Source organism: Thalassophryne amazonica, chromosome 19 (assembly GCF_902500255.1).
Source record: "Thalassophryne amazonica chromosome 19, fThaAma1.1, whole genome shotgun sequence".
In the NCBI taxonomy this organism is placed as follows: Eukaryota; Metazoa; Chordata; class Actinopteri; order Batrachoidiformes; family Batrachoididae; genus Thalassophryne; species Thalassophryne amazonica.
The window spans coordinates 55,860,495-55,932,583 of NC_047121.1; the positions used below are offsets into that span (position 1 = coordinate 55,860,495).

The 72,089-nt window shown below is 41.8% G+C and overlaps 1 protein-coding gene across 3 annotated transcripts; it reads right to left on the reverse strand.

Annotated features, from left to right (window-relative positions):
* Positions 1 to 7,745: 7,745 nt before the first annotated feature.
* Positions 7,746 to 58,163, reverse strand: runx3 (RUNX family transcription factor 3). 3 transcript variants are annotated; one of them, XM_034194934.1, is made up of 6 exons: positions 57,291 to 58,162; positions 56,366 to 56,522; positions 55,205 to 55,309; positions 28,051 to 28,206; positions 17,071 to 17,148; positions 7,746 to 9,554 (listed from the first exon to the last, which is right to left on the reverse strand). In XM_034194934.1, exons 1-6 carry the CDS (start codon positions 57,546 to 57,548, stop codon positions 9,073 to 9,075), a joined length of 1,236 nt encoding a protein of 411 aa, XP_034050825.1. In that variant the 5' UTR covers positions 57,549 to 58,162; the 3' UTR covers positions 7,746 to 9,072. The 3 variants fall into 3 exon arrangements, with proteins under 3 accessions (XP_034050825.1, XP_034050826.1, XP_034050827.1); XM_034194935.1 differs by having other exon boundaries at positions 28,051 to 28,197; positions 57,291 to 58,161; XM_034194936.1 differs by lacking the exon at positions 28,051 to 28,206 and having other exon boundaries at positions 57,291 to 58,163.
* Positions 58,164 to 72,089: the final 13,926 nt, after the last annotated feature.

Here is a 72,089-nt window from a genome sequence, read left to right on the forward strand (position 1 = left end):
GCTGAACCCTTTACTCTCTCCATTAGGGCTGCAGCTATTGATTATTTTAGCAATCGAGTATTCTAACAATTCTTCTGGCGATTAATCGAGGAATTGGATAAAAAATGTATTTAATTTAATTAGTTTACTTAAGCTTAATTTAATAGTAATACCTGACAGAGAAAATAATAAGAGTTTAATGAGCAACCAGTTCAACTCCTCTGAAAATGAACATTTTTAGCAGACTTTGGTGGCATAACTTAACTGGCAGCTGCTTCTTTAAAAAAAGAAAAAGAGTCAATTTAGCTGCCATTGGCATATTCTGGATTCATTTTAAAGATGACAAAAACAATGACCAAAAAACCTAAAACATATTTCCGTATTAGGCCTGAATAGGCCTGAAAGAAGTTTCTGTTGGAAGCATTTCAGACATAGAATCAGCAAGTTAGGTGAATTGGAAACTTTGTCATTGTCCAGGTCTCCCTTGTAAAAGAGATGTTGATCTCAATGGGACTAACCTGGTTAAATAAAGATTAAATTAAAGTGGGAGGGGCAAGTGTTGGCTTTTTAAATACTTAAAAGACACTGGACATAGGATTTAGTACTGCTATAATGGATTGATGCAGAAGGTGGCAGCAATGCAACAATAAGGATGCCAGCTACCATTAAACACCACAGAAGAAGAGAGTTTACGTTTGGTTTATATCACAGGAGCACGTTTTGAGGTTGGAGCACATTTCTGCATTCACAAAATGTCTCAAGAATCCACAAAAAAAAAAACACATAAAAGTACTTGCTTTACTCATATTTGTTGTCAGTCTGGCTAAATCGTCGGACTCTGGCCCACTGATTGGGCAGATAATCTCATTTCCTCTGCGGAGTGTGCACGAGGGTGCGTTTGTTTAATATCACAGGAGCGCGTTTCTGCATTTACAAAATACCTAAAAAACACAAAAGTGCATAAAAGTACTTAGTTTACTCATATTTGTTGTCAGTCTGGGTAAATTGTTGGTCTAATCTCGTGTCCTCAGCGGAGTGTTCATGAGACTAAAACAAATGTGTTTTCATCATGGCAAGTGGTCAGCGATAGCTCTGCCAGCTAGCCCCGGCACAATGTGAACTGAATAATGAATAATTTATAGAATGTTAACAGGAATCAGTTTTCTATACCCGTCCCTACAAGCAATCACTAATCTAAATTAAATACTTTTGTGAACGTGACATTAACATTACCGCTTGGGTCCACACGATACATACAGTGGATGTTTTTGGTTCCGGTGCTGTAGCATGGAAGAAGTGCTGTTGTGGGAAGCTAATTCTGTTTTGCAGTACACGCATTGTACTGTGTTGTGCTTTCAGTTCAATTGATAATGGTCCCACACTTTTGACAGTTTTTGATGTTTTCTCCGTGGGTTATTTTCTGCTCCCTGCCGCTCACCATTTTCGCCTCCATCTGTCTCCATTTTGCATTCCGCGCTTCGCATTCGCTTTACGGTATCAAAAGAAGTGAGCGCGCTGTGCATGTATCACGCACATAGTAGTGAATTAAACGAAGCCTTGAGGAGAGAATTTTGCCTCAAAGCATTTTAGTAATCAAATTACTCAAATTATTCGAGGAATCGTTTCAGCCCTCTCTATTCATTCCTTTTCTTGTCACTTTTCTGGGTCTGGGTCTGAGTCTCCTCCCAGTTGTCCTTGCCTGGAAGTCTTCCCTAGAGAGATGACCATTGGGCATCTTCACCAGATGCCCAAACCACCTTAGCTGTCTCCTTTTGATGCAAAGAAGCAGCGGGTCTACTCTGAGTCCCTCTCAGATATTGGAACTAGGAATCTGTGACCTTGTTCTTTCGGTTATTGCCTAAAGCTCATGACCATAGGTGAGGATAGGAGCATAAATCGAGAGTCTCGCCTTCTGGCTCAGCTCTTTCTTCATGAATTTGTTCACCTGAGACACAGCACCAATCTGTGTGTCAATTTTACACCACCCCATGAATCTCAAGATACTTGAACTTTTACACTTGGAGGACTCTCCTGTTACTCACAGAGATTTGGAGTTACTGATCACTCATCACCAGATGTTCTCAAACCTGTGTATTGCAGGACACTGCCTGATGAAGCCAACACAACCACATCATCTGCAAAAAATCCAAGATGCATTTCTGAGGTTACCAAACAGGACATAGTCCTTGACTGCGCCTTGAAATCCCCCAGCAAGAACACATCTAATGTGATTCCAAGAATGTGGACACAGCTCCTACTTTGGTCATATAGAGACTGGATTGTGCAGCACCCCCTATAAGACACACTGGTGGACCCAGTTGTACACTGTTTTCACAAAACACATGTACATCAGTTGGGCATACTCCCAAGGCCCCTCCATGCAAGGGTAAATAGCCGGTCCACCGTTCTGCGACCACGACTTCTGTGTGTGTGTGTGTGTGTGTTTGTGTTTCAAATGTGTATTGTGGTGACCAAAATACAATGATGTATAGAATAGTCTAATTATGGGGCTGATTTCTATGAATCCATCCAAACAACCAAAACCCAAGAATGATTTATGAAAACTGGTTGAATAGTTTCTGAGTTGTTCAGGTTATAATCAGAAAATATCTCCACTTTATCAGAGGTAATATTTTAAAGAAATTAACCTGGGCATGTGTAAGCGAAAGTTCTCTCGTATTCTATCAGCAGGTGGCATTAGTTTAACTGTGAGAAATTGTGGATATTGTATTCCAGGTTAACCACACGAGTCTTGTGAAACTGGACCACCCCACGACTTTGCATCTCAAGTGTTTCATCTTGTGCCTCGGCCAGAAACATGCCATCAGCGCTGCATAAATTAACAACCGCATGGGCGATAAGAAAGACGGCTGACATTCCAGACCTCTCCTGTATTGTTTTTAACAAGTGATAACTCGCCGACGTGCACTAACACGGAGGCTGCCAGGGTGGTGTAGGATTCCTGAGCTGTGCTTTATTTATGCTTCGGGTACCACCGCGTTGACAGCTGTGGCACTTGAAGATTTGCTGGTAATCGTGGCCAGGAGTCTAATGAGAGAGTAGAGAATAATGATTAGAGAGGATTATTGAAAATAAACTACCAATGAAGGACTGAGGTTGTGAAAGTGAGGTCGTGGTATGTGAGGTATTTACTGTACCGAGCTAAGAGTTGGATCACGATATGTTGGTATGGAACTGGTTCTCAGAACCTGTTTTTGGCAGCTAGTGTGATGGGGTCTGGATTTCTGGAGGTGAATTAAACCCTGTGCCTCAGTGTTAAACAGTTTCACTCTCAACACCTCTCCGGCCAAACCATAAAAGACTTCACAATCCAGACTTTTCAGGGTTAAGTTTCAGAACCACACAACTGTTGATTGTTTTTTTAATTCTCAACTCCCCACTTATTTTTTGGAGTAAACCGAATAACGTTGAAGAATGTGGACATGTATGCAGAATGTAAATCTAAATTTCCAGGGCACCCTATACTATCAATCTAAAAAGACACATTATGCATGAGTAACAAGTAACTAATTTTGTACAAAATTGGCAAAATGTACTTGGTGTTAAAATCTAGTTGTTATAAAGTATCTTTATTTCTGTGGTATATTGCAAAATTACAGCTAAATTTATTGCTGGTAAAGTATTTATTTTAGAGATTCCATGGCATTTATAGTGAGTTTGTGTTGAAGAAGTGCAAGCAAACAAGTGCATGGATTGAAGGTTACTTTAGTGTGGGTGACCATGTCAGCAACATTTGTCTCCCCACTGACTCAGTTTGGTAAACACAGTAAAACCATTGCAATTGCAACTAACATTAGTATTTACAACTGACACTGTACTTGACTTACTGACTGACTTCATGGACAATGCTGTGGTGTTGTGGAATCAGTGGACCAGCGCTCCCTGATTGCAGTACTGGTCAAGCTGGGTATGGAATTAGAGTGTTTAGGTTTGCACCTCTTCTGGATCAGTACTAAGATCTAGGCTTTCAATAATTTCCTGGATTTGGCCATCATAATCTGTATATGTATCCGTGTGTGATAAAAGTGTTGAACTTGTGGAGACATTCACCTGTGTCAGCAGTGGCCCTCATGTCTCTGGGTCCTTGGCCTTTGAGGTTGCGTGACACCTGGGCAGATCTTATAGACTCATGAGATCACTGGACAGAGGTGTTTGGCAATGCCAGTACCATTGCAGGAGAATGAAAGTTGAAGGTGTTAGGGTTAAGGTTCCTCTCTTACAGTATTGCTGTGAGATTTTGATGCGAACTAATGTTCTTAGGCAATAACTGGATTTCTTTGGTACTATGTGTCTTTTAAGGATCCTTAAAAGGCCCGCAGATGCCTTGTGATGGGTGGAGCAGACTTTATTCACAGCTCATGGGCTGCCAAACACAGTCACAGTGCATCTCAGCCATTTCAGGTGGAAGTAAAGACTCACCCCCCACCTTCATTGGTGCACTCTCTGGCTGAGCTTCTTAAAATACGCATTCCTAGCCTAGACGGAAACTTTACCAGTCCGCTAAATCACGGTTTTATAACAGGAGCGTGAAATGTTTAAAATCAAGGAGATAAACGTATGTTTTCAAAAACAGAAATTAGATGTATGAATATACGCCAGGCCGGCCCACAGCCTGCCAAGGTGTGCTGTGTGCAGCCGCTGCGGCCCAGCGCAAAGCTGAAAGAAGTTTTATGTATTATCACGAGAGGACAGCAGGCAGAGACACATGCCTCATGGAGGAAAGTTGTAAGGTCATGTCCTTCAAACTATGGTACTTGTTCCCCAGCTGGGATGTCCAGGAGCAGAGCTCTCAACAGCAGCTGCTGTTGGCAGCCACGCCCCTCCGGCCGTTCAGGGCCCAGACCAACCTGTCACTCTGTTTCTGTGTTATGTGGTCATTCAATTTTGCTATTTGTTATGTAATTGCATATGTAGTTATTGTCATAATTACTTATATACCTGTCCTGGTCCAGCTGTCAGTGTGCTGCGATCAGCTGACAGGCACCTCCCTATGCTGTGTGTGCTCAGGCATGGCTGTCCAGCCCCCATGTGATCATATCTGTACATACATGTCAGCATTTTATGCAAGTGTCCCCCCCACCCCGGCATGCCACATGTGTTGGGGGGAGCAGGGGAGGGGGTGCGATACACGTGCACGCCACGTGTTGCTTTTTGCAGCTCCGCACACTTGTGGGGGCACTTAGACAAATTTCACATCCAGCTTGAAAGTGATTGTCTGCTCACTGTTTTTGTGCTGACAGCACGATGGCCACACATTTTCTAAGTGTCAAGCGAGCGGTTTCGGATGTTCATGTGTTACACCTGCAATTTGGCCGACACCTGCCGTGAGAGGGATTGAATGGGCTCTCACAGGGCACTGTCTGTCTTTCAGCCACTGGTGTGTGCGAATAATTGTAGCGACAGGTGTACGAGGCGTTGGAGGCAGCTCCGATTTTTCACGAGTGGCATGCAATTCCTTCTTCGTACACTAGTCGGCTTCAGTCGTGTTATGTGTGAAGGGGCCCTGAGGGATGGTCAGATGTAACGTATGCTAAAGGAGATGCCAAAGGAAGCACTGATTCACCTTTCCTGGAATGTGAACAGCTCTTTTCATGGCTCATGCTCTGACACTTTTATGTCATTTCATTGATTTTGCCAAAAAAAAAAAAAGCCTTCCTGAATCCTACCTATAGGCTGCTTCTCCTTCCATTTAAAATGACAGGCGCAGAAATGGGTCATTTGTTGGACTTGAAAATCTTTTTATTATCATTATTATTATTTTTTTTTTTTTTTTGGTTGCATCACCTCAGTTTCTAAAACACATTGTAAGTTATCTTTAATGTAGTTAGATTTGTTCTTTTTCATTTCAAAGTCTGACTTCATAACCATAAAAAAGCTTAGCTGTCTGAATGGTAACAAAAACTTCAAATCAGCATATTTGGACCTAGCTGATGTTTGGGAGTGAAGGCCCTCCATGACTATGTAACATTCTGAAGATAATCCGAGTGATATTATGAGAAGACGTGCAGAGCGAGCAGGGCGGTTTGACTGAAGGTGACAAACAGCAGACGTGACAATATGTTTTTGTCGCCCCCCCCCCCCCTTTTTTTTTTTTTTATTAAAATGCTTGAAAACTACATTATCTGCAAACTTACAAGCACTCAGTATGGAAACATGAATGGCATTACATACACAGAGGAAAATCTTAAATTAACAAGTTTCAAATATACATGCTTTGATCAAAAAACAAACGTAGGTATCAAGAGGAATAAACATGACGAAAAACATGAAAGGAGATATTGTTTCAACAGAAGCACTTTAATCCAATATACAATACAATACTATTCACCTGTACAGTTTGGCTTCATCGTCTCACTTTCAGGATTCTGGAGACCAGTCAACACATCAGTCATTTACAACACATCTGTGCCGTCATTAGCATTGTTACAGGCAGTTGTGAAGATCTTTGGTTTTTATTTGAAGAACCCACACACAGACACACACGTGTGGCTTCTTTAGCTGCATGGTCGCTGCCTGCGATGAAGGTCTTCAAGAAGCTCCAGAGGAGACTTTAACATGCACAGTTTGTCCTCTTAAAAACTAAAGGAGACAGGAATGGGTCCTAATCGCTGCTGGGAAACGGGACTAAGGCAGACAGTCTTCACATGAGACCTCGCATAATGAAATCGAGCTGTTTTGGATCACCTTGAAATGATATAAGTCACACCGGCACCCGCCTTTCAGAGTCATGAATGCCAACAATGAGACATCTGATACATGCTGTAAATGGCTCATATTAAGGCAATCTTTGCAGGTGTGAATGAATTATTGGCAGAGCCAAGACCCTCTGGCACTGGGATCCTTAAATTAGCCCCCCCCCACAACAACTACAAAAAGCAGAATCAGGACCATAGAGGCTTCAAAGCACCCGCTCTGATTATGCAGAACAAAGGGACTTGTGCACAACATGGGATTTTTTTTACTTTTTTGCGTTAACTGCCCTTGGTGTTGGAAAGGAGATACTGCTCTCTGATTCCACCTCCTCCCCCTTTCCTCCTTTATCTACCCACTCCTCCTCCTCCTCCTCCTCCTCCAGGGATGAACAGATTATATGTGTAACTGCAGGGAAAGGGCCCTCTGCACAAGGGTATTGTGCACGCAAACCCCTGCACGTGAAATCATTAATTATATGAAGACGGGTGTATTCTCACCGAAAAGGACACTTTAAGTGTTCAGAGATATGTGCAGCAATATCTAATATTTACTTCTGCAGCATTTCAGATATTTGTAAATGCATAACTGAGAAAAAGAAGTCCGAACATAGTGCAAACATTAAGCGAATGGCTTATTTAGCACAGAAAGGCAATTTGGAAAACAAACACGGCTCTACATACACTGTCTCGCCAAGAGAATCTGTTGGGTATGGTTCATAAGGAATAAAGGTTTTTAGTGCATCAAAGCTACATTGGAAAACAAAATAATTACATTAAAGGTTTTGTTTTTTTCATAATTTAGGAACAATATATTACACAAATTCCAAATTTATACTTAACAACAAAACATGGTGTGTGTGTGTGTGTGTGTGTATATATATATATATATATATATATATATATATATATATATATATATATATATATATATATATAAAGAAAACCGAAATGCATAAGCAGTTTGGTATATGGGTACATTTCCTCACAATGTGGCTCAAATAAATATCAAAAGTAAACCATCCAGTTCAAACATACCAGACTAGGACATTTTTTGATAAGGCATTGATCAAGAAATTAAGGATGCATAGGCTTAACAGGAAGTAAAGAGGAACTGCTTCATGAACATTAAAGTGCAAAACAGCGCCTCCATATGATAGTTTTCTTTTTGTGACATCACCAGAGACGTCCATTGTTGTGTCTCTAAATATCTGTGTTGCATGATCCGATCATCATTAAACTTGGCACACTAGTACAATGTTGTACCAGTGGGCCTGTGAAAGGGAAGAAGTGACTTGATTTTGATTGGAATTGGTCCATGATCAAGGTCAGAGGTCAAAGTCTAATTTCCATCCTCATGCTGTTATATCAAGAATTGGGTAATTTTATGAAAAAGAGTTAAATTTGATGCAGCATTGATGTGCCCCCTCAGCACTTTTGATTTACTTTTGTTTGTTTTGGTTAAAAACTGGGGTTAGTACTAAAATTGGCGGGGGGGGGTTGCTGTTCTGCATTCAAATGTGTATAAAGGAATACCAGCTTAAATATTCCTGCATAAAAAACACATCTCTGCTTTAGTCATACATTCCTCAAAATATCAGCCATTGTCCTGGTGAAAGTCATTCCACTGATCACACAGCAACAGGAGAATTCTTTTCCTGACAGATAAAATGCTTTTCGCTCCAAAAATGCACCGATTGTGTCGAAACATCCACAGCATACCATCGTACCAATGGCTAGCGCGTCTGTCTGGGTAATAAATTAGGCAGTAAAGTCCTGCATGCTGTAAGTACGTGAGCATAGGAAGCAGCTCCGAATGCCGTTGATGCTTCGGGATGTTTTGATCACTGACATGATCATTTGCAACATTAAAATTTCTGGGAATTAAAGTTTAAAACGGCTGGTTGCGGAGCAGCCAGTCCTGGGAAGGAAGTCTGAGTGGCCACAGAGTCTGACTGCTCGTCTCCCCACTAACACAGTCAGCTGGACCAGCCCTTTAGGCGAACGAGTGCCGTATTTCAGTTCATCAGCTGGACCGGTGGAGCATACCGTTGACTTTGTGTGTGAACCTGATATCAGACAAAATGTCCTGATGTGACCTATGGCTTCTCTTCCCGACCCCTGCATCTGTTTACAGTTTCATTATCTCAACTTATATGGCTTAATCAGAGTACTTGTCCTTGCAGAGTGCAGGAATTCACCCAAATTTACAAAATGCATGGAAAATTTCAGGAAGTCCTTTAAGTGGATGCTGGAAACGTAAAAGACAAACATGCAGCATTTTTCTCTCTCTTTTTTTGGTCTTTTTTCCTTTCTTTTCAGCGTTCAGGTTTTTCATCATTGTCCTCTTTACATGTTCTGGTGCATTTCTTCTGTCTTTCACTCAATAAGGCCTCCAGACGGATTCATCCAGACGGCCGGAAGCGCTCATAGCTGTGGGGGAGTTGCTGTGGCTGCCGTCGGCCTCGACACCCTCGCTCTGGGTGTTCAGGCCTGGATTCATCAGGCTGTTGGTCCCGCCAGCACCCGTAGCCCCTGAGCAGGACAGCAGGCGGGTTGGGGAGCGCTCACCCCCGGCGTTACCTGGTGTCACCATGGAGAACTGGTAGGATCCAGAGCCTGTGCCATAATACAGGTAGGAGTTGGACTGGAAGTTCTGGGTTTGGTTATTTGTGTAGGGTGGCGGCAAGTAGGTATGGTATCGGGATGATGCTGTCATGCTCAGGCCGCTGATGCCGGTGCTGGAAGTGTTGGTGGAGTAAGGGAACGCCCCAGGGTAATGCATGCGGGGGTCTGAGAAGCGAGGGTCAGTCAGTGGTGACAGGGACGGGAAGGTGGTCCTCTGCTGGAAGAGATCCGTCGTTGCTGATGGAAGAAAGACAAAAAAAGAGAGATTTGAATATAAAGTCTGATATGTTTACAAGAAATATAAACATCTACATCAGATATCTTTGTTTGTTCTGACTCATCACACTGTCCATAAATGACGTCTTTAGTACTAATTATGTAATTATCTTGAAATGTCACCACAGCAAGCTTTACTTCCAGATACCTTGGATTTTAGCTCATATTAATCTGCAGTTTTGTCAAAGATGTCTCCAAATGTAATGGAGATATAACTACTCAACACACATTACTCATCTAGAACAGCCATTCCCAAACTTAGGAACGCTGGGACCCACTTTGACATTTTCAGATTTTCTGCAGCTCACTCAAACCTTTAATCACAACTGTGATCAACATGAGACCAGGATGAAGGATTAAATGATGTAATAAATAAAGAATAGCACATCATTTAAATCTCCTGCTGCCTTTAATTGACTCTTTTACATTTTAAAATTAATCTGAATTCTTTTGGATAATTTTCAATTTATTACAAAATTGAACTTTAAAGCTTTGTTTTAATGCAGTACCTTGATGGGCCAACAGAGGGTTGCAGCCTGCACTTTGGGAATCACTGGTTTGGAACAGTTGTTCAGACTCAAACTGTAACCAAGCTGTTGGACTTCTGTTTCATTCCACACCTTCTAATTTAATCAGATGACAAAATAGAAACAGAAATCTTGCCTGATGTTCAAACTCTGCAGGTTGTTTCTTTGAATATTATCACTCTTTCTCTTCAGCAGAACATCACTGCCCCACTCATGGAGTATTTTTGTTATTTTTTCAACAACCTGAGTGTATCAGAGAAAATTGCTGTTAGCTCTGATCATGTGCTGCCAAATATCAGATGAACTGCTTTTTTTTTTTCTTTTTCTTTCTTTTCTCTCTCTTTTTTTTTTTTTTTTTGCTTTTTATTCATCTGGTGACCAGAATAGAAGCAGGTTTAATTACACTTATTTTTATTTTGCGTCCAGATCCCTTTTAGGTGTATTTTTTTATTTTTTATTTTTTGCCTTGTAGACTTTCTGTATGCTGCCGCCTGGTGGGCCGTATGGGTTTGTACCGTTGTACTTTTATTTCCATATATACGTTTTCAGCAATTTTCTCCATATTAAATCAGCTGAGGCTTATAAAGCCATTTGCACCATGTGCACAGCTTTGCATACTGTCAGGACGACTCCGTTCCGATGGAGGGTGAATGACAGACAGGAATGGACTAGTGACCTCTACTGGCTGTTGGATCTACTGGTAGTTGGATTTTTCTCTGTGCTGTAAGCAACCCAGAAACAGCTTTTATTTTGATATTAATAAATTGGTCTTATTTTGGTTGAAAAGTGTATATATGATTATTGTTTGTATTTATGGCGTTAATGGTTATACTACTGTACGTATGTTTCTGAGCCTTTGTGTGTGTGTTTTTGTCCCAGTTTGAGGTGACACAGCTCATTCCAAAATGTCAACTTACTTATTCATTTAATTTTTTTTGTAAGATTTTATCAGCTAACATGAAATTTCAGAAAGTTGTATACTTTGGTTACAAAAGGCGTCACAGGAATATCTCTAAACTCTGCTCTCCTGCAGCTTTAAAAGAGGTTAGTAAAGAAGGTTGTGTATGTGCAGTTGGGCTGTCCTTCATAAAATACTTCACTCTAATACAGTTTTCTCGGGTTGAGTGTCAGTTCTCATATATGTGGCGTGTCACGTGAACGGCTGAATCATGCTGCCAGCCCTACTTTATATAATGTTCATTTCTGCCTCGCCTGACAAGTTAAACATGTCTCGTCTTCTTGTTATGTGACACTCAGATATTTTGGAAAAAAGTCAGAGTGGCCAGTGGCCAAACCCAGATGCTAAGTAGACCTCAACCTGAGTTCCTCATTCCTGGTGTGTCAACACATCATACATCCATATCTGCTGCCTGTGCACATGCAGACAGACACCTCGGTGCACGGCTGTTTGTTTGTCCGCATGTGGCTTTCATGGGTCCAGTGTTCCTGTCTAGATGACTGCAAGTGTGAAATGTGGATTTGGATGGTAGAGAAAGGAGAGCTTGTATTTGTGAAATAGCAAGCGCTTGCACACCACAGCCTGGGGGTGGTGGGGGAGAATGCCAAATGTGCGTGCCACAGTCTTGTTGAAATGTCTTCTCCTTGTGTCTGGAGAACTGGGTCCATTTTCAGCTCCAAAAAAAAAAAAAAAACATCTATTGCTTTGCAATTTCCAAGGCCCCTGCTCCACTCTTTTTTTCAATAACGCACTTTTGCAGTTGAGTTTCCTCTTCGTTTTTAAGGATGAGGGAGTTTGATGGTGGTGGAAGGGGTGGGGTGAGGGGTGCTGTTTCTTTTTCCAGAGTCTACCAGGCACTGCAGTCAGGCTCCATATCTGATTTCACGCAAGGAAAATCCAAGCCTTCAGCTGCTGTTGATTCGGGTGAAGTTGGCCCACTAATTCCTACTGGACTCCCAAAAAGCTCTCTCTCTCTCTCTCTCTCTCTCTCTGTCTCTGTCTCTCTCTCTCTCTCTCTGAAGCTGGGTTGGGGATCTGTGTCTTGATGTCTCCGGCTCCTGCCGCCCACCCTTCCACATGATCTCCATTTTACTGAAGTCGGTGGGAATGTGTTGGCTAAACTGCGGTGGGGAGCAGCTCCTGTGTTCTGTCAGGGGAACTGGACTGGACACTTATCACAACACCTTAATGTGCTTGTACAATATCAACCCCCCTTTGGCTCTGAGCCAGGTGGAGCTCTGGTACCATCTTAAATTCTCCATGGTACAGTGGCTCCCTCTGGAGGACGGTGCTAAACAAACAGGCTTTGTAATTGAGAAACAAGGGTTTGGCAGGTTTCCTCTCTCCTGCATTCCGTACAGCATCCCCGTCCTCCCACACCCAGTATAAGTACAGGCTTTGACGCCGCAGCTGTGGTAAGAGTGGTGGCGAAGCTCTTCCACACTGGGCCTAGTGGTAGCTGCCTGTAACGTCTGCGACCCAATCCACACATGATCTCCATTAGCCTCATCTGAAACACGTTGACTAAATTGCAGAGACAGGAGAGGGGATGCTCCCCAGAGGACCGGCTGGCACGGCCTGCCGTCTGTGATGTTCCCGGTCTATGAAGCGGGTAGGATTCAGGGCTTTTATGTAGAACATTGTGTTCCAACCATCCAGCATCACACACTTACTGCCTCCGCCAAGAAGTTTTCACTCATGTCTATTTCTTGGCGTTATTCAAAAAAGTAAAGAACCAGTTTTTCACAAAACGCAGTGAGAGGCTTGGGTTGCTTGCTTGGGTTGTTTAAAAGAAGCCATTAAATGATGGGCTGGGTCAACAGAAAAAGGGGGTGGAACCAAGAAGTGTAAATCAGATATTTTTGATTGAACTGTGTGCAATTTTGAGAGCTGGTGCAAGGTTTGATCTATTCTGTAAAAGACTTGTAGACCCTGTCTTATGACATCATAAAGAGCTGTTGTGCTGATGGATGGTTTGGTGCTGTGGAGATATGCACGCTCTGCGGAACACAAAGGCTGGATTCCTCCTCCTGTCTCCCCCCCAAATCAGAGTCCACTAGTCCACAGTCAAGCATGTAACCCGGTTTGACAGGAGGTTAGTCTCATTTGTTTACGGGAGAAACTGATTTTGGTTGTTAACATAAGAGCAAATTTTAAGCCAGCGTCTGTGCATGTGCAGTTGTGCGCACGTTATATGTGTGTGTGTCTGCACGTGGTGGCTGGGGATGAGAAGATGCAAATCCAGGCACTCGCCTGTGAAATGTTTACTCAGGCTTGATGCAAACTGTGACGGCCAGCACCCATGGAATGGTGTCTCAGGCAAATGAGGGACGGTGAAAGGAGCGAGAGCAGCTCTGACTGCTGAGGTGCAGACGCTTTGACTTGTTCTTATCTTTGGGAAGCGGGTTCCACAGACAAAAGTGCGGCACTGTTGACCGCTGCGTGTTTGAACTGCTGATGTCATTAGGACGAGCAGTGAATGGCGCTAACCGGGTCGATGACACGGCATCATCACGCTGCTGTACAAGCGAAAGACTAGGAGACCCGAATGAACACAGATCATTTCCAAGTGTTTGTTTAAGCGCGGAGGCTTCAGGCTTGGAGCATCGTGTCCAATGCAAATGATTGTCATCTCTGGACTGTGGTGTAGCCTCATGCATGTTCGCCACTTTATCATGTCGCAGCAGGAAAGTTTGCATGTCCTGAGCTGGTGACATGAAATATAAGCAAGGCAAAAACGAAGCATGTGATTACAAGAAAACCTGACATTTACCTAATGCATCAGCAAAGCAGCAGATGGAATGAACGTTTGTTAAGGAAATCATTATGTGTGAGCGGCATCATGTTTTTAACACTGTCATGACCTGAGGCCATTTGTATCGATGCTTCTTGACTCTCTCCTCCTCATGAAGGGCATCGGTGAGATTATCTCGGCCTGCACCTGGGTAGGACAGCTGAAGCCTAGAAATGAGTTTCTATGGTGGTTCTTCAGGTAGAATTGGAAAGCAGACTCTCCAGTTTCAGTCCTTTCTTTTTCCATTGGAGAGGCAAAGGTCATGATTCCAGCTTAGATATTTCTTTGTTGAGTTTGTTCAGGTGTAACGCTCCAGATAGTATGTGTATGTTTCAGCAAAGTGAAGTTCAAGGAAAATTTCCCATTAGGAACAAGAGAAGCATTCAGAATGAACTGATATAGACATAATGGCCACTTATGTACTTGAAAATTTTACACAAGATCACAAACCAAGAACGATCAGCTCTGTAGTGCAAACAAAATTCTCGACTTGATATATATACTCTTGACTGATGTCAAAATTTACATCAAAAGCTCAGCGGGACAATTGGACAGGTTACCAATATTTAGACCTGAGACCTTGACTCCCATCACTTCATCTGTATCGTCCCAGTCCACCCGGCTGTAAATGGGTACTGGTCATGGCTGGGGAACTAACCTGTGTCGGACTGGCATCCCATCCATGGGCAGTCATAGCCTATATGAGACTTATTTCTTTCTTCTTTCTGGGGCATTATGGCTCATTCATCCTTTGAAGCTGATACCAGGATCAAGAATTCAAGAATGTTCCATACTTTGGACATTTTGGTTGCTGAAAAACATGGAACAGCTGCTCACTGATCTGTCAGTGTCTCTGAAAGGATCTAGATTGAATGCAGAAGTCCTTTGAACCTGACTGTTCTTGTTCTGGATGATGAGTTTGTGTAGCAGCGTGACTTCTTCCACTGCTTTTCCATCACATGTCCTTCACTGTCAGGGTGGACTGGAAAATCTGGTTATGGTTTCAGACGTCTGCTTCTATGACCATCGCTGTCAATAACATCATTTCACATTGCAGTGAATCTGACTAAAATACTTTCCACAAGTAGTAACGTGTATATTTCACTTCTTATATTTTGGAATCGTACTTATTCTGTCTGTTCTGGACTCTTTCAAATAAAAGAGCTGAATGAAAAAGATTTTATTCTTTTGTTCTGTTGGCCTAATGGGTTGTCTTTGCGGTTTGAGCACATGACTCAGCAGATCTGGTGCAGCGTGATGGTTTCTCCGTCAGGGACGGACAGGAGACTGTGGATCTGTGAGGACGCAGCAAAGATCCAAATTAGTGTGAGGGGAAGAAGACAAGCAGGGCAGCGGAATTTAGGAACTTTCTGGGGCGTAGTACGGCCCGACGGATGACACTAAACAGACTCCAAAATTGTCACAAGGAGTGGCATGCCCTGTGTTATGGCCGGCTTTCCAACTGCTCCACTTCAGCACAGTTTGTTCCAGTGCGAAATGCTGCCGGACTGACTGCTAATTAAATGAAAATATTTGGAAATGTACTGAAATGTTAAAGACGTCCAATTTGAAAGGTGTACTGTAAATGTTTTGAAACAATTACGTGCTCTATATTTATCAAGCCTGCGTTCTGGACACTAGTAATTAACGCCAGTCACTGCTGGTATGGAAGGTGAGGTCAGCAGTCAGCAATGTTATGGTGAAGTCTTCCAAACCAACAAACAGTCGTGTAAACAATTTTCTCATTAACGCACACAGGCCAGATGCACAGTTTACTCAAATTCACAACAAGAAAGTCCACTCATTCCTGAGAGTATATTTTGTACGGCGGCACTGGGTTGACTGAGTGTCGGATTGATCACTGTGGTTGATCAAATATGAGATATTTACTGAAGCATGTCATTTGTGGTCTGATACTGTATTTGGAACTGAATCTCTCATATCTCTTATAATTCCACCCCGGTCAGCCCCATAGTTTTTGGACAAGGACAATTGGGTGCCGCAGTCTCATTTGAGGGCAAACACTAAAGGGGTAAAATATGACATATATGATGTAATTTCTCTACTTCCAGGAGAAAAACACGGCATTTTCAATGGGGTTTTGGGCAAATTACACACAAAGTGACAATGCAAAGAAAAGGTGATGATGCGGTGGAAAGTGGACATGTGTTGCGGTTTGTTTATGACCCAGAGCACAAACGTGTCGAGGCGGTTTGCAGGCGAGAGAACGCAGCTACTCTGGTTTGCTGTGTAGGCTAATACTTATCGACATGACATTTCCGTCACTTCGTCTTCTCCACTGGGAACTGAAAATAAAAAAAATACTTTTCGCGACTTCTTCTGTGATTGCAGCTGAAAACAAAACACTATTCATTTTTCCGTGTGAAGTTATGCTCTGTATATATTGCACAACCGACCACAGGTCCCCATAAGTGGTCAAATCCCACGATATCACACAGGGTCCAAATGAGACTGCAGTGCCCTATATTTACTTGTACTTCACAAGGTGAATTCCATCTTTAATGCAAAAACTATTTGTGCACAGCTTCTTGAATTGAAACAGTCTGATTGCGAATTGTAATACCCACTTCAACAATGTGTGCAGTATAACTGTGTGACCTGTAGAAGGAAGTCAAGAGGAGGGGAAAAAAACCCTCTTCTGGATCAAATTTAAAGTGAAAATGGCTTAAACTCTGGACAAAATAATGTCACCTTGTACCTCCACAGTGATAAAGAATAGAAGAAGTAATATCAACAACATGACAAGGAAGATACACATCTGAATCCTACAGCAGCACACGCGACATGCAGATAAACACCAAAACAAAGATGCACCTGGCACATGCCTTTGGTGCCGTATGTAGCATGTTGCGTGGTGAAAACTCTTAAAATCAGAAGCGTCCTATTCCATAATATAAACCGATAACTGTGCTACCTACAAACAGGAATAGTGACAATACATTCACACATCTTACCTTATTCCTGGATTAACTGTTAAAATCAGGATTATCCTTATGAAAATAACTAATAGTTGTAGTCTATATTCTCATTTTAAGGGAGGAGCAAATATTTCCCCAAGTTTTGTGGGAATCTGTGAATTTCTGTTTTTAGTAATCCTGCTGATATTTCAGTAAAAAGAGGAATGTATTTGTGGATGGAAAAATAAATGTCGCAATGTAAGCTTCAAAGACATCTAACCTGGCCATGGTCTCAGGTCCTCCTCCACCTTGCATGTCTTCAGAGCGGAGGTGTCCATTTGCTCGGGCCACAGGGCGGCTGAAACACAAATAAAGGCTACGTGAACATTATGATCTACCAAACAGAAACATTTCTGCGGAGTCATCCTTTTTTTTCCTACAAAGACACTGGCTATGTCCAATTCTAAAGTATATTCCTGAGTAAAAAAAATAAATAAACAATTGACAGTCATGTTAACTGTGTCTTGACAAGTGGCGGTTTGGAGACGAGTCACAGGTTGGCCTGTGCTGACTGTGCAGTGAGGACTGGGAAGAGCAGGGGTAGTTTTCTCACTAAAGTGAGACCAGTCTTGGAAAAACATGCTTGATGGGTGCATGGCAGATATTTTTGGGTCTTTCAGGCAAGACTTGGAAGGACAGCGGCGACCTGGGAAGACCAGGACATGGGATTGAACAAACTAAATGGAAGGATTTTTGTTACAGTGCATCCGGAAAGTATTCATAGAGCTTCACTTTTTCCACACCTTGTTGTGTTACAGCCTTATTCCAAAATGGATGAAATAGATTTTTTTCCTCAAAATTCTGCACACAATACCCCATAATGACAATGTGATTTTTGAGATTTTTGCAAATTTTGTAAAAATAAGAAAACTAAGAAATCACATGTTTATAAGTATTCACAGTCTTTACCATGAAGCTCAAATTGAGCTTAGGTGCATCTTGTTTCCACTGATCATCCTTGAGATGTTTCTACAGCTTAATTGGAGTCCACCTGGAGTAAATTCAGTTGGTTGGACATGATTTGGAAAGTCACACACCTGTCTACATATAAGGTCCCACAGTTGACAGTCAGAGCACAAACCAAGCATGAAGTCAAAGGAATCGTCTGTAGAATAGAATAGTCTTCATTGTCATTGTACCGAGGGGGTACAGTGAAATTTGGGGTGCTCCCGCAGAGCTACTGTACACCACAAAAACAAACAAGACATCTTATACACCACAAAAAATTGTTTAAATATGAAATATGTACTGTATACTAATATATATATACAGGATTGTCTCAAGGTGTAACTCTGGGAAAGAAAAGTATTTTTCTTTTTTTTTCTTTTTTTTTTTTTTAGAAATCAATACTTAAAACATCCCTGAAATATAAAATCAGTACCATTAATTAATGGTACTTGTACACATTATATGTGCACCTTTATGTTTTAACATGTCAATAAGGGTTATAACTAATGATATTATTTGTATACTCTCATTTAGAAGAGTGACATAAATAAAAATGAAAAAAGTCTCTTTAAATCAATAAAAGTATATTTAAATGGGGGGGGGGGGGGGGGGGGGGGAAATCATGACTTTTTAGAATTTTTTTTTTTCTTCTTTTTATCAGCCCTGGGAAGGGTACAGAAACATTTCTGCTGCGTTGACGGTCCCTTACATCACTTAGATCTTGTATTCATTAAATTGTCAAATGGTTCAAATGAAGCTCATAGACATCAGAGCACATGCACACATGGATAACAACAATGGAACAGTGGTTTTTGATGAAACAGTAATATCAGAGTCGGTACTCTCCAATGGTACAGGAACTACTGTACAGTACTAGTTCAAGGTTTGGACACACTTTCCCATGCAACTGCATGAGAAAGTGTGTCCAAATGATATGTCACCATGAGCAAAGTCTAGTAGACAGGCTGTAGTTTGAACACATCTGTTAACATTCAGTGGGTGTCAAAGACTTTTGCTAGTTCCTTTTTGGTTTAGTTCCTGATGAATAAGTTCCCACTTTAGTCAGAAATGTCTGTTTATGTTAACATGTTTTCATGAGGAAAACAAAAACTTTGTTATGCAACAACAATCCCCCCCCCGCCAATACTTTTCTTTTTTTAATGGCAGCAGCTCTGAACCATGTGGTGAACCATGTGACTCGCCACTGCCGAGATACGCAATACAGTAAACTCCTAACCTCCTGTAGTGGCAATTAGGATGCAGAAGGAAGCCAGGAGCAGGGAGAGGGGGGCAGTGAGCGGTTCACCTTATAGCAGCACTCAGCATGTGTAAAAGCTGTGCTTCCCCTGGAGCTCCTCCACTTCCTCTGCAAAGGCCCAAATCAGCACTCAGTCACCACGAGGTTCCGCGCTATGCCTCACAATGGCAAATTCTTACACATAAATGGTCTTATTCAGAAAAACCTACAAGCAGCTGGTGCGATTCACTCAAGAAAATAAACATTTCCTTCAAATATTTTGATTGGCCCATAGACAACGTCAATACCAGAGGCACAGATTAGCCCTGTTAATAAGAGGGCCTGCCCCTGGGCGGAGCTGAGGAGTGAGGAAGTCAGGGGCTGGAATGGGAAGATGCTGTGACTCCGTCACTAATAAGTAGCTTTGGGGTGGTGCCAGTGTATTTTAGGGAGGACAGAAATAAACGCCTCTCCAGATGAAAAGGCTGGCTGAAAAGATGTTGGGGCCAAAATGGCGTCCATCCTCGTGACTCCGGATCCAGCAACGCCTCTGAGACATGTAACGCGCCTGCCGTGATGAAGCGTGTCATTGAGACACGGTGAATGCCGGTCCTTGTGCTGGCTTCCTGCTTCACTTAGGCCTTAGGCGTCGCAATGGAGAGAGAATGTGAAAGAGAGAGAGTGAGCGAGGGAGAAAGAAAGAGTCCAGCGAGGGACGGTGGGAGAAAGAGCATGTTGGAGAAGGGAGGAACACGGCCTTGGCTCAGCTATGTGGGACATTCGATATGTCTTTTGAGCCCTCACTTATAACGTGAGCAAAAACAAACACATGGGCTGAAAAATCCAAAGTTCTCTTTGAGAGCCGGGCGCCCCCCCCAACCGCCCCTCGCCACATTCAATAGAGTCTGTTCATGGCGCACATGTAGTTTCTGTAATTGCTGAAATGTAAAACTTGGCCTGACTCTGATGCGAAATTATAACTTACACAAACACTTGAGTCTGGTTAAAAAAAAGACTGTCTCACTTCTCTTTTTATTCCTTTTTTTTTCAAGGAGGCGGCTTTAAGAGATTCCTTTTTGTTGATGTTGTTGAAGAACAGACATTTTCAGTTTGATTTATTCATGTCAGGGTCACAAAAAAGAGACCAACTGCAAGTGAAGCTTTCAGCCACCATAACAAATAAACTCCGCGGCAGCCATTGACATATTATATAAATACTGGAGCGCAGAAGTAAAACAGAGTGTCTAAAAGAGCGGTCCAGTTTCCTACTAGTTTTGATTGTGCTGGCCTCCGAGGGCCAACTTCCTGCGTGGGTTTGGCACATATCGGCATGAAACCAAATTGGCGTGATGCCACACTCCTAAATCCACACCGCAGTTATTCCACGGTGATAATTTCCTACCTCGCTCTTGCTTCTAATTGGCTGATGGTGTCGATCTGGATGTGTGAATTAGTGCGTGCGTTTCGGCTCGGTAGCGCAGTGCCGCCTGTAACTTGGGGGGCCGACCAGCTTGTTTATGTGGAGTAAACAGTGTGGTCACTGTGGACGAGGCGGGAGGGGCGCGGTTGCTTTGGACTCAAACAAGACTTTCTCAAGTTGTGTCTAGTCCAGAGGCCACAGCCTGAGCACACTGACTGAGAGCACAACTGGCGAGCAGGAAGACGGAGGTGCCAATTTGTGGTACAGGTTTTTTGGTTCTCATTTCTAAGAGAATACAGGTTAGATTTGAGTCCTGCTGTGAAGGATAGATTTCAGAAATGTTTCCCTTAATCATGTAATGCCTGGAAACATGTACTCGATCATGCTCAGAGAAATGCACTACATGGCTAAAATGTGGAGCTGACACTCACTCACACTGTAAACAATGCTCCTGAATGAATTAACCGTTCATTTGACACAAAGTCATTCCATTGGTACCCAAGGATCCTCTGGAGAGACCTTGTACAAAAAGACATCCAGTTGTGGTCTGAGATCACTGGTTATCATCCAAGTCTCACAACCATAGAGGAAACACCAGGACCATAACCGAAAGACTTGGACATTCGTTCTTCTGCAAAGATATCAGCATTGTTGAACACCTGTGTCTAACGGCCTCATGATTCCATCAGCTCTGCCCAGGCATCTCTCAAGATCAAAGGCCAAAGATCCAGAGACATACATGAGATAGATGGGTGTCTCAACACAAACAGATAAATCATGGATGGCTGAGTTCAGGATGTCTCTGAAAGCTTGGATGTCTTGATCCAGGACAAACTCGAGCATCATATGCAAAGTTAACGACAGCAAACAAGGGCGTAGGTTTGGTCTCAGCTTTGGTAGGGACAATACCACCCCCTCCCCCGGTCCCCCTGCCCACCACCACCACCCCCTAACCCACTCATACCATTAGATGCACAAGTACAGCATAATACATAACACATGACGACATAATGCTGAATAATTTAACACTTTATTTACAATATTAAGTGTGTAGGCAAACAAACAAATAGCTTAAATAACAAAATTGCACCCAAAATCACAAATCTATTCTATAGGCCTACACCTGAGAGAACAAGACAACAAAAAAAAATACTTGTGGAGCTAACAAAAAAAAAAACAAGTTTTTGCAACCAAGATGTATAATCTATTCTCTTCATCAATAATGCAGTTGTAGATATCTGGCAACCTAATTTGCCAAAAAAAAAGGGATTTCCAATGATATATATGGTGTATTACGGTAAACGTAAGCCTGTGATGTCATAACGCAGAGGAAAAACACGGAAGTTTCACACTAGTGCGCCGCTGATTCTCATTACCGTAAGTTCTCATGTAAGCCCTCATTCTGAAAAATTTCAACACTGACAGCAAGCCAAGAACCCGTGCTTTCCAACAGTATGCTATATGTTGCATATATTACGGTAAAATGCGTTCGGTGACTTTTGAAACGAGGGAAAAGTATGAAAAAGAGCGCAAAAGTGACAGAAAAGTACAGAGACAGACAGCAAACATAAATGTAGTAATTTTTGAGGAAAAGGCAGGGTGTTAGTGTCATTTGTGAATGTGTGTGTGCGTGTTTGTGTGGGTGTGCAGTTTATTTTAAGTGTGGCGCACAGCATTGTTGGCAAGCCCCCCCGCCCTTCTTGTTTTTATGCACCGGAGCCACCCATCCTCTGCACTCCGGGACCTCCCACTTTACAAATTAAGCACTGCCTGCCACCACGAGATGCGCTTTGTTTACGTCCATGTGAGAAGAACGTGAGCCAATGAAATTGCAACATGGGTAACCCTGTCACTCTGGCACGTCGAAAACACAAAACGTGACGACTAAAATTATAGTATCGAGTTCGCAAAAAAATAGTGAATGATTTTGTTATATAAAAAAATGCTAAATATTGGTAGGGACTATTTTGCCATCCCAAAATATTGGTTGTGACTTGTCCCAATGGTCCATATGCAAACCTACGCCCCTGACAGCAAACCTCACTGGTTTCCACAACCCAAGATCTAGTCTGTGCAGATACTGAACATAGTAGCAGACAGAATAAGTCTCTGATGGCATCTGACATTCCAACATGTTGATAATGGCTCAGTTTCTCAATTATAATTATTCAAAACTTTATAATGTAGGTTCGCTTTCAGACCTTTTGGATTAGATGAAGGCCAACTAGTTGAAATTTGTCCAATTTGCAACAGTAAAGAAATAGAAGAAGTAAGTCTTGTATAGGCCCTGAGGCCTGTTGGTGCCAGTGCTCATCTCCTGATGCCGTAGCGTCAAGTGGATGAGAGTCTCCCTGTGCCAGGCGCCAGTCCATCGCAGGTTGCTGGTCCTCATTTTACAGATGATTGGACTGAGACACAGCAGATAAAGTGTCTTGTCCAGACACAGACAAGTAGCACGTGTCTGTGTCTGTGTCACTTACTATGGAGGAGGAATAAACCAGCCTGACACAACTTTTCATATAAATTATCAGGGCAACCAGAGTCCTATCACAGCCATATAGGATAATATTAATTAAGTGGTGAGTTTAATTAGATAGTCAAGAATCTACATCCAGCTGATTTTGTTGGGGAAGTAAAATTGAAAAACGAAACGATGATTCCATGTTGGCAGAATTTACAGATGCTTTATCATTTTTGCAAACTTGATGATTTTTAATCATTTTAATGGTTGTTCTGTCTATCATATATATATATATATATATATATATATATATATATATATATATATATATATATATATATATATATATATATATATATATATATATATATATATATATATATATATATATATATATATACACACACACAGAGGCCTTTGTGCTTTCATCAGAGTGTTAAGTACTTGACTTGATGGTGGGATATTACACTCGTATCTGATATTCATTTTCAGAGAAGAACACACACAGGTGTTGGAACAAGTGCTGTGTGAAATGATACCACCTCAAAAGTGCCAGAACGTTCTTTTCTGATGATTAAATCGCTGCTGTATTTCTTCTTCCACCTCCTCTCAACACTTTTAAAGAGCCGCTTTGGTCTCTGCTGTCTGTTAGAGGCCCTGCCAGGGGCTTGTTGAGTTTTGTCTGTATTTAAAATTGAGCCAGGTAAAATGAGAATCTGTTTTCCACTTTTTTTTTGAGGAAATCTAATTTTCTATCAGCTGTTGTTCTTTTTTTTAATGCTGGAAAAAAGAGCATGTGTGCCACGTCACAGTTAGATGTAGGTAAAACCACCACCCACAGACACATACCGTACACCTCACTTGAGGTTTAGAAAACCAGAATAACAATTTATTACTAGATTGTTTGGGTGTCAGATTTGCTTGACTGCGCTAGCAGAACTGCACACTCTGCCTCCACCCTTGCTGAGACTCATTCCACATGTCTAGCAGGCTTACCTGTGGCTGCACAAGAACACAAACAAGCAGCGAATGTAGCGTCTGCCGACGTGCAGGAGTCCTGTCACTGCATGCACTGTAATGAGCTCTTAATTACCCTGTCTGGGGCTCAAGCAGAGGACTTGCAATATTAGCACAGAACAGCGTGCATGTGCATGCTTTTGTGTTTTCAGTGTGGTGCAATAGTCTGTGCAGGATCCAGGGTCGCCCTGAGCAAATGTCTGCAAATGCGTCCTGTTTACAACAAATGCAAGACAGAATTTCATGGCTGAGATGAGAAAATGAAACAAGGTGGCTTCAGGAGGAGATGACACTCTTATGTTCTTATTTTCGTTCTCTGATCACAGAAAAACATCTTTTGTAATGGCAAGAAGGGAATCCATGTAATTATAACGTGTTGATGGGTAATCTATCACTCAGTAATTCCAAAACAAACAGGCCTCGGGATTAAATGTATCTGCAATCGTGTCTGGCAGGGTGTCCGAGAGCAGAGACGTGTCCTCTTTATATGTAAACACGTCCCTGTGTCTGTCTCTAAATGGGATTTATGACATTGGGAGTATTTTTGTTTGTAGCGCCTTGCTGTTGTCTGTGAGCAGTACTGTAGCGTAACGTACACCTCCAGTCTGCAAAGGATAGCCCGGGTGGGCGGGAGGAGGGCCTTCTGCTGTTATTTAATTATTTTCCCACTCTTGGCCTGCGGTGTGCCGTCATGATGGTAATACCACAGATTAAGGTGTGCGGTTTTTACTGCCCTTCCCCTTCTCTTGCTAGCTCTTTTTATAGAGGGCCTCCAGTCGCTGGCGGCTGTAACCTGAAGCTCTAGGGTTTTACTATCGCTGACAGTTCCAACTGATGTTAATGTGTTGTGTCTGCTGATGGTGTACGTACGCAGTATGTACTGTATAAGTGTGTGTTGCACCATCGCAACCCTTTGAAGCCTGATGAGCCCATGACGCTCTAATTCCTGCCTTAATCCTGTGCGAGCCAGACGAGAGCAGAGCAAAGAGCAGCTCTTCATGCCGTCCCGCTGCTGTCTGGACTGAGTCTATACGCGCTCCCTGTCAATCGAAACAGTTCCTTCAGTCGTCAAAGCAGCCCTCGGAAACAAAGAGGAGCCAGTTTTCATGGAAAACGCAGCTCTTTTGGCTTTCCATCCACAGCAGCATTTCTTTTTTTTTTTTTTTACAGGCACAGTAACGTGAAATTTGAAAGGGTCTCAAGACTCGATAAATCCGATAATGCCAACTGCATTTTTGGCACATGATGGGGTCAGTTTGCTCAGATAGTAGAGTCTCAGTTTCCTGGTTCATACTTTGCACTGACGGGGATGTGGCCAATTCTGGATCAGACCGTCTACATGCCCGTACCATGTCAAAGGTGTCTTGCTCCAAAAAAGTGTCCACTGCACTTGCACGGTTGTACAGACCTCAATTTGGTGGCAAATGTTCTCACAGTGGAATGAATTCATAATTCTTTTATGTATTTGGCAAAGTCGCACCTGATATTTGGACAAAGACATCTTTTACCTTTACAATTAAGTATTTTCTGTAGTAGGTATGTAGCCCAAGTGTGCTGTGTGCAGTTATTCCAAAGAACTGACTTCAAACCAACATGAAGCAGATAAGAGCGATTCCCCCTGGATGGGATGCCAGCCTATTGCAGGTTACTTCCCCAGCTAAGACCGGTACCCAGTGACTGGGGTACTGGTCTTGCCTGGGAAACCTGTATCTATGTAGAAAGTTGTACTTTAAAAAATGTTCAGGTCTCATTTGTAAAACAGTTCTCAATCTCAGTTAAATAAAGGTTTAAAAAAATAGAGCCATTGGCTGCACGCTGGTGCGATCTTGACTGTTGTGTGCACTGCACAGGCCTTGCGCAGGCCTGTTTTCATTTCCATGTGACCATGACACCACTGTGGGCAGTGACATTTGTCTAATTTTCTTGATGTGCAGTGTAAATATCGATCTGCTCCTCTTTTTTCGTGTTTATTTTAGCATGCTTGAAGCCCATCACCTAACACCAGCAGTAAAATCTACCAATCAGCTTGATTCAATCACCACAGCTTGATGTTGAGTTTTAAGGTGCATGTTCTGTCTAAAAGCCTCTATGCTGGTTGATCACCTGTAATTGTTCTTTCTGTGTCAGCCAAAAGTCAAGCAGATGTGCAACATTGCCATCGTCTGCTCAGGCCTTGAGAGGGGTAGTTTCTGTGTCTGTGACAGACAAAATATCAAATTCTTCACTGTGAAACAGGGACTAAAAATGGTGTAGGCAACAAAGATGGGTGGATGCTTTCTTTAGGTTTCATGTGTTTGCACTTGATTTTTATTTTTGAATTTGCCCCATTATTGTGGGTGTATTCCACTGAAGATTTTCCGCTGTGAGCACGCCTGAGCACGCCAGTTAGATCTCACAAAGGAACCAGCGTAGGTCCTGATGAATAGTTGGCTGGATGACCAATTGGGAATATCAGGAGCTGTGAACATGTTTGTCCATGTAGAACTGCAGCTGTGTCAAGAAGAAGCTGTGGTGTCAAATCAGTGTCAAATCCTGATGTAGATCCACTGCGGGGACCCTGAGCAACCAGGGGCAGCCGAAAGACAAAAAAAAATGGAGGTGTGTTCCAAACTTTAATCTTAGCTGCAGGGAGTTGTTTTTATTGGCACTCAACATCTTGGGCAAACAAAAAATGTAGGCCATCAGAAAATTATCTTCAGAGTGTCTCTGTTGTTGAACCACCAACGATGGCTCACTGTTTGTTTTCAGCTGAATCAGTTTTAAAATGGCTGGCATGTTCTTTTCTTAGAACAGGCTGTTCGGAGGAACAAAATGAATATCTGAAGTAAGTAAGGACACAGGGGGAGCAAGATGAAAGACCCCGTGTTCCCCACAGTCAGCAGTTAGATAGGCCTGGACTGGTGAATCAGCGCTGGCTTAGCAAGCACAAGGCCAAATACTGGCATATGGTGGAGATACACACGGATAGAGTTCCACCCACACACGGGCCACACTCCCAAACAAGCCCTCCTGTCCACAGCAACATGCTGATACAAAGGTAATGAGATTCATTAGCTAGCATGAGAACTAGTGAGTGGGTGGGAGAGGACGGTGCGGTGTGTGTGTTTAGTCTGCACGCTTCCAGACGTGGTATCCTGGAAAAGTTGCTCTGATATATGACTGAGAGAGAACACTCATCTATACTTGAGCCATCACCCACGCAGCTGTCCTTGGCACTTGGAATACACATATGCGGGAGACAACCCCACCCCCTCCCCCCATCACACCACCCTCTCTCTTTCTCACCCCCACGTTTGACCAGTTTGGGAGTGACGTGCTTGCCAAGGTGGCGGACTGCTGTTAAATTCCAGAGTCTGAAGTGTGCGGTGTGTGGAGGCCAGATTCAGCACCCAGGCCAAGCTTGGCTGGCATCACCGGCCATGCCGCCTAGCCACAGAGTCAACCGTACTCACTGTGGGGCCTGGACCCGCCAACTCAGGGCACCTGGGGTCGGAGCTGACATGAGCATCGCATCAGACAGTCGACACAAGTAACAGCTCTGTGATTAGTGGAACGGCCGCTGAACTTAAAGGCCCTTAGGTTCAATTTTGGAAAACGACGTGCTATTGTTTGACATGTTCCACATCAGTATTATGGATTATGAAAATAATTACTCAAGGAATTATTTGTTTCAAATGGATGCCACTTGGATTACCCACACCATCTTAAAAATAAGGTGTTTGTCTCCCTCAGCAGGATAAATAAAAACCAAAAACAAATTCTGAAGGTAATTTTAGGAAATGCGGTGGAAATGTGGTTCAGATCAAGATACAGATCTAAGACTTGATAAACATTTTTCATAACCATGCTTTATTTATGCAAAGTTAAACATACTAGTGCAGTGCCCGTAGGAAGCTTGTATTCCTATAGAAAATTGGGAGGTAAAAAATGGAATAAAAAAAAGACCATCACCAGATCAATACTGCACATTAATTCCAAATACCACCACCAGACCAAGTGAATTCTAAATAAAGGGTTGTGAAATTGCTTGTTCTTCTGCAACTTGCCAACATGTACCGTAATTAAATTTGTTCTTGGACGTGGGACTACGCAAGCTGCTGCTATTGGTGGCCCTCACCTTGGGTGGTGCTCAGGTGGCTTTGGTGAATCGGACGGGGATTATTGTTGCCTGGTCCTATCCTCATAGTCCTCTGGTAGCGCTCGATCTCTGACAGTCTGTCGGAGAACTGCATCTTCTGGGGGTCTTCTAGTTTCACTCTGTGCCCTGAAACATCAACACAGGGAGAACAGGGAAGAGAGAAATCAAGCACTGCCAGTTTACTGCCTACACAACCAGGAAATTACACAAAATAGCACTTCTATTTCCAGAGTCCAACTAAAATAGTAAACAAAACAATAAATTTCATATTGGAAAAGCTGCCACTCTTTCCCCTAATGTTTCTTAAAGCATTCTGAGATGTCGCAGCAGAAGAAAATCTCAGCTGTAATTCATTTCAAACAGTCTTACTATTCACCATTGTTATTCACACACGGTCAGTGGATCGTGTTGGCATGTTTTCGACTTCCAAACTCAAAAATATTATTAGAATATTGGCAGACCTTGAAATACATTGGCGAGACGCTGTTACCCAAGCTGCACCTGCTGCTGTGTCATCGAGAGATAACAGCGAGCGTGGTTAAAAATAATTACGGGAAGAATGTTGTTTTCTGTGACTCCGCGGGCCGGTACCGCTTGCATTTAGAGGTGTGAAAGTAGTCTTAAAGTCGCTGCGTGGCTGAAGGGAAGAAAGACGTGGCAAACAACTGCCCTTTCTCACACACACACACACACACACACACACACACACACACACACACACACACACACACACACACACACACACACACACACACACACCCCACCATATTCACGTCTGACTGACACAGCACTTAGTCAGAAGGAAACACCCAGACAAAAACTACCAGACCACATCATCATCACTCTTAAACACAACGGCAACAGATTGTTGCAGGAGCTGAGAATTAACTTCCAGTGACGTGTGTGTGTGTGTTGCACATTTTTAATCCAGATCTGTAAAACTCACAGACACATAAAAGGGCTCGACCATATTAACATTATAGCAAAATATTATTTTCAAAGCAATTTGCCGTGAATGTTTGATTATCTTAGATTTAGTGGAGGATGTAAAACTTCACTTCAGCAATCTGTGTGATAATTGCTGCTAAACATCGGCCATATTAACTAGTTTCCTGCAATTAGCTTGATAACCAGCGGATTAATGGCATCTCTGACTGTGTTTACAAACACAACAATAATACGACTATTGATTTTATTCTGAATGTCATCAGACAATATTTCAGTTATGGTGTTTGCTTCTAGAACAGGGGTGGGCAGTCATGTGCCATAAAGGGCCAAGACACTGCAGGTTTCCCTTTCTACCAATCACCTCAGCAGGTGAGTTCATTGATGTTCAGGGGAGAAGCACATCAGCAAACCCACCTGCTGAGGTGATTGTTTGCAAGGAAAACCTTCAGTTTCTTGGCCCTTGTTGCCCACCCGTTCTATAATGTTCCATTCTCATTCCTGTTTTGCGTGTTCCAGAGCATAGTCCAATTAATGACTCAAGCGTGCCTTGTCGAGCAGTTGGCAGCTTACCATACGTGCCACAAAATGTTGCAAAAATATCAAAAGGATGTTATTAAGATGTGCATCTGTGTCTGAAATGTAATTAAGTAATGCAGCTAAGGTAAAAAAAAACAAACTGAAAATTTTAATTTGATTATTGCTTTCTCAGAGTATGACCTGGTTTGGGTTCAGGTCATCAGAAAGTGCTGTTTATGTGGCAGCGTCTTAATCAGAGTATTGTCTCAATCGGGTTATTATCAGAACATTGCTGTTCTGTCAGTGGGTCCCAAACATTCCACAAGTGATTGGGTAAAAGCTAATACACATTCAGCTCTGGCATTTGGGTCCAGATAGACACAGGGTAGGACCAGTAAATTTCCTATTTTGGGCCGTGTTGACATCTTTTAACATGTAAAATAAAATAAAATAAAGGCAACTAGGACTGCAAAGTTGCTTGTGAACCCTTGCTGCTAATCATCAGCATGCCACTGAATGATTTAGTTTCAGGTTAGAGGAGTTAATAACATAACACTATAACTCTATAACACTAACTCATCTAGCCTAGTTACTAAAAGCTTGCCAAACCAGGCCCCGATTTCATAAAGCAGTCTAATCTTTTATACTAAGCTTACTTAGTCGACTAAGGTTAATCACCCAACATTAGCTGTCACATCAACAGCTAAACTTGTAGATGAGCTGTTTCACGTTAATCAACAATTTTCATGGGCATAACAGCCTCGTGAGTGCCGTCGCCAAGAAATGCCACAAATGTGTGAGAGTTTTGTTTACTCCTGGGCTGCGTTTTGTTTACTTTCGGAATATCATCTGCTACAACCATGGCAGAGGCGGACAGAAGCACTATCGCTGTTGAACCTTGCCATCCATAAACGTCTCCAATGGATTATTCTGGTCTAGGAATACCCACTCCCACCATCAAGTGGAGGTATGCAGTAGCCGCCATTTTTGAGGTAAGACACAAGTTTTGTAGACTAAAATAAGATTAGCCTCCTCTGTACCAGGCTAAAAACTTCAGTCGGCTAACATGAAACTTTAGCTGACTAAGCACTTTGTGCAACAACTAACACCAAAAGATTAATCGACTAAGTGAGTTTAGTCGACTAAACAAGATTAGACTGCTTTATGAAACCGGACTCAGGTAGCTTGGCTCGTTAGCATGTAGCTGGCCCAAAATTAAGCATGTTAGCAAGCAGCTTGACATTAAAATGGATCCTATTAAAAAATAAAAACAAAAAGCCCAACAACTGGGAAGCATTATTAGAGTTTTGTCTTTAAAATCTGAACTTTTAATTCTGATATTAGGTGTTTATTTCGATCACTTCCTCGCTGACAACACAGCAGCTGCTGGAAGACAGACAGGAAATCACCGAGCATCCTTGACCAGCTCTATGGTCCATCCCATTTTGCTAAACCGCACAGATAAAACTCACTCTGCCAATCCCTAATGTGACCACGCACTTAGCGTCCTTATCTCTTTGATGTCTCGTTTGGGGGGTGGAGGGGGCGCTTTAATGCAAGATCAGAATAGTCCTCCTTTTTATATGTACACACATGTACGCAAGCATGTATAAATCCACACATCCATGTGCGTGCACACATGCTGGACATGTGAACACACCTTTAATGTCAGATGTGAGTCCGGATGAGGGCTGTGCCTCTAATGGGAGGAAGAGATTTTAATGTAACTATCAATGCACCAAAACTGTGTGTGAACCGGCATGTATACATTCTGTGGTTTTCTCCCTGGCATCTCTACAGAGTGGCCTAATGTGAAGTAATGGCTGGATTTGAATATTTTATCACTATATAAAGGGGGCAAGGCAGATGGACCAATATGGATTTTGCCCGTCCTTTCTCTCCACTGACCCATGGGCAATATATCTTCCCACTGAGGCTGACCCATGGGTAAAGTTTCCTTCCGTTTACCGCTCTGTCCATTTGTTTGTGCCCATCCTCTTTGATAACTGTATAGAAATGTCTTCTGTGTCCCCCACCCCCAGCACAAATGCAGACGCTGCAGACGCCATACCTGCATCCTGGGTGGACGGAACTGACCGAATTTCAAACTGCAGCACCAAAAGGTTCTTATTATCTCCTGACATGATGCCGCACTGGTCAACAGTTATGTGGCACCTTGTGTGTGAGAATGAGACTCAGTTGTGAGTAATCTGTCTGGGCAGACGCTCGTTATGTCAGAGCGCTGCATTAACACCACAGGACACACCAAGAAAGGACGGTACGTCTGTGTATGGAGGCTCTTTCATTTTCAGCATCAAGACGGTCTTATTGGAAATCGTAGGATGTAGGCGCTATCAAACGCTAACGTGATCTTCCCAATTCCTGCACTCTAACACATTCAGCACCAACAATAATCAGTTCATCAACTCAGGTGGAATATATAATTTATGTAAGTGCATGTGCTTGGCATGAATTTTCTGACCTCGTTACTTTTTGTTGTTGCACAGATTGAGATCAGGGAGTGACTCCCACATGAAAAACACAGATTAAATGCAAACTGAAGAAAAAAATTAGAGCCTGACTAATATGGATCTTTTCAGGGGCTGATACCTAGAGGGGAGTAAAAAAATTCTGCTGATATATACATAAAAATTGGCAATGATCCTGCACATGTTATCAAAAAATTATGACAAAGAAATGAAACTGAAGCTTGATATGTTACAGCAGGGGTGCACAAGTTCGGTCCTCGAGATCTACCTTCCTGACACTCTTAGTTGTCTCCCTGCTCCAACACACCTGAATTCAAGGAAAGGCTCATTAAAGGCCTGCTAACGAGTCTTTCATTAGATTCAAGTGTGTTGAAACAGGGAGACAACTAAGAGTGTCAGGAAGGTAGAGTTTGAGGACCGAACTTGGACACCCTTGGTGTAACAGTTTAAACCTGAACTTTATAATAAATAAATATGCTGTAAATATAACCAACATACATCACACTGCCATCATTTTATTTGCATAAAATAGACCTTTTGTCGGTTTTGGCCTCATTTAGCTGGTGACATAGCATAAATACCCACTGTGATAGAAAATCAATGGCAGCTGGTTGCTTTGCCTCTGTCTCTTGTTTATGTGACCAAGAGGTGATGGGGGACCCAGCTATGCTTGACAGCATTGTACACAATGCTGTTTGACTGCCCTCTGCTGGACAAATTATGTAACAGCAGCCCAAGTGTTTTTTTTTTTTCCTTCCAGTGTTTATTTGGTAAAATAAAATCAGTTGGGCACTAGGGAACATGTTCGTATTTAATACCTGATAGAGATCAGTTGATAAGTTTGCGCGTTAGATATGTGTAGTGTCCCGTAGCTTTACACATGCGTGCAGCAGCACGACTCAAGTTGACTGCCTGAACTAGCTTCCAGACTTGTTCTGCTTGTGTTTATTATCCTCGCTGCAGTATCACTGAGATTTTGAGATGTGGTTTTCTGTAGTGTCTTTTGCTCTCCCAGGGCAAATAAATGTATTAGCCCTCTGACATCAGTGACATCACGTTTTATCGTCAAGCAGTGTCAAGTAATGAACTGCCAGTGGCGTGGCGCTGCAAGTGTCTAGATACCATATTAGTTTTACAGTCTGTGCAACAAAAAACGCTGCAGACATTCACATTTTAAGAGCACAAATCATATTCATGTGGGACATATGACACAGAGCCAGCAGGATTCCAGATGGGAACAACGCCTAAAATTTGTTGATAGTAGGAGATTTTCAACATACACAGCCATAAAATTAGCTGGGGATGTTTGACATGAAATCACAGTACAATGTAATGAAAATGGACATTAGAAACTGATTCATTTTGAATTACCCTTTGAAATCTTTTTTTTTTATTTTGTATTTATTTATGTATTTGTTGGTCTGGCCTGATTACACATTTCTTAACTATATATATATATATATATATATATATATATATATATATATATATATATATAAAATATCGGTTCACAGGTCCAGTGCTTTACCCAACCTGGGTGGACACATGCTGCACTCACACTCTGCAATATCTTCTTTTTTTATGTTGTCTGTTTGCCTTCTTTTTAAACTGCGGTGGAAGGAATGAACGCCAGAGTTCTTGTTCTTTCTCTCGCTCTCCAGACCGAGACTCCATCGCCCACAGAGACACTGTGGCTACTGTCTGTCCCCAGCCAGTGCTGGGGCGTCCAGGGGAAGCAGGCCTCCAAATATAGCTCCTATATGTGTCCTTGTGTAGTTATTAGGAGATTTACACCACCTCAAACGGCTGAGGTCAGGGAAATGATACATCCCACTGCTCTCTGGTTGGAAAAAGACACAAACTGTCAGGGAAAAAAAGATAATTGGTCGGTTTTTCTGTGGCCATTGGTGGTCTAAGATGAATTAGTGAGCTCTTTGAGGATGAAAGTGATCATTGAGCTGCTCACACACACACACACACACACACACACACACACACACACACACACACACACACACACACACACACACACACACACACACACACACACACACACACACACACACACACACACACACACAGCTGTAGGTCCTGGATGTGGCCAAACTCCAGCTCGCAGCGACACTGTGTTTGGTGACACAGATCAAAGCAAAGTATTGGATTCATTCGACTGTGAGGTGGTGATTTTTGGGGAGTGAATGCTTCATTAAAATGAGGCACATTTACTGTGACCTGTTGATGTTTGTGATGGTCAGATGTCAGATTGTCTGGGACACATCGAGCAGCTGTTCAGACAACAATTCTACTCTGTTACGCTGCCCAAATCAAACGAGCGTGAATTTGTAGTTGAAAGTAGACAAACTCTTTATTGTTTTGGTGTTATTAACAGTCTCTGACAGTATGGATGATGCAAATGCACGTCTCATTTTAACATGTTGGGATAACATGGAAATATTTGGAATGCTCCTCCAGTGGACAAAGGAGACAACCACATATAGTTGGGGCCCTAAAAACCGCTGTTAGATTATGGGCTTGAAGCATCTTTCTGAAGTTGGAATTTGGCATTAATATTTCTTATTAATGAACTGTACAAAATGAAGAACTTGGAGTGATGTGAGATGAAGCCTTGGCCTCCCAGCCCATCGCTTCACCAAAACCTTCATTCCTCAAAGCCTCGTTTAACAGCTCATTAATGGATTACTGACATCTACTGGTCAAATAATACCTAATGACATGAAACAGCAAGTAATATGGTCATCACAGATAGATGCCAGTAAGGTTTTTTCCCCATGTTAACTTCAAATCTGCTGATTTTAATTCAGATTTAATTCAATAAAATTTTATTTAATTAAATTAATGCGGTCTTCTCCACTAAGAGAGGCAATTGAGACGTTTTGACCCCGACTCAGAAAAAGTAGGGCTTTGGTTCTCCATCTTTTGCATTCTGAGAAACCAACATGTCTCAGTGAGCAAAACATCACATGCTTTCGAGAAATGTTAAAAATTAATTAAATCTAATTATAAATTAGAATAAGCGAGTGTGGTGAATTAATGTTTGAGTTTTTTTCAGCTTTAACTAATGGTCAATATTAGGTTTGTTTTGGGGGTTTTTTTAAGCTGGGGTACTTGTTTTTGCTGTATCTGGTGCTCAGCACCTGTCCTGTTCTTTGAATCTTTGTAGCCGTTGTGATGGTTGTGATGAGATAATTGACCGAAACACCGCGTCTGTACACAGGCTACAGTATGTGCAGTAACTGCAAGACATGCAGAAAGCTTGTTCTGCTGACCACACAGATCATCAGCAGTGCTGAAGACGGTCAGAACGGGAGCCATTTTTTAAATGAAAGATTTCTATTGAACTTGTAATTCTGAGCCTTTGTGCAGTAATCAACCAGTGATCATCATTTATGAACATATACTAAGTTAAAGTGACTTAATATTTTTGACAGACACTGCATTTTGAAGTTTTTCACTAAACTAGAAGGGAACTCTGAGTGCAGACCAGCTCTGAGGTTGGAGGTGAAGCATTTGTAGCTATATTTCATACAGTACAGAGTTTTATTATCCTTGGCTCTATGTGAATATAGATTTTACTGTAACAGATCTGAAACATAATTCAGCAATAAAATTCCAGGTTTCATCAATGTTAGTTAGTTTTTCCATGAAATGACTGAAATAACAACAGTGTGTAACACCTGCACCAGCTCCTTACGTGTGTGTGATACCGTAATATCTGATTTTGTGAGATGTTAACATTTTATCAGTTGTCCAAAATTGAAACTGTTTATTTTTGATTAACACTCCACACTTCCACAGTTTTTAATCCATGTTAGCTCCAAAGTATTCAAGTTGAACAGTTAAGAGCTTGACTTTGACTTTTCAGGGTCATTTGAGATCAAAGGTGATGTGACCAGCAGAAAGGTGACATTTGACTTTATATTTGTGTTTAATAGTAATTCCTCAGAATAGCCTGGAGTCCAGAGGATCCTCAGTTTGATATGGACTTAGATGGGAAACTCGCTAAGGTGCCCTTGAGCAAGGTCCTTAATACCCAAGTTGGTCCCAGTGTGCAGTTGAGCGCCTTCTTATGACAGCACGCTGACAATAGTGTGTGTGTGTGTGTGTGTGTGTGTGTGTGTGTGTGTCTGAAAGTGAGGCATTGTTGTAAAGCACATAATGCTACAGAAATGCTGTGTTACATGCTTATGAAATGCTTATGTACAGTGTAAGCAGTCAACCTAGATTTTGACCTTGGCCTGGAACCTTGACTTTTAATCAGTTTTTTCTCAAAATCAAATCACTTTGTACTTGGCTGAACCTCAAACCGAGTTTGGTCCAAATCGGATCAAAACTACTCTGTAAAAATGTCTCATCATATTATGTAACAGAGTGAAGGATGTGTTTTGGGTTAGATGTGTTTTGGGTGTGATAAACCGATCTGAGGTATCAGTTCTTTTAGGGTGTATAATGAACTGCTCTGGAATCAGTTTTTAGGTTTGTTATGAACCAGCTCGCCCTGAAACATTAACAGGATCCTCCATTGGCTGGTAATGAACCACGTGTTCCCATGATTCATAAAAAAAAAAAAAATCCTTTCATAGCTATTCTGATCAGCACAATGGCTTAGGGGTTAGCACTGTTGCCTCACAGCGAGAAGGTCATGGGATTGATTCCCACCTGTGGCCTTTCTGTGTGGAGTTTGCATGTTCTCCCTGTGTCTGTGTGGGTGCCCTCCGGGTGCGCCGGCTTCCTCCCACATCTAAAGACACACAGGTTAGGTGGACTGGAAACTGATTAAACTAAATAAATAAAAACCATGAGTTCATTGGCAGTGATAATGAACTGATCTGGTATTGATTTTAAAACCTTTTGTTGGAGCAACCCTGATCACCCTCAAAAGTTTTATCAGCTCATTTGGCTCGAGGCCCACCACTCCACATGATATTGAAATTGTTTTTGATCTGTGAGGTTGTGGAGTTAAGATTTCCATCTGTGTTGTGGTCAGGCGCAGACCAACCGAACGCGTATCCCCCAGTTAAACGCTGTGATAACGCGTTCCGTTTGGCCGGTCGACACCAGCTGCAGCCGCAGTGCGTCTGCTCCGACCGCCAGCGTTTGACTTCTACTTTGCAGGGCCGGGGGGCCAGAGGGGTGCCGGCGGTCCACGCTGGCCCCATTTCAGAGGGGTTTCTGTGGTCAGATGAATATTTAATGTGTCAGGGTGCACTTAGGAGAGAAAGCTGTGTTTTTCTCTCTATGATATCATAACCACAAGATAGAGCTGGGAGATGGGGGCCAGTGCACACATGAGGCTCACTCCGCACCCGGAGTCGAAATGGCTGCTGAAGGTTGTAGATTTACTAGCCTGATCTCACTGCAGTGGTCACATCATCTGAAAGCATTATGGAGCTCTGTGAATGATAAATAAAATGTCGGGTATTAACGACGTACTGAAAGACCGTGGCTGTTTTGAAGAAATGGGTGTGCCGTTCTCAGCCCCGCTTTGTTTTGTGCGTGCGTGTGTGTGTGCGTGTGTGCGCCCACGTGTGTGTCTTTGTGTTTCCTGATACTCTCTTATATGCAGAATAACTTGCGAGATGCAACACGCATCAGATGAGATGCAAAGTGCAAAAGGTGTTTCTTTTTTTTCTCCATGTGACTGCACTCTGCGCTCTCACGCCGGGGCCCGTGAACAGCAGACCCGACTGGATTTTGTTCAGCAATACCTTCACAAAGCCCGTATCAGCTCCACGCAGACACAGTGTTTGCTCAGTAAGGTGACAGCGAGGCCTCAAACTCTGACGGCCACAAATGATCACCCAGTACAGCCCATTTCCTTCCTTCAAACCCCCATGTTTTCACCACTCTTTCTCTTTCGCTGCTTGTCATTTGGTGTCTCCACTGAAAGAAAGAAACACATGTTCCTGTGCACAGAGACACACTTTAAGCACACACTGTTTTTCGTAACAGGCTAAAGAGTGAAACTCTATCTGAACAGCAAAGGGCAATACGTGCTCAGGCCCATGTCTCCACTGAATATATTTGAAGTGTAAATATTTGTATTCGCCATATAAATGGACTCGATAGGCACCTGATAACTGACGAGAATTGATTTGGAGTGAATGTATCTAACTGAGCAGTGAAAATGTCTGCCCTGCAAATCCAGTAGGTATGATACAGGATTAAAATGAGCCTAAAAATCATAAATGCCAGCTCATTGTGATATTTTATCTGCATGCCAGTTAAGCATGTTTGTATTAGCATTATTCCTTGTTCAACGGTGAATATTTTGTGCCTCCCAGTGGGATTCAAACGCCAGACGTCTGGCTTATGAGACCTCTGTTCTGAAAGGTCAACTGAAGGGGAATTCCTTTTTGAAAAGCTCGTAGGAACATACACCTCCACCACCATATTTGGAACTGATCCCAAGGCCACAAGTGCGCGGAAGCATTCATCTGTTACTGGAGCTACCTGGGTCCCCTACTACCAACTCCAGATATTTTGCATATCAATCAATCAATCAATTTTTTTATATAGCGCCAAATCACAACAAACAGTTGCCCCAAGGCGCTTTATATTGTAAGGCAAGGCCATACAATAATTACGTAAAAACCCCAACAGTCAAAACGACCCCCTGTGAGCAAGCACTTGGCTACAGTGGGAAGGAAAAACTCCCTTTTAACAGGAAGAAACCTCCAGCAGAACCAGGCTCAGGGAGGGGCAGTCTTCTGCTGGGACTGGTTGGGGCTGAGGGAGAGAACCAGGAAAAAGACATGCTGTGGAGGGGAGCAGAGATCGATCACTAATGATTAAATGTAGAGTGGTGCATACAGAGCAAAAAGAGAAAGAAACAGTGCATCATGGGAACCCCCCAGCAGTCTACGTCTATAGCAGCATAACTAAGGGATGGTTCAGGGTCACCTGATCCAGCCCTAACTATAAGCTTTAGCAAAAAGGAAAGTTTTAAGCCTAATCTTAAAAGTAGAGAGGGTGTCTGTCTCCCTGATCTGAATTGGGAGCTGGTTCCACAGGAGAGGAGCCTGAAAGCTGAAGGCTCTGCCTCCCATTCTACTCTTACAAACCCTAGGAACTACAAGTAAGCCTGCAGTCTGAGAGCGAAGCGCTCTATTGGGGTGATATGGTACTACGAGGTCCCTAAGATAAGATGGGACCTGATTATTCAAAACCTTATAAGTAAGAAGAAGAATTTTAAATTCTATTCTAGAATTAACAGGAAGCCAATGAAGAGAGGCCAATATGGGTGAGATATGCTCTCTCCTTCTAGTCCCCGTCAGTACTCTAGCTGCAGCATTTTGAATTAACTGAAGGCTTTTTAGGGAACTTTTAGGACAACCTGATAATAATGAATTACAATAGTCCAGCCTAGAGGAAATAAATGCATGAATTAGTTTTTCAGCATCACTCTGAGACAAGACCTTTCTGATTTTAGAGATATTGCGTAAATGCAAAAAAGCAGTCCTACATATTTGTTTAATATGCGCTTTGAATGACATATCCTGATCAAAAATGACTCCAAGATTTCTCACAGTATTACTAGAGGTCAGGGTAATGCCATCCACAGTAAGGATCTGGTTAGACACCATGTTTCTAAGATTTGTGGGGCCAAGTACAATAACTTCAGTTTTATCTGAGTTTAAAAGCAGGAAATTAGAGGTCATCCATGTCTTTATGTCTGTAAGACAATCCTGCAGTTTAGCTAATTGGTGTGTGTCCTCTGGCTTCATGGATAGATAAAGCTGGGTATCATCTGCGTAACAATGAAAATTTAAGCAATACCGTCTAATAATACTGCCTAAGGGAAGCATGTATAAAGTGAATAAAATTGGTCCTAGCACAGAACCTTGTGGAACTCCATAATTAACTTTAGTCTGTGAAGAAGATTCCCCATTTACATGAACAAATTGTAATCTATTAGACAAATATGATTCAAACCACCGCAGCGCAGTGCCTTTAATACCTATGGCATGCTCTAATCTCTGTAATAAAATTTTATGGTCAACAGTATCAAAAGCAGCACTGAGGTCTAACAGAACAAGCACAGAGATGAGTCCACTGTCCGAGGCCATAAGAAGATCATTTGTAACCTTCATATGAGACCAGTGCTCTACCAGGTCAACCACTAGCCTGGCTAGCAGGAACATATTTTCAGTCTGGAAATTGCAAAGAGTGTGGCATGACCCAGCGTGCATGTGACCTCATTACTGAGGAGCCTTGCAACTGGAAAAGGCCAAGAGGGACGCCCTTCTGTGCCTGCAGCAAATAGATGGCTACATTTGGGACATATATTGAGTATTTGTTGCCATCTATGACTCAGGGTTCCGCAGCATGGATACAGAGATTTGTGCCACCAGCACGTTCCCTGACCTGACTTATGGATCCAGTAAAAGACCACAAGAACGCCACAGGAGGTCTTTCCTACATATGGCAATCAGACTGTATAATTCATCCCCTTCTGCAGGATAAATACATAACAAACAGAGTTATTCCGAGTAAATTTGTTGTACTTATTGTATATATTAAAAAAAGTCCACTGTTTACTGTTTCTGTACTCTGGCGAAATAATTTCCTTCAGGATAAATAAAGTTGATCTTATCTTAAAAACTTTCTGTGTTCAAGTCACCAACATGACTACTGCATGACTACTTTAAATTACTGCAACTGAACGCATCACCACGAAGCTTTCGCTCTAAAGGTGTAACTGCCAAAATGCTCAAATGACATGACTTAATAAATAAACAAACAAACAAAATGTCAATTTTTCCCTGATTACCCATCAGTTTCTTTCAAGTATCAACAAGTTGATTTATGTATATATATTCTGTTCTGGAAATAATTTCCCAGTCACCTAATGTGTATGAAAATGATATTTACTGGGCTAAAACACGCAAAGTGTTGAGTGTGATCCTTTTACCACGTTGTGTCGAGTGTTGCTTTGAGACTGGTAAAGCCTGGGCTGCATGTGAAACTCCTTATCGGGCGGCAGTTGAGCATATGTTGCAGCAAGGCCTACTTGCCTGTCAGCAAACTTCCGTTTTAGCCTCAACAGACAGCGAGGACGTTTCAACATCTGTTGAGCAAAGCGATGTACACCTGTCTTCCTCTTCCTGCACTGAAGCAGACCCCTCTGTTCTTCCTGCTCCCGCCTTTCTTTTTTTTTTTTTTTTTTTGCCAGCCTTTCAGATACTTCCTTTTTCGCACCATCAGAGCCCGAAAGCATCTGTGTACCGCAGTGTCTATGGCACCCAAAGCCACCAATCACACAGTTTGGTATTTACAGTGGGGAAAATCACACTTTGTGTGTTGAGGCTGACCCTGAAGGATGTGGGTTTTACCCTTGGCTGGAGATTGTGGCTGTCTCGTCTGGGCCTAAATGAGTCGACTGTAGCCGCACATAGACCTTACTCTACTTTATCATCTTTTACTTGGAACTTTCAGAATGAAGGCATTCAGATTTTTGACATCTACTTGCCACTGAGTCAAGACACAAACTATTGTTCAGGACGCACGTGAGTTAAATTGTTTGAAGAACAGAAGATGAAGGAGATGGTTTTTCCGGAATAGATGGTTTCCTTGTAACAAAAGTGTTGGCACGCCACCATCTCTGGCCACTGATCCTTTTGGCGCCCTCAGGCTGATGCGTCAGACCAAAGAGAGTCTCTGGGTGAAAAAAAACCCCTGACAAGGCCTGAAAACAAGCTGCTCAGTGCTCACAGCGGAAGTTGCTACACGATGCTGTTTGAGAGAAGAGCGCAGCCTTCCTTTTCTGATAAGGGGATAAAGCTGTTTGTATGTGTGGAACACAACAAGCTTATTCCACACAACGGTAGCCCTACAGCGAGGCAAGTTGAGGCAAGCAAGGAGTGTGAAGGGGTGCCAGCAAGACCCAGTGCACCCGGATACCCCGCCAGTGCAACAAGACCTGCAGCGCAAGAGGAGCAATCATCCCTCTTTTGTCCTACCAATCTACATTGTGTGTGTGTGTGTGTGTGTGTGTGTGTGTGTGTGTGTGTGTGTGTGTGTGTGTGTGTGTGTGTGTGTGTGTGTGTGGTGGGGGGGCATGTTGTTGGTGATATGTGTGAGGTTGTTTTTCAGAGCTTTTTGGCTGCTTGCCTGCAGACGTCGTAGTTTTCTTAGTGCCGCTGCTGCTGCTTTGGCTTTGCAAGGCACAGGATGCCTATTTGGCTCCGGTGACAGATCATATTAAAGCAATAAGCTGCTTTGAGTGTGTTATTTTAGCTCTAATGTGAGTAGAGTTGCTGTGCATGGCTGTGTGTAAGCGGTAGTCTGGTTGTTCTGAGCAGCGAGGTGCTGGGTTGGGGGGGTGGATGTGGGGCCTCACAACGCTGTGGGAAAGGAAAGCAAGCTGCTACTGTCACATACATCAATGCAACACAAGCAGATGTGTCAAACGGCTTCACGTTCACACCTCTGTGCATACTAGCTTACACACAATAACGTGCAGCAAGTGTGCCTTTGGCCTGTAACACACAGTTCCACAGAACGATGATTGAGATTCCAGGTGGGTCTCAGTAAATGTGTGAAGTTTCAGAAGTGTGAATTTTCCACTTGTGCACACACACATGCACATCACTTTCAGCGTGGTGCTGCAGCAACAGAGTTGCAGCTACAAAGATGGATTCCCATGACGTTTCCTACCCTGTTCTCAGTGCAACCTTCTAGCAGTGTTGTTTACCCAAAAGATTACAACCTTCTCCGCTCCTGGAAGTAACAGAAAGTTCTCGCTGCAGCTTATTATTTGCTCACCGCTCCTAAACCATGAAGGCCGAAATAAATAAATATCCAAACCGTACACGCAGTCTCTTCCAGGAAGCTGCAGGTGCCTTCTTCCCACAAACCACCTCTCATTCCACCCCTGTGCACGATGCTCAACAGAAACCACAAAATGGTTTATTGTCATAAAACTGCAAAAATGTTCTTATGTTTGTGACTATTTTTCTAAATATGGATCGGACCTTTTTTGGAGTTCATGCTGAAAGGTCGCGGTGACTCCGTCCTGTGTGGGTCAGTGTAAACACAGAAGAGTGAGCACACACACACAGAGTGGCCATTTTACTTCACAGGTAGGTAAACAGGAAAGACGCTCAGTCCGTGAGTTTAAGGGGGGAGTGGCCATGAGTAGGCGAAGAGAGCCGAGGAGCAAAGCAGGCTGAGCTTCTCTTTGATTCTGAGAAAATGTCTTCTTCACTTTATCACAGTGAATTAAAGCTGTTTTCTGCAGCTTCTGCACATAATTCTATAAATCTAGTCTGTCCTATTTCTGCATTTGGCGTCAGCAAATATGAAGTGGAATTTTTGTCTGAGTGGAAAATTAATTGGTATTTTTGCCCCGAAGCTTATTGTGCATCTGTCGGCCCAAGGAAGCAGTAATCACGCCGTCGTGAAATTTAAGACAATGTACTTCTTTTTCCCTTCTTTCAGAAGAGAGTTGTCTAATGGCGCCACAACATATCTGACCGAAAAAGATGGGGAAGTAGCAAAAAATAAATGCCAGGAATCAGCTAACAGTTGAACAGTTTGGTTTGAAGTATTGAACTAATTTTTGAGGAATCAGTGAAAATATTGGTTCAGATATTTTTTATCCTTCTGTCATTTATACAGGTTCTATCCAGCTGCGGGTAGTGGTGGGTTTCAGCCGACCTCAGGATACGTTTGATAGATATGAGATTACCCAACAACCTTTCACCCCAATAAGCAATTTAACAACTTCCACAGCACCACAAAAATGCAGGATTAAAGCCACCAGAGGGGTGATGCACACCCTGCATGTGCACATAATGCTGCACTGTGTCAAAGTTTGGGACTTTGGCTCCTGAGCTTTGAAGGGCTGCTGATGTCGCATAATGGTGTGATCCTGGAGAATGTGTTTATTCTGACACTTATAATGTAGTTTCAAGGTGTGCATCCAGCTGGTAGCGCATTCTGATCAATCAATTGATCAGAATGACACAGCTGCCAAAGTGTTAGAAATGGACAAATACACCAGGCCAGTGTCCCACCCGTTGTTTTGTTAGACAAAACGATGTTTGACAATCCAGTTGGACAAGGTGTGTTGCCAACTTCATGACACCGAATGACACAAGCTTCACAAGCTTCATTGTTCAGAATGTACAAGCTGCTTTCTGAAATCAGTCCAGACCTATTGAGTATCTGCCGCAACATTCCAGCAGATTTATCAGTTAGCCAGTGTTTGCTTGCCTTCTAATCACCGACTGACCCGAGGGAGATGTAATGCAGCACTTATCAACATGGTTTCTCAAAGAGAATCATCATGCTTTGTGATTTGCACAGTCATCTGGTGTGAGTTATTTTCACTGATTCTGTGCTAAATTTAAATTCAGGTGGACATGGATTGCTGCATTCTGCAGCTTTCACTTAAACAGTCCATCGTGACTCCCTCTGAGCACTCAGGAAAAGGCCCGGCGTCAGACGTGCATCCCCTCCCCTGGCGCTGATACACCTGTAGGCCTTTCTTTCAAAGACACCATCTCCATTTACAAACATCAAAGTTGCCTTTGAGAGAGCAATTCACACCGAGGGCGAGCCTTTCATCTGATTTGTGGAGCACAGGCGTGGTCACAGGGCCGATTTAAAGAGATGGGCGCACCTGGCAGGTGCATGAGCCAAGCACAGTTCATACACAACTCTGCACATGCTATCGTTTTGTTTACAGAGAGACTGCAATATCGCAAGAAAAATAACACAGCAGATGTCATTGTTTGTCTATTTGCATACTTTGTACAGTGTGTGCTAAATGCAAATAGGATCAACCCGCCAAATCCAGCATGCAACCCCTCCGCCCCGACTCCCCATCCATGCCCACGCCCGCCATTCTCCTCCTGGCGCTGTTCGAACACACCCAGCCGAGTAAATAGAAGCGACACAACAGTGCTCGTGTGATTTCTGTGGATGTGTGCGACTGAGGGTGGGAAAATGTGAACGTGCTCAGCTGGTGCGCTGTCTAATTTTGTTGACAGTTACACTTCTGTCAAATGTAGCTTTTCTGGTTTATTCCAGTAGTTGCCACTTAGTCTTCGGTAAGATGCTACACAACAACCATTCACATTTTCATCATTCAGCACACAAATGTCTCTCACTACTCATTCCAAGGCCATGTCAGGTCAGGTCAGGTCTGGATGCTTATACCGGTGCCACGAGTTCGTACATCCACCACACTGTGGAACCGCCCTGCGTCCTTTTTGGCAAGCACCAAAGCAGGTAACTGGCCCATCCCCACCTCCAGAAAGTAATCATCTATCTGCTGCAGTGAAGATGACTGTGCACATCCTCTTTGCCATCTCCATCTGCTGAGGTTCCCAATAATGAGGCATCTGCCTGCTGGATCATGTCTCGAGAAACGCACCACATGACCAAAATGTTGTAGCCGTCATTCCATCACAATGCAAGTGATACGTCTCATTTGAGCCTCCCAGAGTAACTGCTCATCTGACACAAAGTCATTCCAGCAGGATCCAAGGACCCGCCAGAAATTCCTTGAACTAAAAACATCCATTCATGGCTTTAAGTCACTCGTCAGCCTCCATGTCTCACAACAATATACAGGTCCATAAACACTTGGACCTTCCTCTGCAGAGATGTCGATATCACTAAACACTTCTATCCATTGACCTCATGACTCCCTATGTTCTAACCCAGACATTTCTGCATCTCAAAGACAGATGGGTTGAGAAGGGTTTGAACCTTGCTTATGGTTTAATGCTGTATAAATAAATAAAATGAACTCATTACGTCACGTACGCAGGCTCATGACGTAAACGCCCTCCAACCATTATTACCTAAATGAGGATTTTTAAACTATTACTTGTCTTTATGACATCACAAGGAAAGCAAAAGGCAGAATTCTGTGGCAAGCAATCATATCTGTTGAACTTTGTGATGTCATGAAGCCAGTGAGCGAAATACTGGTAAGGAGATCAAATGAGAACAGCGAAAATATTTAAAAATGTATTTAATCTTTGGATATGTCTGTTTGAATTCTGACATACAGCACATCTCCTCACCTCATAAGTCACACGGATATAAAATTGTTGACTTTTTAAAACAACACATATTCTTTCTACACACCAGGCTTTTTAATTGCTATTTTTTGTGAAATCTATCTAAAGGTTTGCTTCACAAGCTCAAAAAACATTTTAACCTTTTTTTATTTTTATCTGTCTGTGTCTGTCCTGCGGTGAGTTCATCTTTTCTTCTCAGGTTATGATTCATTTCAGGCAAACATTGTGAGAGTGACAGAAATACAAACTGCTCTCTCCCGGTGGGTAAATAGGCGCCGGTTGATGTCATATGAGTGACGGAATGAGAGAGGCGCCAAAAATATAGTTGTGGGATTAATTGCAGAGAATAAGCCTGCAGAGTGCATCAAGTGCACAAGTGGTGTCGTAGAGGCGGCTGAGAGCCGCGACACAGACAGCTCGTCTCAAACTCAGATTACCCGACAAACACTGGCCACCTTCTGACGTCCCGCGGACTGTTTGAACAGTCATACAAAAAAAAGAAGATTCTGCTGTATTATAATACACCTGAATTTTCTGTACAAAAGCACAGTACTGGTGATGCTAAAAGCTCCTCCGATTTCAGGAATACCTTTCACCAAATCGATACAGTGCGTTTCAGCTCTTGCTTCTATTTCCTAATGAAATCTGTAGTTAACAATATTTTCAACATTTTATTTTTCTTTCTTTCTCTCATAACACACAATTTCATTTTTCACCCTCAGTGGTCTCAACTTCCACGTGGTGACCCATGACTTCATTTATACAGCGCCAAACCACAACATAATCCGCACCAAAATCACACTTTCTTGTTATATGCAAACATATAACAAAATGAAAAACTCTGTCTCTGATGCAGAACCTCCAATGAAGAAATCAAATAGTGAATAGATGAGAATAAAAGTAAAGTAATAAATACTGCTTACTAAAAGCACATTTGAGAAAGCACTTTCCAAGAGTAAGGTGTTGCTTTACCCACCCCCTGAGCAAGCACATTGGCAGCAGTGGTTCAGCAGAAGCTCCCTCAGGTGTTGTTGATTACAGGAAGAAACCTTCAGCAGACCAGACTCCGAGGTGTGACCATCTGCTTTGGCCATTACTAACAGTATCAAAATTTAAAAGCACAACAAAGAATTGTCAAACCTGCAGAGACAGAAATGTTGCAGCGAAGCAACCACACACAGAGTCAAGTGGGTGCAACGACCGACGGTTAAAAAAAAAAAAAAACTCCAAATGGAGCAAAGAATGAAATAAAACTGTGGTGTTAGTGTTGACGTAGGACCACATAACAAACACAGCCAGAGTTTATTATGTGTGGCTCACAACAACTTCACAAGTCAAGATAATAACATAACAGAAAATGTTTGGCTCCTACAAATCTCATTTACAAAAATATGATGTTTGTAATAATCCCAGGTGAGTTTTTCAACCCCTTAAGGGCTGATGTTCACCCCAGAAGAAGAACAGTCATGTGGTTAGTGTTGGCACAGAGTGTGCACGTCTGCTAAAGCCCAGCAATGCAAGGTGGGTTTGTGTTTAACTGCATTTAAGTGCACTAGAGGGTGCTGTTTCACTGTTGTCCAAATGACAAGGAAATCAATGGGTGGACGGTATAAAAACTGTCCGTAAAAACTGTAGTTTAGCATCTGGCCCAAGATCCAATCAACTATTTCTCTCTCCACTACACTTAATTGAGAACTCTTAACAGACAAGAATAACCTGACCTCTGTAACGCGCACAATACTGTATGCAACTAGCTCTAACCTTATGGCTCACAGGCCATATCCAGCCCTCAGGCCAGCAGTTTGACACCTCTGTTCTTGTTTTGTGTTTCTTCAGCTCCAGCATGCCCCCTCTTGTTCTTGTTGTGTGATATGACAAAGCTTCTTCTCAGGCCTGTGTGGAGGAGATCTTTCATCTTCAGCTTCACTGTTTGTGCTCTGACTTTTGCTTCAGCAGAACTTTTGTAATATAGTGTGACACATAGATTGTGGGGGAGTGGTTACATTGGTGCAGTGACGAATGCCGGATGTGTAATGAGGAAACCAGCAGCACACAAAACAAGCCACAAATACTTCACTGCTCATTCAGCCCGCATTCTGTTGATGAAAAGAATATGGTTTATGTGAAAAAAAACATGCATGGCCAAGTGTGGGTCTGTCTTACTGTTTGTGTATTTTCATAAGTCATAGTTATCTTTGTTATTTTGCCGCAGGTGCTGCTGCAGTCCTGTCCGTCAGGTTTTCCCGAATGCATCAACATCCCCCCCCACGCCAGCGCCTCTAGCGGCTCAGCTACCACTCATGCACATACAGGGCCTCGACAAAGCGACGGTAAAGTCCCACGCGGACAGGCGGAACCCAGCGTGGCCAAACCTGGCTTCAGCCTCTCCGCATTTCAACTAATGATGGGTTTTGAGGCGACACCGTGGGGCAAAAGCAAGCGTCACTGACCTCAGCACAGGAACAACACTGGGATCAAAGCAGTGCTGAAATGCCAAACTGCCTCAAAAGATTTATAATGAGAAAATACTGCTTGTTTTATTTGTTGGCAAAGGTTCCCCTCTGCTTTTGGCCCAAAGTGTTGCACAGCCAATTTAATTCGGTACCTTGTGGTTGGGGTTAGAATCTGATTGTATTTATGGAGCTAATAATGTCAGAATAGTAGTTTATGACTCTCTTAGAATGTGCTTCTCACTAATAGAGACACTCCTTCACAACTGTTCACACACAAAACAGCACCACCTCATCTTAGTTTCCTGCTTGCAGCAATGTTGTTGTTTTGAACATTGCACGGCTGCGTTCCTTCTCCAAACAGAAACTAGAAGGGCACTCGGCGAGTTTGTGTGGTACACCAGACTGTGTAACACCCTGAAGGCACGGTCATTTGACTGTGATGGGATTTGCTCCACTGACTGACTTCATGTTAGCACACCTGTGTACAGTGGCGCATGCACAGGTGATGTTTTCAGTTCTGTGTGTCTGTCCATGTGTGTGTGTGTGAAGAACATAACCTGAAGAGTTTGGGTCTGATTTGGTCCAAACTTTGCAGGATGTTTGAGGGTCAGCAGAGGATAAAATAATGTGATTTTGGCAAAAACTGATTAAAAGTCGGGGCCACAGGCCAGTCTCAAAATTTAGGATATGAAGTCACATATCACTTTTCTGTTGGTCACATGACCTTAGGTGACCTTTAACTCATTGAGTGCCAGCCATTTTCAAAGTTCAGAACATCCGAGTGCCAGGATTTTTTCAAGACGCATAGAAAATTGAGTTCTATGTCCATGTCAACAACAAACATACCAAAAGAAACTTCAGACTTTCCTTTATCATCAGGAAAAAAACGTGTTTGGCACTGAGCGTTACTATCGGAAAAAACGCGCTTAAGAGCCAATGGCATCGAGTGAGTTAAAGATCCAACCCAATGTTGTTTAACTCAGTTTGGAGGATTAAACCTGGTGGAATGGTTGTGTGTTAGATCGGCACAAAGGGGTTCAGTTTTGGGCAGACTGGATCAAATGTCACACAGAAACACAGATTACAGCATCAACGAATCACAAAGAATTAATTTGCATGAATCTCTTTCGGATACGCAAGGTGGACCCTATTGTTCCCTTTTGACAGTCAAAATGTGGATAAATGCACCAATTCCAGTTGTAAATGAAGGTGGACAAAGATCCACAATCCTCATCCGGATCCCAGTCCACATCAAAATTTAAAGGGTTCTTCCTCCTGACAAAATTGATTTCTTAAAAAAAAAAGGTGTGTCCAAACTTTTGACTGACTGTGTGTGTGTGTGTGTGTGTGTGTGTGTGTGTGTGTGTGTGTGTGTGTGTGTGTGTGTGTGTGTGTGTGTGTGGTGTAAAAGTTTGGGCACCCCTGATAATTTCCATGATTTTCCTTTATAAATCATTGGTTGTTTGGATCAGCAATTTCAGTTAAATATATCATACAGCAGACAAACACACTGATATTTGAGAAGTGAATGAAGTTTATAGGAGTCAGAAACAAAATTAGGCAGGTGCATAAATTGGGGTACCCCAACAGAAAAAAAATCATCAATATTCAGATCCTCCTTTTGCAGAAATAACAGCCTCTAAGTGCTTCCTATGGGTTCCAATGAGAGTCTGGATTCTGGTTGAAGGTATTTTGGGCCATTCTTTACAAAACATCTCAGGTTTGTTGGTTTACGAGCATGGACAGCCCACTTAAAATCACACCACAGATTTTCAATAATATTCTGGTCTGGGGACTGAGATGGCCATTCTAGAATGTTGTACTTGTTCCTCTGCATGAATGCCTTAGTAGATTTTGAGCAGTGTTTAGGGTCGTTGTCATGTTGAAAGATCCAGCCCCAGCGCAACTTCAACTTTGTCACTGATTCATGAACATTGTTCTCAAGAATCTGCTGATATTGACTGGAATCCATGTGACCCTCATCTTTAACAAGATTCCCAGTACCTGCACTGGCCACACAGCCCCACAGCATGATGGAACCACCTCCAAATTTTACTATAGGTAGCAAGCGTTTTTCTTGGAATGGTGTGTTCTTTTTCAGCCATGCATATTGCCCCTTGTTATGTCCAAATAAGTACATTTTAGTTTCATCAGTCCACAGCACCTTATTCCAGAATGAAGCTGGCTTGTCCAAATTTGCTTTAGCATACCTCAAGCAACTCTGTTTGTGGCGTGTACACAGAAAAGGCTTCCTCTGCATTACAGCATCATACAGCATCTCTTTGTGCAAAGTGTGCTGTATAGTTGAATGATGCACAGAGACACTATCTGCAGCAAGACCATGTTGTAGGTTGTTGGAGCAGGTCTGTGGGTTGACTATGACTGTTCTCACCATCCTTCACTTCAGCTTATCTGAGATTTTTCTTGGCCTGCCACTTCGGGCCTTAACTAGTACTGTGCCTGTGGTCTTCCATTTCCTCACTATGTTCCTCACAGTGGAAACTGACAGCTGAAATCTCTGAGATAGCTTTTTGTGTCCTTCCCCTAAACCAGGATGTTGAACAATCTTTGTTTTCGGGTCATTTGAGAGTTGTTTAGAGGCTCCCATGTTGCCACTCATTAGAAGAGATGCAAAGAGGGGAAACATTTGCAAATGGCCACCTTAAATACCCTTTCTCATGACTGTATTCACCTGTGCAAGGAGGTCAAGGACTAGTGAGCTTACCAAATCAATTTTGTGTTACAGTAATTTGTGGTGAATGTATTCAAATCAATAAAATGACAAGGGTGCCCAAATTTATGCACCTGCCCAATTTTGTTTAAACAATTATTGCACACTTTTTGTATATACTAGAAACTTCATTTCACTTCTCAAATATCAGTGTGTTTGTCTGCTATATGACATATTTAACTGAAATTTCTGATCCAGACAACCAATGTTTTATAAAGGAAAATCATAAAAATTATCAGGGGTGCCCAAGCTTTTGCATACAACTGTATATACACTTCCATGTACCAGAATTAATCCCAACCGCAAAATTGATGTGTTATTCAAACCAACATAATTACCAATACAAGCATGCGGCACTGTCTGTTTGCACTGTGCATCTGAATGCAGAGCTGTGGCTCCCAATATTTGCAGAAATCTCAGATGAGGTGCTTTCACATCGTGAAGCTCTTTTGCAGATTTGTCCTCCAATGAATTGGCTCTCGCTGCTGTGCGGCAGAGTTTTAGCAGCGCCTTGAATTCTCCCTGCCCTATATTAAACAGTGTCACTTTATAGCACCCAGCTCCAGTGTAAAAGTAGCGTGGCCACTCTGACGCCTGAGCTGTTGTTAATGTACACAGTTATTTCAAGCCGAGGTGCTCACATAAGCACACGAGATTGAATTTATGCACAGGAACACATTCAGCTCTCTCTCTCTGTTTTTGTTTTTTTGTTTTTCTGAAAGGCAGACAATCAAATTGAAACCATCCGCACACACACACACACACACACAGTTTATTATTGTCTCCCTGTTTTGCACTTTTCTCTTTTATGCTTCTGCAAATAGAGTCCTCTATGTTTGGTGGAGGGGTGGTGGGGGGGTGGTTAACGTCCTGTGCCCCTGGTCACCTGGCGGAGCGTGCTCGCCCTGACACTTGGTGCGACTGCTCTTCTCTTTCTCTGCTGTGGTGTGTTTTGACTGGACTGGATCCACCCTCCACAGGCATGACTGCAGCTAACCACCCTTTCAGAGACCTCGAAAACCCTTTACCCTATAAACACCACCTCTCCATCATGAAACTCGACCCATCTTGTCTCTCCTGCCTTGAGCTCATGAAAATTCAACTGCGGTGTTGCACCAAATTCTGTAGCCCACCACATTCTGTGGTCCAAGTTGGAATTTTAACTATTTCAGAATACAAATGTTGTTTTTCATGCTCCCAAAAAATGATCCCTGCAGGTTTTTTCGTGTCACAAGTAGTTTGTCTTTAGAGCACAGTGCTTCATTATTTCAGTTTTTAGTCATTTTTTTAAACCCTCTATCAGTGTTTGATGTGCTGTTGCTACACATTTCTGTGTCTTACTCGATTAGAACATTATTCATCTGTTTAGTTATTTACTTATTGAATGAAAAATATTTGCAACAAGAGCACTTAGAAAGCTCAGCCAGGACCCAATAATCCTTGAATTGTGCATCAAAATTAACTTTAATTTACATCAAACTTCTCTGAATGTTTTTTTTTTTTTTTTTTTTTTTTTTTACTGCAGTACATCTGGATATTGATCTGGATTTGCCTGAGTGAGTGTCAGTGATTATGTGAAGCTGATGAGTTTCATCAAAATATTAAATAAATAAATAAAATGCCCCGTCACAATCTTTAAAAAAAAAAAAAAAAAATCCAAAATCCATCAGCACCAAAATGTCATAAATTCTTCCTCTTGTTAAGACGAAATACTCCACCAGTGTTTGTTGAACTTGACTGAAAATGTTATGAGCAATTAAAAAGCAGATATCAACCACAGTGTAATAGTTTCTTGATAATATTAATCATTCTCCAACATTTCACTGAGATTAGTTGAAGACTTTGTGAATAATCCTGCAGACAAACAGATGCCATCAAGCTCATAACTTGCTGGTCAGGGGTTATTTTAACTCAAATATGCCACCCTCGTTAAATTTCAGAATCTGTGGGTCACAACTGGGTGTCTTTAGAGACTGACTCATAGGAGTAACAGTACTCTCTGCACCATTACTCACACCAGCGTCTTTAAACCACATGAGAGTCTATCTGTGGCTGAACGGTGACGCTAACAGCCAGCCTGAGCCAGCGGCGGCCCGGCGGACGCTGCTAAGTCAGAGACACTCGTGTGTCATTCAGGTAGGACCCTCTGCCTGACCCTGAGGAGGAGAGGTGTCCACTGAGCCTGCCCTTGTTGTGGCTTTTAAACGGACTCCTCTTAGTGCTCTCTAGTTTTCTTTAATGAGATTTACAATTTCATCTGACTGGACCCTCAAAGCCGTACTGTTCCACATCTACACGCTAAAAGCTAACGTTAAGCACGACTGCCACACGCCCGATCCACAAACCAAGCTTTAATGTTATAATCAATTTTACAGTGAAGGATGTGACACAAAATTCATCGACTCATCAGATTCTGTGACCTGATCTGGTGCTTCAGCTGCGTACTGGGTGCGGCGATTAAAGAATGTTGTTTAACAACTCCTGTTTTTTTTCTGTTCAATGAAGAGACTTGGAATTCAGTTTCTGTGGCACACTAAGGTAACATATTAAAAACCTAAATAACTGTTTTCAGGTGATGTTACGCTAAAAACCGACTCAGTGCCCTGTTGTGAGAGAGGTTTTTAAGCATTGTAATTAAAACTCTGCATGTATGACTTAAGATCTTCTGTCCAACTACATAATTTAATGACACTAACCCCCCAAAAAATCCACAACAAAACTCCTCCAAAAATGCAGAATGTGTCATTACATGTGATGCTTGTCCGGTGAAAGAGTTTTATCAGTGACCTCATGAGACAGATCCGATAGCCTCATCTCTTCCTGTTCTCAGCTGATGAAGCAGGTCTGGTTCAGAATTTTGTGACACACTGTTTGATTTGCCAGACACAATTGTGCGCTGGTACCAAGTCAGAAATTGCCGCCAAATGCTGCATTAAAAATTCAGTTGTGCTCACACTGACTTTAGAGACATATCACAAAATTTAAATGCTTTTCTTAGTGACTTTTTCACCACAATACTTTATTTTTGCCCACAAACCTCAGCTGGATATGGAGGGTTTTGAGTTGTTATATCACAAATCAAACTGGCAGATCACAGTTTGGTGTAGATTTTAACCAGTTAGTGGATGATCGGCGGGAGTTGAAGCTTCATTCCTCTTGCAGTTTTGGAAGCATAACTATCTGCATTAAGGCTTTTTTGTTTGTTTTTACAATTAAAAATATAATAATAATTTTATAAAACAAAATTTTATTTGTACACTTTTACTTATGTTATATGTTTTCATTACTGTGTGTCAGCAGGATTACTTAAAAACTACCAGGTTGATTTTTATGGCACTTGGTGGGCCAAGAGAGAATGCATAAAATTTTGAAGTAGATCTGGATCGCAGAGCCAACCACTCCAAACGAATTTATTTATTGTTACTTTCTTTAACACTTGAGACATTTTGACATTATTTCTTCAGGGTATATTTTAATAATAATAAAATAAATCAGGCATAACACATTTTGGGGGTACAAATATCACAGAAGAGACCTTGGCAGAGGTCTGCGCTCTGAGTGTCCTTCTAGTTTTACATCCACAAGAATGATGTAAAACTTCTGCTTAAATTCTGCACACATGCACGTGTTCCACTGGCATTTCAACTTGTTCCACGCAGTGAAGATTGTTAAAGAACTGGAACAGTTGTGCGATTGAAGTTTGATAGCAGCAGAAACCCGAAGCGTCAGTTCTGGAAAATATAGTGTGATTTGTGCATCTCTGTCCTCAGTGCACGTGCTCACGCTGTTGGACTTTAATACGTCATTTTATTTTTATGATTCTTTGATAAGCAGTAAACAGATGCTGTCACGTGGCTCTGCAGCGCTCATGGTCGGAGAGACTTTTTCCCCTGAAACACGTGACATCAGCGTGCGTGCGTGTGCGTGTCGGGTACTCACTGCGCGGTTCGCGGGGTCCGTCCACGGTGACTTTGATGGCGCGGTGGTACGTGGCCACCTGAGGCGGTCCGGTGAAGACGGTGATGGTCAGAGTGAAACTTTTTCCTGAAACACATCGTGACATCAGCACACTTCAGTCTTTCTAAAACGAGCTGCGAAACCTTGTTATTTTTTTAAGATGTTTTTTTCCCCTCCTTCGACTCCAAACCATCACCAGCTTTTGTCTTTGAGTGGGAGGAGAGAAAAAATCACCCGTGGACCACCGTCTTCTGACGGCCTGTCTCTGCCCGGTATGATTTAGATTATTGAGTCAGTGTGTTCCAGATTGCGAGTTTATTGTTCAACAAGACTGGATCTTGATCTCATCTGCGGGTCCACGTGGGGGAGGAAGTCAGCACCACGCACGGATGCGGTTATTAAAAAAAAAAGGCTGGAGTTGGAGAGATGAATTCTGAAAGGAGAATTCCTCTTTTTTGTACGTCGACTCAGAGCGCACAAAAGGCTATTTGGAGATTTCTGACTTTGTGCGTGAAAATATGTTACATATTTTAAAATACTCTGGGTGAAAAGATTTAAATAAGTGTGACTTTTAAAAAAAAAATTCAAAACCACAAATTATAAGATATCTCAACCTTTGTTTTGTGTGTGTCTTTGTATTTCCTGCTTGTTTGCGATTTTACGCGCAGCAAACGCGCCCAGGTTTTTGTAGTCGTTGATGCCACTCATTGTTTTTTGTGGTTTGTTTTCATCCATTACTCAACATAAATCACGTGGAGGATTGTTATCTTAATCCCTCGGATGAAGAACTCTTAAAGCGTGCGTCGTGACGCGTGCCATGTGTGTCGGAGGGCCGGACGTCCAACGCGGGGTGGGGGTGGGGGGTAAATGAAGCAAAACATCAGACAATTACGAAAAAGATCAAATAAAGTCTGCATGACAAATATGAAAGAAAACGTTTCCTATAAGTACTGTTGGTCAAAATCAAATAATTTATCACATATGAATCGTTAATGTATTACAGGAGGCCCAAAACCATCATGGTCATGATTAGAATAATAATAATTATTAATAATTCACCAAATCAGGGAGTCTCTCTCTCTCTCTCTCTCTCTCTCTCTCTCTCTCTCTCTCTCTCGCTCGCTCTCTCTCTCGCTCTCTCACCTCTGCCGCTCCTCCCCACAAAGCGCAGGTCGTTGAAGCGGGCCACCTGGTTCTTCATCACGGCGGAGGCGTTCCTCAGCTCGGCCGAGTAGTTCTCGTCGTTACCGGCCATCACGGTCACCAAAGTCCCGTCGGGGACGTCGCCCAGAGCGACGACCTGCACGGACACACAGCCGGTCAGTGTCAATTCAAAATACGCTGAACGGCCGCCGTGCGTAAACCCGCATCCGGCCCCCATAATATGACACACCACCAATAGAGTCTCGACTTCACCACAACGTCAGCAAATAAAGAATGTCGGATTTTGACTTAAAAAAATAGTTCAGAGTTATTTTAGTGTAGAAAAATTGAATGATGCATTTAGCCATCATTTATTTTCCTTATTTTAATAAAGTCCATTCTAAATTATCCATAAAACAGCAATTAATGTCACCACAATACGAGAATAATATAATGGTATAATTTCAGGACTACAAAGGATATTATTATTTTTAGTTGTTTTATTGTGTTTATCCTTGGTAATAGATTTTGTGTATTTTATATGTAATATATTGAAATTTCAGTAGTAGTCGCAGCAGCAGCAGTAGTGGTATTAGTACAAGTAATAATAATATTGATGACGAAGACGTGTAATTTCCAACTTGTTTACAAACCAGAAGTTTAAAATAATATAATTCGTGGATTAAAATGTCGGGGTTATAACCAATAGATTTTTTGTCATTTAACAATGTAGTTTTTTACAGATGTGATGAAAAATGGGTCGTGTTTTCATAAATTATTTCCTCTATCAAAATATTTTTGTTCTAAGAACAATTTTTAAAAAATACCCATGAAGCCTTTCTCGCACATAGATGGCAGTTAAATTATCGCCGTGTGCGTCATTTGGATTCACATGCTTTAGATGTTAGAAAGTCATGTGCCTTGCCTTGAAAGCCACGGGGAGCGTCTTGTTGCACCTCCAGTGAGAGGGGAGGACGGAGCAGAGGAAGTTGGGGCTGTCGGTCCGGACCAGCTCGCCGGCGTGGTCCGCCAGGACGTCCACCACGTTCCTGGTGTCCGGTCTTGACCTGAGGGGCCCCGGGGTGGCCATGGCCCCGTTGCCGTCTCCAATCTTACTGCAGGGGAAGGACGTGGAGGGCGGCGTGAACCGTCTGGTGGTGGGCGGCTCTACGGGAATATGCATCACAACAGCTTGGGTCAGTGCCACCTGGCTGGTCAGAACTCTGCCGACGGTCTCGGGAGTCCTCTGGACGCGCGCGAGGATGGAGCCGAGGGCGCACTGACTGAACACAAACGATAAGTGCGCTAGATCATTAGCATCTGCGGAACATCAGGCTTACTGTGTACTCCAGAAAAAAGTCTTTTGAGCTCGTACTGAAAATTGCAAATCAGTCAGTGGCGCCGCTATTATTTGGCGATTAGTGATTGTCAGCGGGGATCAGTGTAATCCAGCAAAAAAAAATAAAAATAAAAAAATTGGTGCAATCCAGCTGACTTCCTTGATTAAACACAATCACCTCGACTAAAAAGAGCCAAACTTTGCGAGGCGCGTCTTCAGGTCTCCGCTGGAAAGGCAGCGACGCTTCGACGTGCTATTTACACGAACTGAAGTTTCACACCAGCGTCCTTTTGTTGCGTAAAAAAAGTTCTGCCAACTTTATCCTGTCCGGATCCTCCCCACAACAAAAAAAAACACAACTTTACGCAGGCGTAAGACTTTTGCTTTGCGTACATTTGTCTGTCCCTTTACGCACGAAGGAGCCGCGAGGATGAACGGAGCGCAGAGTGCCGCGATATTATTTTACCCGACTCATTTTAGTGTTTAGTGGTTGGGAGTGTGGAGATGATTTCCACCAATGAGTCTGCTGGGTTGGGCTTTCAGCAGACCAATCAAACTCTCCGCTTCGTCACCGTGTCACATATACGAGCTGAATTACTGATACATACAGTGTGCGCGTTTCTGTGCGTGTGTGCTTCTGATGCGGCGTACACGCGTGAACACGGACACGTAATGGTTTTTGGAATAATGCTGACGTGCAGGGCGTTAAAAAAAAAAAGATAAAATAAACAAACATGTAGGAATTTCGCATAAAATATAAAATAAACGGCTTTAATTCTGCTTGAGCACAAAGTAACCCCTGGTAAACTGCACCTGTCACGCACGTGCACATTTGGAATGGTTCGAGCTGTGGGTGTATTCTTATTGGCTTGATTATAAAGCTGTTATTAGACAGCAGGTATTTGTTTTAATAGAGTGGAATTGCGGTTGCACCATTTTAATTGTCTGAACTAAATTAATTCAAAACTAAAGACATAAAACGGCGAAGTTTCTTAATTTTAAAGTTGAAATGCTGCAGATGAAATGAAGTCCCTGCAGTCACTGCAGCTATCAGACGCTAGTTGGCGCATTTGCCTTTTCAATCAGACTGTGTGCAGACACATTTCATATCTACAAAACTTTGATCTGTGCCACAAAACGCTCGAAAAAAAAAGAATTTTATTTGGAGTCTGTTCAAATCAGATGAACGAATCTAGTTTTTGACACATTTTTGTGACAGAGGAAGGAATCTGTGGAATTTTAACACATTAAATTAGACTGAACGCAGGGTTTTACACGTTTTATTAAATAAAAATACAGTGATTACAGACACACTCGCATAAATTCGTTTAATAATCACATATTGAAAGTGTAACGAACAACATTACTGAATACGTAATTTGAGTAAGTTATCACCTCGTTGCATTGTGTAATTTCTCTGCAGTATCCGCTTTTCTGAGGTGTGCATCTTTGAATATTAAAGATAGATCTGATTTTTTTTTTATATTTGAACTGAGGCAGAAGCTAATATTTTAGATTTTTCATTAAGAACTCATCATCCTTACAGCAGTTAAATACTTCAGTTCATTTAAGATAAAGAAAACCATGCAAAAAAAAAAAAAAAGATTTAGCAGGCCGTTTTGATTGTCGTTAAAAAGCATTTTAAAAATTCAGGTTTTATTTTAGTAACCGTTTTCAGGCGTGTGCGCGCCATTCTGCGTGTGTCTAATTAATTACGGATAATCAGCTATGAGCCATCAAACTGGTTTGAGAGTTTTCTTTAATTTCTTCGTTAAAATCAGTCACATCAGAAGGCGCAGGGGATGCAATACTAAAACAAAACCGATATAAATCCCACAAAACATACTGACGGGAAAAACACAGGCAAGTATCACAACAGTGGAATTTTATTTCGCTATTTCAATTGTTAGTAATTTTTACAGGATCAAACATTATGAGAAGAGAGGTGAGAGAAATGCTGCTGTAAGACAAACATTAGTTACACAGACAAAGTATAATTAAAAAGTAAAACGTGTGTCTGTGATTTTTATTTTATTTTTTATTTTAGTTATTATTTTATTATTTTGAGCTCAGAGATATTGGCATTACATTTTAGCAACTTCATTAAAATCATCTTGTCAAATTTCAGTTTGACAGACTCCAAACAAAATCTCACTTCGTGGCTGTTTTGGTCTATGCAGCCTGATCTTCTGAATTTTAACTAGACTTTAAAATATATGCATCATTGTATGCACTTGAACTAATTTTGTATAATCCGAATGTATACAAATTGTCCAAAGTTATATGGCAACAACAACAAAACAAAATGCTTTTTTTAAGGCATAGAGTGCCCTTTAATGAACAGTAAATCATCACTTGCACAGTTTTTTGTTTTTTTTCAGGTAATTGAGGGCATGGGCACATGAAGATATAAAAGTCACTGACTGTGTCTTGGACTTCATTTCCATCAGTCATCAAGAAATACAAGGAATAAGGTACTTTACAGTAAATGTGTCTGGATTAGGCACTTCTCAAAAACTGAGTCACTGTGCAAGAAGGAGACTAGTGAGGGAAGCCACCAGGACACATCTCTAAAGGAGTTGTAAGATTCTGTGGTTGTGATTGGAGAAACTGTGCACACTGCAACCTTTGTCTGTTGCATCTGCAGTTGTACAGCTTCATGGTGGAGTGGAACAGTCAGATAGTCTGCACAGTACTGTTTATGTTTCTTAATGATGGATGGAAAAGAAATCCAACACATAGTGACTCGGAAATGTTCATGTCCATCCTCTGAGAAAAAAGAAAGAAATCTTTGATGATTTAGTGTAAATTCTTCACAGCGTGGCAATAACTGTGTGCAGAATATATTTTCTGTCTGAATTTATTCTAAATGTCACTTTCTGAAGGCATATTGTTGCATTGTTGTTGCTCAATAATTTGGAATATTTTCTTAAATATTCTGATGATGCAGAATTGGTTCATTTGCAATTTCTCAGACACTGAAACAGTCATCAGAAGACATTTTACAAATTTAATTTAATTGTGGTATAATCTCCTATAAATAACAATGACAATAATAATAATAATAATAATAATAATAATACGTAATAATGATCCGGGAAAATAAAAAGATCTAAAATCCACATCCAGATCGAAACAGGAATTTAATGGCTTCTTCTGCATGAGGGTTCCAACATGTTTCATGTTTCTAACTGGCAGAAAAACATGCACCAGTGAAGTCTCACTTAACTTTATCTTAAAGAGTGCTGGCTTTTCTTTTTCTTTTCTTTTTTTTTTTAACCATGTTAAAATGTTGGACAAAGCCCAGCTCATCGATGATGACTGCACAGATGCATTGCTCCTTGGAGATGCAGCTGCAACAGCTGTATTCCTGCTCTGCACAGAAATCATCTCTGAGCAGATCACCTATCATGTGGTCTCTATTTTCAGTAAAGCTTGACTCCAGCAATGACAATGCCAGTGATATTTTAGTCATCCTCCTGCCCTAGTTCATTATTAATATGTGACCACATGCCCCAGCTACCGCGCACATCTCTAATGTGCGCTCCGGGCGCCTGTCACATTTAGACCTCCACATTTCAACGCGCAGTTTCTACGGTTTCAGCCGCACAGGCGTTGAGGACAGAGGCCGCCGTGCCCCTGAACGATTTTTAATGATTCGGGTGGGTTGAGCATGAAATCAAGACAGAATTCCTGGAGGATATGTGAAACCTCTGAACCACCTCAAATAGGCCTCAGGATGCATGCATGTAGTGAAAGAAAGAGCATCCTTCAGGTTTTAATCTCATTCCTGTTTATTGGTGGATTGTGATCTGTGAGGTTGCATTCATCACTGTAATTTGAGTTACTCAATAATAATTTACTTTATTTGTGTCGCATCTTGTACAATAGATATACAGCTCAACATGAAAAAAAAAATTTAAATGGAAGAAAGCAAGAAGAAGACTAAACATTTGAAAAATTCAGAATAGGTAAAAGTGAGATCCAGGGTGTTGTTACCCATGATGCCATTAGGGTGCCTCCAAATGATGAACTGGCTCGACCCCTAAGCTACATGTGACATCATTTGTTTATCACCTGTGTCCAATGCTTTCATTTTCATTTTGTTTATATGCAAGTTTTTCATCTAAGAGCAAGACTGCATGAAATTTAGGTGTAAATTAGGATCTAGATGTGGTTTATGGAACATTTGTTACGTTTTTTTTTTTCTTTTTTTACATAAGGATAAGGAGCCATTCAGGGTTTAAATGTTTTTGTAAAAATTATTACACTGATGACTAAATATCTCAATAATGCATAACTTAGTTTTTGGGCTGATTCGGATAAACATCCACATCTGACAAGTGAAGTCCATTCAGAAGGGGGTGACATTTAAGATGTTGCTGTATTATATTGTCTGTAGAGCCTGACAGATATGATTTTGTTGTTGTTGTTGTTGGTGGTGTTTTTTTGTTTTTTTTAAGGGGCTGATACTGATATTAGAGAGGAAAAAAATTACAATACATTAAAAATGACAGGGATTCCTGACATTTTGTTGTCAAACCTGTAACATGAATTTTATTATAAATAGGTATAGCTCTAACCAATGTATGTCACACTGCTGTTGCAGTGTTTCGCCTGCGTTCACTTGGATTGGCAGTTGCTGTGTTGCACTACTGAGCATTTTTTATAAAACAGACCTCTCTGTTTTGGCCCTGCCTAGGTGGTGGCATAGCGACTACTTGTCTCTTTGTCACTGTAAAATGACTACTGATTAAAAATGAATGGCAGCTGGTCGCTTTGCCTTGATCTCTTGCAGCCTATGTGACCAAGGGCTGATGGGGGTCCCAGCCATGCTTGACAACATTGAAACAACATCACTGGAGCAACCTCAGCTGGACAAACTACATATTCCAACAGCCAAAGTGTTTTCTTAAAACTTTTCTTATCAGCAAAATAATGCAGATGCAGATATGCTCTTGAAAGGCTCATATCAGCTGATATTATTGACCAGCTAATGTACTGATCGAGCTTTAATTGTTTGGGATATTGAAGATTTTTTAGCCTTGGTGGAGGCCTGTACTCTCTGGTTCTTGTGGTGTGACCTCCTGATATCAAAAAGGATGTTGTCACTATTGTAGAGTTTCAACATTTATATTTCTGCACCAGACCTCCAGAGTTTCTCCAGGTGAGAAACTGACAACACGGGTGATGTTTGGCTCTCTGAGTTGTGTTGCTGAACTGGTGTGAGCTTAAAGTCCCTCAGTTGACAAACTGTCAGGACCTGTGTGTGTGTGTGTGTGTGTGTGTGTGTGTGTGTGTGTGTGTGTGTGTGTGTGTGTGTGTGTGTGTGTGTGTGTGTGTGTGTGTGTGTGTGTGTGGAGGCATGATTGCCTCAGGTGTCTGACAGAGGAGGGTGGAAGTCATGTGATGGTGTGTGTCTGCCTGTTTGTGAGATTTTCTGAAGTTTTTGTGCAGGGATGGTCTGTGGACCAGTGATTAATTTTTTTTTTCCGTTTGAGAGAGAGACGGGTGATCAGTCTGACTTTTGTACCCATTAGGACTTTGTGATGTCATAAAAGGAGATACAAGTAAAAGAAGTTGAATAACAAGATTAAAGATTAAGGTTGGGCTCTCGACCAAACTCTGGGTGCAGGATTGTTGTTTGAAATGGAACAGTGTTGTTGGACTTCCAACACAATTTCTTGTCTGTGTGTATAAACCGAAGGGTAATCCGTTTATTTAGGGTTACACGGGTAATGAGTCAGATTGTAAAGGCTAATGTGAGTTTGAGCTGCGTTAGCCCAGAGACCGGAGGGAGCCCTCGGGGTCTGTAAGTTTATACCTGACTCCAGATGCCACCCACCCTGCTCTCACTTAAAAGAAACTTTGAAGATGGATGCTAATATGTGGAGCGGACTTTAAAGTTTTTCCTGAAAAAGAAAAAGTGATCTATCGGCCTGTGTAAACTCCAGGGCTATTTTCAGACACGCACACATAAGCCTTTGGATGGCAGCTTTTCATTTGGAAAAGGGGCTATGGGGGCAATTAGAAATAGTTTGAGGTTCAGCGATGACATAAGACAAAGATTTCTATCTTTAGAGAAGCTGCGGCGGTCACACATTTCTGTACATTCACAAATTACAGGGCGAGGATGGCCCTCAACCCGCTGAATGCATTCCTTCCGAAAAGTGTCTGCTCAGATTTCAGCCGGGGGTTTCTGCTCAGTGGAAATATGAGCGTTCTGAATGGACAACTCCTATGAAATGGAGTTTTATTCCTCTCGGATTAAATTAGCTCTACTTTGGGCCTTTTTTGTATGAATGATGAATTCTGCGGTGGCTGTGGAACGCCAGGCTTGTTTACCCTTCCCTCCTTTTTTTTTTCTAAACCTAGCTCAGTATGAAATGGACTTTTTCTGCTTGATATGACAAGAGCGTCTGTGATTAGACGTCCAAGCATGATGTAAGTCACCAAAGCCATTTGTGGCCGTCCCCTCAAAGCCAAATCATATTCGAGCGTCGGAGTGTTTATATACACGAGTATACGGAGGAACTTTTAAACAACACTGAGTGGCTGCAGACTGTTTGGGTTTCGCTGCTCTGATGGCTGATTCGCTCTCAAATTTTGATTACATAATGTGTCAGCACATCACAAACCGCTGGTCATTTTTGCCCATTTTGATGTTCAGACAAGAAAATAGGAAACACATTGGAAAATTTAGATAATTTAAACTCATATTTCAGTGCGTTTGTGGCAACTTTAATTATAACTGAAACTTTGTTTTTGATTCTAATAACAGTAAAAAGCCTTTCCATTTTATTCATCCATCATAATGTGTCCGCCAGGTGGGGGGTGGAGCCTGTCTCAGCATGGATTTTCTGATAGTATATTGCAATATTCTCTGTATATGTAATGTATTTTGGGCGTATTTGGGAGGAAAAACAGATTTTTTTGGTCCACTGTACGAGTTCTCAAAAATTTTAATTTTTTATCATCATAGAGGCAATGACACCTCATTTTTAAACTCATACAGTGGGCCAAAAAAAATCAGTTTTTCTCTCAAATACACCCAAAATACATTGCATATACTGAAAATATTACAATACACTATCAGAAAATCCACTACTTCTCTTTAGTACATATTTGCATGGTAAATGATTGTGATGCACATCAATTTCAGGTTGGTTTTTCCTGATCTCATTACAGATCACAATCCATCATTATACACCTGAACACTTGTTACTCACAGCTTTGTTGCTCCTCTTTACATAGAAAATGGATTCAAAGCACTTTACAACAATATCTCACAAACACACATACACACACATGTTGTGATTTAAGGACCTTGCCCAAGGGACATTAGTGATTTTGCTGTTTGATGGACAGGCTTGGGGAGTAACAGAATACATGTAACAGCGTTACGTAATTACGTAATTAGGATACAAAAAAAAGGTAACTGTATTCCGCTACAGTTACAGAAAAAAAGACGGATTCAGATTACAGGTATACGTATTTACTCGTATTTAGTAAAAATGGGGATTAGTTCACAGGATTACAATTTTAATGCATTTTATGATATTATCTGTATATCATTTTTTTTTTCTTTGAAACGAAAATGTCCCTTCATGGACAGCGACGTGACGTCTCCTAACCGGGCAAAATATTGATGAAGTACCCGGCTTTTAATGCATTTTCAATGGAGATTCCCGACTGAACACACTCAGAAAAATGCTCGCAAAATACGTGTTAAAAAATGACATTTTGACCTGGATATCGAGCCAATAAAATTAAATGACATTAAATAACTAGTAACTCTATCGGAATACATTTTTAAAGTAACCCTCCCAACCCTGTTGATGGAGAATTGAACAGAGGATCCTCAAGACCCATCATTTCCGCAACAATCTTAACCTCCTTCATGAATAGAACAGAATAGATGTTTTAAACTTAAACTGCATCAGGTGACCCAGACTGAAGGAGCCGCCTGGTTCTGGTCTCACTGAGCCAATGAGATGTTTTGAAGCAGGGAAGTGAAAATATCATAAGATGAGTTTGTGAAGACGACCACTTTAAAGTCTGTCTGTCCTCTAGAGGAGACTGCTGCAGATCAGGTTTAGCATCTGTGCATGTGCACACATGTTGTTTATATGTGCGTAAATGTGAAACCACATCACTGTTCTAATGCTTAAAAAAAGAGGTTCACTCCTTTCCTGTTTACACTACCTAAATAAGTCATGAACGGTGCACCGAGAAACGCGGCGATCGGCGTTCAGGGGTTAAATGTGGTCAGGCCCCCTCCCTGTCCTTTTGGTGACAGTTCAGTGGCGTGCACCCCACCACATGGCAGGCAAGGTGGGGGTAGGGGGGCTTGCCGTAAACCCTGGTGTCACGGTCCCTCCGCCCTCACATCATCCATCGGGTATAGTCACCCGGCGATGACAGTCAGCACTCTGTGATGTGGTCTCTGGGCCTGTTTATTCTTTGGAACCCACTAAAAGTAGCAGTGGATGGTCGGCTCACCAAAGGGCTCCAGTGCTATTATAGGAGCTGTTTGGGTTGAGTTTTGATCTGGTGGGTTTGTAAATAGGGCCCTGCCTTGGAGATGGGCACTGTGTTTGAGATACAATGTTTGGTCTGACCTGAAGGAAGATTTTTCATATTCAGTCCATTTAGAAGCTGAAACAAATTGTAAAAATCAGAGTCAAATTGTCAGAGCTGTGTAGGACAGTGATGATGGATGAAGTCCTATCAGATGTACCCAGCTAAACTTTTGTTCATTCCAGTGGAGAGAAAAAATATTTTTCCATGGTTTTTATTTACCCTCAAAAGTCAGTATAACATTTAAATCTAAACGAGTCCCATAAATACATCAACTCCCGTTTTTTTTTTTTCTTTCAGTTGTGGTTTTTAGTGTGAGCTATAATCATTTCTCATCTTTCTTTGTCTCCGTGTCCGTCTGTCTATTTGTGTGTAACAAATCCACACACACACACAAACACACAGTGTTTCTCCTTTTTCTGGCAAGAGCTTCTGATGCAAGGACGGCAATCTGTAATCTGTAGTAATTGCATGTTACAGAAAAACATTTTTCCGCTGTGGTAATCGCTGCAATATGTGCAGTTGCATTGCCAAAGTGACAGCGCCCCCACCCCTCGACAGACACACACAGTCACATCCTGACTCACTCTGACTTGCAGTTGCTAAATGTGTCCAGCAAAAGCTTTGTCTCGCAGACAAGTAGTTATCGTATTGTGCAAAAAGCTGCCGATCAGCCGGTGATAAAGCGCGCGGCACACCTGCAGCGCTGTCATACTGCATTTACCTTCTGCAAAAAAGTTTTTACAGTTCCTGTTGGTGACAGTTTAACTGCCGCACAGCTCCAGTCCCAACGCCCAGCTGCCACTGCACACAGATCATAAGAAGAATCTTTGAGCTGAGCCGCGTCAGTTTCACTCCCTGTCCTACTGCTTCTTCTTCTTCTTCGTCTTTTTTTTAATAGTTAACATGCAGCGCATGTGGGTGATAAAATTGTCCTGAACATGTCTATTGCTGAGCCGTTTAATATTTCTTGTAAATATGTCTTGCAGAATTGAGTCATTTGTCACAGTTCCTCCTGGTTAGTGGAAGTCGTAGCCACATTAAATGTTGGGAGTGTAGTAACGGTCTGTGGCCGGACCATTGATGCATATTTATCAAACTATCGTCCACTCCTCAGCGTCTGCTGTAAGCCTGCGCAGCTGTGGTGCAGGTCTGAGGTCATCAGCTGTGACTTTGAGCCAGCACAACTCTGAGGGACATTTCTTCTGTGCTGCTCATTGTTCCGATATGTTAAAATTGAGGTATTTAATTATTGGCAGTTCACACGAGTAGTCTGAGCTTCAGGACTGATCTTTGCACACGAGGGGAGAAAAAGCAGACTTTCTCTGGAGCTGACATGAAACATGTTACTGTACTGACAATGGACCATGATACTTTTGACAAAGTGCAGATATAAAATGTCTACAAAGCGACGCATTAACATCTACAGAGCGACACATTAACATCTACAGAGATACGCGGTAATATCAACAAAGCGACGCATTAACATCTACAGAACAGTGCATTAACATCTACAGAGATATGCATTAATATCTACAGAGCGACACATTAACATCGACAGATACGCATTAATATCTACAGAGCAGTGCATTAACATCTACAGAGATATGCGGTAATATCAACAGAGCAATGCATTAACATCTACAGAGATACACATTAATATCTACAGAGCGACACATTAACATCTACAGAGATACGCATTAACATCTACAGAGATACGCATTAACATCTACAGAGATATGTGGTAATATCAACAGAGCAATGCATTAACATCTACAGAGATATGCGGTAATATCAACAGAGTGACGCATTAACATCTACACAGCGATGCGGTAATAACAACAGAGCGACGCATTAACATCTACAAAGTGACGCATTAATATCGACAGAGCGATGCACTAACATCTACAGAGATACGCATTAATATCGATAGAGCGATGCATTAACATCTACAGAGATACACATTAATATCTACAGAACGACGCATTAACATCTACAGAGATACGTGGTAATATCAACAAAGCGACGCATTAACATCTACAGAGTGATGCATTAACATCTACAGAGATACGTGGTAATATTAACAGACAGACACATTAACATCTACAGAGCGATGCAGTAATATCAACAGAGCGACGCATTAACATCTACAAAGCGATGCATGAACATCTGCAGAGATACTTGGTAATATGAACAGAGTGACGCATTAAAATCTACAGAGATATGTGCTAATATCAATAGAGTGATGCATTAACATCTACAGAGCGACACATTAACATCTACAGAGCGATGCATTAACATCTACAGAGATACGCATTAATATCTACAGAGCGACACATTAACATCTACAGAGATACACATTAATATCTACAGAGTGACGCATTAACATCTACAGAGATACGATTTAATATCTACAGAGCGGCGCATTAACATCTGCAGAGATACGCATTACTATCTACAGAGCGATGCATCAACATCTACAGAGATACGCATTAATATCTACAGAGCAGTGCATTAACATCTACAGAGATATGTGGTAATATCAACAGAGCAATGCATTAACATCTACAGAGATACACATTAATATCTCCAGAGCGACACATTAACATCTACAGAGATACGCATTAACATCTACAGAGCAGTGCATTAACATCTACAGAGATATACATTAATATCTACATAGCGACGCATTAACACCTACAGAGATAGGCATTAATATCTACAGAGATACACGGTAATATCAACAGAGCGATGTATTAACAGCTACAGAGATATGCTTTAATATCTACAGAGATATGCGGTAATATCAACAGAGCTATGCAATAACATCTACAGAGATACACATTAATATCTACAGAGCGACACATTAACATCTACAGAGATGCGCATTAACATCTACAGAGATATGTGCATTAACATCTACAGAGATACGCATTAAAATCTACAGAGCCATGCATTAACATCTACAGAGATATGTGGTAATATCAACAGAGCAATGCATTAACATCTACAGAGATAAGCATTAATATCTACAGAGCGACACATTAACATCGACAGAGATACGCATTAATATCTACAGAGATATGCGGTAATATCAACAGAGCTATGCATTAACATCTACAGAGATACACATTAATATCTACAGAGCGACACATTAACATCTACAGAGATACGCATTAACATCTACAGAGCAATGCATTAACATCTACAGAGATACGCATTAATATCTACAGAGCCATGTGTTAACATCTACAGAGATACGCATTAATATCTACAGAGATATGCGGTAATATCAACAGAGCAATGCATTAACATCTACTGAGATACACATTAATATCTACAGAGCAACACATTAACATCTACAGAGATATACATTAATATCTACAGAGCGACGCATTAACATCTATAGAGATACGCATTAATATCTACAGAGATATGCGGTAATATCAACAGAGCAATGCATTAACATCTGCAGAGATACACATTAATATCTACAGAGCAACACATTAACATCTACAGAGATATACATTAATATCTACATAGCGACGCATTAACATCTACAGAGATAGGCATTAATATCTACAGAGATACACGGTAATATCAACAGAGCGATGTATTAACATCTACAGAGATATGCAGTAATATCTACAGAGCGACGCATTAACATCTGCAGAGATACACATCAATATCGACAGAGCGATGCATTAACATCTACAGAGATACACATTAATGTCTACAGAGATACGCTGTAATATCAACAGAGCGATGCATTAACATCTACAGAGATACACATTAATATCTTCAGAGCGACTCATTAACATTTACAGAGATACGCATTAATACCTACAGAGTAACGCATTAACATCTACAGAGATACGCATTAATATCTACAGAGCGATATATTAACATGTACAGAGATACGCATTAACATCTACAGAGATACGCATTAATATCTACAGAGCGATATATTAACATCTACAGAGATACGCGGTAATATCAACAGAGCGATGGATGAACATCTACAGAGATATGCGGTAATATCAACAGAGCGACGCATGAACATCTACAGAGCGACCCATTAACATCTACAGAGATATGCGGTAATATCAACAGAGCGACGCCTTAACATCTGCAGAGATATGCATTCATATCTACAGAGATGCGCATTAACATCTACAGAGATACGCATTAATATCTACATAGCGACTCATTAACATCTACAGAGATAGGCATTAATATCTACAGAGATACACGGTAATATCAACAGAGCGATGCATTAACATCTACAGAGATATGCAGTAATATCTACAGAGCGACGCATTAACATCTGCAGAGATACACATCAATATCGACAGAGCGATGCATTAACATCTACAGACATACACATTAATGTCTACAGAGATACGCTGTAATATCAACAGAGCGATGCATTAACATCTACAGAGATACACATTAATGTCTACAGAGATACGCTGTAATATCAACAGAGCGATGCATTAACATCTACAGAGATACACATTAATATCTTCAGAGCGACTCATTAACATTTACAGAGATACGCATTAATACCTACAGAGCGACTCATTAACATCTACAGAGATACGCATTAATATCTACAGAGCGATATATTAACATCTACAGAGATACGCATTAACATCTACAGAGATACGCATTAATATCTACAGAGCGATATATCAACATCTACAGAGATACGCGGTAATATCAACAGAGCGATGCATGAACATCTACAGAGATATGCGGTAATATCATCAGAGCGACACATTAACATCTACAGAGCGACACATTAACATCTACAGAGATATGCGGTAATATCAACAGAGATGCGCATTAACATCTACAGAGATATGCATTAACATCTACAGAGATACGCATTAAAATCTACAGAGCCATGCATTAACATCTACAGAGATACGCGGTAATATTAACAGATCGACACATTTACATCTACAGAGATATGCATTAACATCTACAGAGATATGCATTCATATCTACAGCGATACGCATTAATATCTTCAGAGCGATGCATTAACATCTACAGAGATACGCATTAATATCTACAGAGCGACGCATTAACATCTACAGAGATATGCGGTAATGTCAACAGAGTGACACATTAACATCTACAGAGTGACGCATTAACATCTGCAGAGATACGTGGTAATATTAACAGACAGACGCATTAACATCTACAGAGATACGCGGTAATATCAACAGAGCGATGCATGAACATCTACAGAGATATGCGGTAATATCAACAGAGCGACACATTAACATCTACAGAGCGACGCATTAACATCTACAGAGATATGCGGTAATGTCAACAGAGTGACACATTAACATCTACAGAGTGACGTATTAACATCTGCAGAGATACGTGGTAATATTAACAGACAGACGCATTAACATCTACAGAGCGACTCATTAACATCTACAGAGATACGTGGTAATATTAACAGACAGATGCATTAACATGTACAGAGCGACGCATTAACATCTACAGAGATACGTGGTAATATTAACAGACAGACACATTAACATCTACAGAGAGACGTATTAACATCTACAGAAATACGCGGTAATATCAACAGAGCGACGCATTAACATCTACAAAGCGACGCATTAATATCGACAGAGCGATGCACTAACATCTACAGAGATACGCATGAATATCAATAGAGCGACGCATTAACATCTACGGAGATATGCATTAATATAGACAGAGTGACGCATTAACATCTACAGAGATATGCATTACTATCTACAGAACTATGCATTAATATCTTC

What these genes read in the sequence shown, in the direction of transcription:
- runx3 (XM_034194934.1), bottom strand. Translation starts at nt 57,548, where the DNA reads ATGCATATTCCCGTAGAGCCGCCCACCACCAGACGGTTCACGCCGCCC. An exon ending in CGCTCCCCGTGGCTTTCAAG is followed by an intron (nt 56,523 to 57,290) that starts GCAAGGCACATG and finishes GTGTCCGTGCAG; the next exon opens with GTCGTCGCTCTGGGCGACGT. An exon ending in GGACCTGAGACCATGGCCAG is followed by an intron (nt 9,555 to 17,070) that starts GTTAGATGTCTT and finishes TTCTTCCATCAG; the next exon opens with CAACGACGGATCTCTTCCAG.